At 38.3% G+C, this 72,089-nt stretch overlaps 6 protein-coding genes across 6 annotated transcripts in view; 4 read left to right on the top strand and 2 right to left on the bottom strand.

The window, feature by feature from the left end:
• LOC139118135 (uncharacterized) overlaps positions 1-8,231 on the bottom strand; it is a 10,423-nt gene extending 2,192 nt beyond the window's left edge. The window contains exons 1-8 of the mRNA XM_070681432.1: positions 8,124-8,231; positions 7,303-7,385; positions 5,022-5,234; positions 4,331-4,543; positions 2,933-3,160; positions 1,435-1,644; positions 934-975; positions 19-54 (exon numbers count right to left, since the gene is read on the bottom strand). Coding sequence (XP_070537533.1) covers positions 19-54; positions 934-975; positions 1,435-1,644; positions 2,933-3,160; positions 4,331-4,543; positions 5,022-5,234; positions 7,303-7,357 — 997 coding nt within the window. The 5' untranslated portion in view covers positions 7,358-7,385; positions 8,124-8,231. The remainder of the gene's footprint in view (positions 1-18; positions 55-933; positions 976-1,434; positions 1,645-2,932; positions 3,161-4,330; positions 4,544-5,021; positions 5,235-7,302; positions 7,386-8,123) is intronic.
• Positions 8,232-23,094: 14,863 nt separating this feature from the next.
• On the top strand, positions 23,095-26,530 carry LOC139118124 (uncharacterized). The gene is made up of 3 exons (XM_070681422.1): positions 23,095-23,228; positions 23,534-23,668; positions 24,650-26,530. Exons 2-3 carry the CDS (start codon positions 23,538-23,540, stop codon positions 25,887-25,889), a joined length of 1,371 nt encoding a protein of 456 aa, XP_070537523.1. The 5' UTR covers positions 23,095-23,228; positions 23,534-23,537; the 3' UTR covers positions 25,890-26,530.
• Positions 26,531-30,182: 3,652 nt separating this feature from the next.
• On the top strand, positions 30,183-36,110 carry LOC139118113 (uncharacterized). The gene is made up of 3 exons (XM_070681411.1): positions 30,183-30,375; positions 30,971-31,099; positions 32,758-36,110. Exons 2-3 carry the CDS (start codon positions 30,990-30,992, stop codon positions 33,797-33,799), a joined length of 1,152 nt encoding a protein of 383 aa, XP_070537512.1. The 5' UTR covers positions 30,183-30,375; positions 30,971-30,989; the 3' UTR covers positions 33,800-36,110.
• A 1,124-nt stretch (positions 36,111-37,234) lies between these two features.
• On the top strand, positions 37,235-40,400 carry LOC139118104 (uncharacterized). Its single transcript, XM_070681401.1, has 3 exons — positions 37,235-37,476; positions 37,700-37,835; positions 38,319-40,400. The coding sequence occupies exons 2-3, from the start codon at positions 37,711-37,713 to the stop codon at positions 38,779-38,781; spliced, it is 588 nt and encodes a 195-aa protein (XP_070537502.1). The 5' UTR covers positions 37,235-37,476; positions 37,700-37,710; the 3' UTR covers positions 38,782-40,400.
• Positions 40,401-48,109: 7,709 nt separating this feature from the next.
• On the top strand, positions 48,110-51,834 carry LOC139118094 (uncharacterized). Its single transcript, XM_070681391.1, has 2 exons — positions 48,110-48,191; positions 50,764-51,834. The coding sequence occupies exon 2, from the start codon at positions 50,777-50,779 to the stop codon at positions 51,566-51,568; it is 792 nt and encodes a 263-aa protein (XP_070537492.1). The 5' UTR covers positions 48,110-48,191; positions 50,764-50,776; the 3' UTR covers positions 51,569-51,834.
• Positions 51,835-59,493: 7,659 nt separating this feature from the next.
• Positions 59,494-61,005, bottom strand: LOC139149642 (uncharacterized). Its single transcript, XM_070721488.1, has one exon. The coding sequence runs from the start codon at positions 61,003-61,005 to the stop codon at positions 59,494-59,496; it is 1,512 nt and encodes a 503-aa protein (XP_070577589.1).
• Between the last annotated feature and the right edge of the window lie 11,084 nt (positions 61,006-72,089).

Here is a 72,089-nt window from a genome sequence, read left to right as displayed (position 1 = left end):
GGAGGAAGATATACTTACCAGGAGGAGGAGGAGGTGGGGCTTCTGTCACTGGTGCTGGCATGATTGAATTTGAGTAAAATACAAGACATATTATGTAAAAGTTTCTTCCAACAAGAATAATGAAAGACAGACACACAGACGATTTTACCCATGATCAAATAGTCGCTTCTTTTGCAGGCATGTTCATGAGACGTCACGGTCAAGCTATTTTTTACTTTGATCTTGATACACAAGCGATGCAGTATCAAAGGTGCTGGTATTATTTTCACGTTTAAAAATAAATTACAAGGCTTCAGTGTTTTCGCTTTTGGTGAAAAAGTAACAGACGCCATAACTTGTGTAAAAGTTCATGGCCTCGACTCCGTGTAAATTACGCAAGGTAGCCGGGATTGGCGAGATATATGTAGTAGGCGTAGTCAGCGATGCCACCAATGCTAGATGAAGGAGAAGAGCTTCAAAGTTATGGCCGGTCACTGTAATTGAACTTACCTTTCCAATCTTACCATGCCGAGTTTATGAGCTAAACCCTTTTGTGATATTATGAACATGATTGGAACTAATTTTGGATATTGGATCTTCATGTTTTTCATATTTCTCAATAGTGTTCAGTGCCCACTAGCTGAATGTTGCAATATTACAAATTACTCATAAAAACAAGCGTGTAACCTAAAAAAGAAAAGCAGATGAGCTTATATTTGCATATTAAACTGTCATTACTTTACCATCCAATTGTCCCAATTGGTTCCAATCATCTTTATGACACTGTCAGCATAAATGTTTTTATTTCCCATAGATAGTTGACACTTTTAGACATTGGGCAGTAATTTCAGTCCGTTTAGAGAAGGCATGTATAAGCGTAAAAAAATTACAGAGCTATAATTCTGCCTGGCAAAAAGCAAACAGATTTGACAATCCGAAAAAAGAGACACTTACGTGGAGGCGGGGGAGGTGGAGGTGGAGGTTCTATCACTGGTGCTGTTGTGGTTGAATTCGAGTAAAATACAAAATATATCATATCAATGTTTCTTCGTACCGGAATAATGATAGGCCGACAGATTGAAAGACGGACAGACAGACAGACAGACAGACAGACAGACAGACAGAGAGACAGACAGACAGACACAGGACTATTTAACACTGTTATAAAGGGCCGTGCGATAAATAAGTGAAGCTCAGCATTATTTTAGAAGATGAAAAGCTAATAAACACTCTCGCATGATTTTTTTTGCTTCATATAAATAATGTAGCTCCGAAAACGCAAATACTACTTTTGAACATTAATTTCATACTTGCAAAAAATACATTTAACATCCTTTCAAAACTTCAATTAATCCATGCGTCCGAGTTTATGAATCATGTCTGCCAGTATAGGCAAGAACCAACATTAACTCATATATTTAAATACGATATAAAAGTAATTCACTGGTTACTTACCTACCCCGTAGACTTCCATTTCACAGAGATGTATTGAACGTTTTGCAGGTGTCTTCTGCTTTATCAGTGTTACATACCTGCCAGTCAGGGGGCCATCTTCACACACCGATATTAATTCACCCTTTACAACTCCGACATCAATAAATGCACACTGCTGGCCTTCGCCATTGGCCTCATTGCCTACGTTCACCACAGTTTTATGATAGCTACCTAGAATAATGATAGAAATCATATGATTAATGGCACGAGTCTATAACACTACAGAAGCAAAAAGTAATTGGTCAGGTGTACTCTAACTAGGAATAAATTACTGTGTTTTAAACCCTGAAGTTGTAACCAATTCTTATATATATTCCGTTGAATATTTCACTATTTGACGTCATCGTATACAAGTGTTTTCGCGGAGCCGGACAACTTCAATCCGAAGGCAAGTAGATGTGCGGCTCCGCGTAAAACACGCGTATACGATGACGTCAGATTGAGAAAATTCCACTTGATTGATATATATTTATCACTGAACAGTCTTCTTACTGTCCCGTTGATATGGATGGATCAAAATTATTGTCGAACATTGCAAATATATTGTCGCGATCAGGGTTTTATTTCCCGGAATTACTTTCATTTTATGAGAGTAAAGGCCTATTATGCTAGAGCTATGCAAATGTTTACTTGGTACTTTCATTCGGAATTCCGATCAGGTTGAATTTTGGATACACCGAATGCTGTCTTTACCAATCAGACGTACGGATTTGGTCACGTGCACTTGTCAGTCATCGTCCCGCGCTTCTCCAAAAAGCATATATCGCTGGCATATACCTCCCATATTTGTCACTTGACGGAAGCTCTGTTCTGTTGTCGATTCAACTTTCGACAATGCATCCACAGCGCTACACTGCAAAGTTCAGTCTCCAGCTCTCAGCTGATGTCTTTACCAGAGCCCTACACTGCAGGTTCGATTCCAATTGAGAATTTACGAATTTTTTTATGTTACGATAAGGAAATTTATCGTTGTTCGTCACATGACTTGATGTTTTATGCCTTCTCTGCCGCTTACCCAATTCATTTAGTTGAACTTACTATCATAATGACGCTATGTCATTCAGCCGTACGCCTTTAATACTGAGCTATTGAACATAACGATGGCACCCCCACTCTTGAGAATAGCTAAAGCTTTGAGGCCTCGAAATTTCATCGGACATTCCTTCCAAGTCTCCATGTCTGAATTTGTTGCATCACCTTTTCGTACGTAAAAATGTCATGAAAGCACGGCATCGATCGGGACAGATCGGTCTGTGCGTGCAAGCGTCGCGGTGTGTATGACATGAAGCGGTACTAGTGCAGGAACAAAGTACCGGTGGATGAGACGTAGAGCATTAATTTTGTAATTCGAATTTTTATCGGTCCTGTTCTAGCGAGTCGGGTCAGACCATATGAGAAATTACCATATAAAGTTTAGAGCAGAAAATGAGAACTCTTCAATTTTTTTTGTTTTACTTACATCCCCATCCTGACATGGTATTTTTACAGTTCGCCGGAAACACCAGTTTAAAGGCTTCAATGATCATCGGTACTCCAAGATCTATCTGAACAGCTGGTATGTCTACCAGCGGACCAGAATCAAAACAAGTATTTGCGTCGCCATCGACGAGGTTTGGCAGTGTGTCCAAAGCGCCTGCTTCGAGCCGTATGCCTGTTACCGTTTTACCTAAAGCGAGACTATTTGTGCCTGAAAACAATAATAGTGTACAACCACCGTAAACACATACTTAGAATGAAAAGATAAACATATAGAACATACAGAACACTTTAAGGTAGAATGTGCCTCGGGGACAGACATTCAGACTCTCAAACTTTTACAATTCTTTTCTGATATACCACTTGTGGGGGTTCAATTTAAAGCTCTTGTTGTAAGAAAACTTTTAAACGGCTTAATTTTTCGAAATTCGAAAATATTAATTTTCCCTTATAGAGTTAACACAGGCATGGCGGCCATTTTGAATTTTAAATACTGGTAAACCTTGAGTTATTTGTTTCTCTAGTACCAAATTTTGCACTGTGACCCCCGATTTGTTTTTTTGGATTTTGAAAGTGAATGGTTGAAAGATTCCCTAAGAAAAGTTTGAGCAAAAGTTTAAGTCTTTTACTTTCGAGACGCGAACTACCTTAACCCTTTCACCCCCAGTTCCCTGTGTACAGGTCCAACTTTACCATAGAAAACAATGGATTTGGGACAAACCATGGTGGTGAAAGGGTTAATGAACCTGTTTTTAATAACAAATAAATATAATCCCAACCAGGGCCATGAACACGATAGTTGCTGCGAATTATTATTGGCAGTTTTAATGGGGTATGTACAAGTCAGAGTTTTCTTTGTATTTAACATCTTGTTAATCTTATTTAATTTTGATAAATGTTTGGAAGTCTGCAGGCATATTTAGAAGGTGGAAAGCTAATAAATACTGCGAATAAGAATTTTTAAGTCCATTCTAATCTTGTATCCCGGAGAACATGGAGGCTAAAAAAAAATCATCACCCCTGATATGTGAAATCACCGTATATTCGACATGTTTTCAAATCGCAAACTTACGTCAGTCAGAGGCGGGAATCTCGGTTTTGGAAAAGTCAAGGATAACAGTAATCCTTTGAGTGTTGTATTTTTCCAACCAAAATTTCAGTGCAACATTTTACCAATTTTTATGAACTTTTCTGTGAGTTTTCTGATAATTTTGGACGACACGAACACAATATTTCTTTTTTATCAAAATTTCGGCAGGAATCTAAGGAAAATTGACTTTATATTTTATAAGGGTGACAAAAATTGACTTTGGCGCTCAAAGGGTTAAACTGACATACTTCATGAGAGTATTTACAAGAAGCTTGACGTTAGACCACTTACTTGCCGTGTTGACTTCCATTTCACAGAGATATATTGCACGTTTTGCAAAAAGTGTCTTCTGCTTCGTTAATGTTACATATCTACCCATCAGGGCACCATCTCTGCACTTCATTGTCAGTTCATCCCGGTTTGCCCATGAACTTACAGTTAAACAACGCTGGCCTTCGCTATTCGCGTCATCGCGCACGTCCACCACGGTTTTGTGAAAGGCACCTGAAATTGATAACAAGATCAAGGCACCAGTCAATATGTTGGTCGACGTACCATTATCGCTGTTTGATATTGCATTCTGTTCCTACAAGGATGGACGGGAATTGGCAAACAAACTTCATAAAGTTACTACATGTAAGATGACTTTGGAATTTGAAAAGAAATTCCAGCACAACTTTTGTTTGAGATGAAACATAATACACCATACGATAGCTTCCTCCACGCCAGCCCTGGCGGCCTGGCGGGCGTAATGATTTTGTCAAGAGCCAACGCCCTTGCACAAAGTTCGCTGTACCATGATCGCGCTGAGTAGTTGGGCTCAGCAAGCTGCCGCGGGTGTAGTCACCGAGACTATCAACGACTGCTACGAAGATGAGTCACAGAAAACAATATCCATTTAGTACAAACCGTCATTTGTCACTTCATTAAAATAACATAGCTGCTCGAGCGTATGGAAAAGCCCTATCGTGATATTACTTACATCCTGTTTTTGTCAACGAATTTTTGCAGTCCTTTGCGAACACTAGTTTGATACCTTCGACAATCATTGTTTCTCCAAGATCTATCTGAACAGCTGGTTTGCCTACCAATGGACCAGAATCCATACAAGTATCTGGGTCGCCATCGATGAGATAGGGCAGTGTGTCCAAAGTGCCTTCTTTCAGCCCTATACCTGTTACTGTTTTGATTTGGCCTGTAAAAATGATGAAATACGACCAGACAGAAAGCAGATTGATTTAAAAGATAAACATTTCATGGTGAAAAGTAGAAAACTTGAATGAACTCGTTTGCTAGTTACAAATAAATCTTATCTAAAACCCGTGTGCATGAGCATGGTATGTGCTATGATTTATCATTGGGACCTCTACTCGTGATGAATTCATAAATGCTTTAAAAAATCTATATTACAATTCACAGCTTAGATTGACATTTAACATCTTTTATATCTTATTCGCTTTTGTTAAATTATTGAAAAGTCTGCAGGCACGAATCAACAGCAGGATAGCTAATAAATACTCCGAATAGAATACGATGGTTTCAACCAGGCTCGAACCCACAACGCACGGCACCCAATCACCTAGCGCAGAGGCCAACAGTCAAAACCGCTCGGCTAAATCCCCAATCTCAAAAAAGATTGGTTCAATAACCGAGCTAAGGATGTTGCAATTCTGACTGCGCCCTCTCCACTCGCCGTGGAGTTTGTGAAGCACTCACGCTAGCACACACGCTATCATACATCTAACATACAGAAAGATCATGATTATTTTTCAGGGCTTTTTTTCTAATCATGTAATAAACGAAGAAAACATGAAGGCTCGAAACTAATCACCCTGATACGTGAAATCACATCCAGATATGTTCTATTAGTCCTGTTTCAAAATGACCTATATTACACGTCCTACACACATGTACTGCATGCTCTGATTGGTTAATCCGCTTCTCTAGGGTCCACTTTCGGAGCAGTCATTGGAGAGACCTCACGTGTTAGGTCTCATTATTATGTATTATTCAATTTACAGCTTCCTGATTGGTTAATGTGTAGGTCCGGTTCTCCAGTGTTCACTGCCTCATTATGCAATGTCCCATGTACTTTTGGATGATGCCTGCACGTGGCCGCAGCTTGATCCCAGTATATGAAGAAAGGTGGTCATGCCGAGTATTTGTCAAAATATCTAGTTAGATTTGACCTTGTTCGAGAGTTCATTCACTATTCATGGCATTTTATGTGATACTGTGAATTATACATGAATTAAATATTGCCAGGAGAAATTTTGTCCTTTTCCCTGCGGTAGTTGGTTGAAATGAGCTACTGACGCCTGAAACCGTTACGTAATGCCTTGAAGCTCTATTGTCATTCACAGGCCTCACTGTTGTGAATGCGGCCAATGCCTCCGCCAAATCAAAATGAAAATGAAAAGCATGAACTTTGTACGTAACCAACAATTGGAAAACAACGAGCCAACATGCCTGTAATGTATAAATGAACAGGGATAAGTAAAAACATGGAAATTTAATGCATGAAGGTTTGTCTGGTATTTTATGTTGTAACTTGCGGCCGATCCGTGAACATCACAAATAACGTATTACTTCAGCGGTAGCCAGGAAGCACGTGGGACATTGCATAATGAGGCAGTGAACATTGGACGACCGGACCTACACAATAACCAATCAGAGAGCTGTAAGTGAATAATACATAGTAATGAGACCTAACGCATGAGGTCCCACCAATCAGCGTAACGCAAATGGACCTTAAACTGCCAGATGAACCAATCACTGATGTTGGTACATACGTCATGGACCTGACTTATGAAACAGGATTATTTGGACCTAATTCATTTGGTATATAAAAAAGGTCCTGGGATATATTTCATTCGCTGGCTATGAATGGCTTTAATTCTTAAATACTTGAGTCGACGTAACGCTGAAAAGTTATGGCAACTAGGAAACGATTATTTCAGAGAAACCAAAGCACACAGGAAAAATACGCTAATAAATATTTAAAACACTAAAGTGCATGATTTTTTATTTCGCTACACTCAAAATATTTTAATATCGAAACAAATAAAATCAAAAGTGTAGTTGAGCAACGAACGGTAACAATAAATTAAATATTTTGCCATTACATTCCAAATTTACATAAGTTCAAGAATCATCTATTCTCACGAAACAATTTTGGAAGAAAATGACAGAGTCATATCATCCATATCACGGCGGAGGGTCAGTGAGTATGAGGAGGGGGTTATGATGTTAAAAGTATTTACCAAATGTTTCTTGCAGTCCGATGGCAAGCAAATACATCAATATCAGAGTCTTCATCCTGCTCGGTTCCCTTCTGGTAGTACAGCTAAAAAGCAAACATACATATAGTCCAGCTACTCTGCAAGTACCTGTGGTGTCCGACCAACAGGCCAACTTGTACCAATTAAGATGGGAGATTTTAATGAGTGTTAAACGGTCGTTTTTGTTCGTTTGTTCCTTTTAAAGTGTTGAGGTGAAAGGGAAATACGCACACAGCTTAAAGGCACTATTCTTAAAGGCACTAGCATCGCCTTTGTTCTAGTCTGTAGAAGGATTATGGAGGTGTGATAGCCTTTTGTTTTCCATTCAAATTGTAATCTGATGGGTAAATTTTCTGATGAGACAATGTGGTGCCACCACAGGCCGTTAACATTTTAGTTCGTACTGATTTTAGAAGATATTCCCGTGACAGCCGAACGTACTACTCGTTCAACATCCCACATTCTCTGATGTTCACATTACTTAATGCCAAGTATTTTATGAATTTAATGTGGACTCGTAAATTACACAACCGTCGTCAAAAAGTCTGAAAAAAGTTACATTTATATAATTCACCCTGTCGTTTCGGGGCAACTATTGTTGTCTTTGGAAGTTATCCTCTGTTTATCCAATATGTTGGAAAATGTTGATCGTTTAGCAAAAAAAGCATTTTGCCATTCCACGATCGAGAAATCTCTGTACCAATCTGCGCTTTCCTATGTATTATCTTGAAGAGTGAATAAAGCTATTTTCTTGGAAGGTCTCCTGTGGAAAAGTCTGTACTGTGAAAACAAACTATACTTACCTATTGTCTGAGGAGGGTGTCCATGTACCACTGGGACAACCGGACTGGATTGTATAGTCGTTACTTATAAAACATAAACGATTTATATTTAGCAATAGTTCAATTCTGTGCCTGCAATGATTGGTCAATATTAATTTATCAGAATATATCATAGAACATATAGTATCAATCAGTTCTTATGCAACTTATTATAATTATCAGGAATTTTATTTCGTGAATAGTGAATATCTACTACAAGACCATTTACAGAATGTATAAGAAATGTTGCATTTAGGACCGGGAATAAGCTTCGAATAAGACTAGTAGAAAAAATCGAATGGAAAGTACATGAAGGAAGTCCGTTCGTGTTTCTTTCGCAGAAATTCAGACAAGGAATTGTTTCCTTCACAGATATAGATGAATTGTAATTGAAATTCACATGTATGAAAAATATAAGCCCGTACGGCGTACGGGCCCTCGCACGCTCGGGCCCTTCCGCCGTACGACCTCCGGCCGCAAAAGCCGTATCAGGGCCGTAAATATTAAAATGCAGTCACCGAATCACAGGGCTTATACGTATTTTTCCCTTTTATCATTTATGATATGGCTTTATCGCCATTCTCCTCTTGTTTAGAAGGTACTGATATGAACGCGTATTTTAAGATGCTAAAATATGAAGCATATTTTCACCATGTCAGGAACCTACTTATTTATAATTACAAGCGCTGGTATGTTCATGCATAGCTGAGCGAATATAAGTTGACACACCCAATGTAATTTATCCTTTTTGCCAAAATTGTATCAATTGCCTTAAATGTTCGACTAATGCACTTATGTGCCATTTTTACCATATTGAAAATGTGTATGAATCTGTTTTCATGTCGTATTCACTGCTGACAGGTACGATCTCGGGTTGCAGTCCATCATACAGAAATGTTGTACGCAAGTTTCCTGTTGACGAGTTTAAGGCCAAGATAGTGATTTATACCGAGCATCAATCAATCACACAAAATGTGTCTACACAACTGAGAAGGTAGATATGTCTTATGTTTCAGCTATTCCGATCAGTCTGGGTGTTGTATTTACTGTTATTCAGAGGGGTTATTTAGGTGTTCCCTGTAAGTTTCGTTCATACAGAATTCGGGAACGAAGTATGCGGATACTTCAGAATTTCGAACTTTAGTGTTGATCCGTTAAGCAAGTTTATCTTCTATCTATGCGAGCCGGTAACGGAACTAAGAGTAGATGTTGTAAATATCGTTTAAATATTTTATTCGTACTGCATCACAAGTTCAAGTCAATTTCGAGTTAGGACGCCGAATTTACTTCATATATCACCAAGTTTTCCCTTATCGGCTCACGAATTCCTGGAATATTAAAGTTGGCATATGGGACGTTTACGGACATGTATATTCTTGGAGAAAAGCTGACCAGCAAGGCTACTATTTCCATATTGCATCCATAGATGCTGCAGAGCTAATCAGTCTGTGAGGCCACTGGAGCAGTCTGTATGCTGAATTAAATTACTACTAGTGGTTTAGAATTGTGCAATGTAACTTTAAACAATAACAATTTTACGAAACTGGTAATGTATTGTCTTGAATGGATGTGATTATTGGACTAGTTTTGAGGTAAATTCCACGATTTCCAAAATGTTTAACACCTAGGTTTATTCAGGCATTTGTTGGCACATGTGTTGTCGATTGAATATTCAAGATCTTGATTAAAGGTCGTCGGTTTGTACGCAAAGCTGACACACACCTAATTGACAGTAACGTTAAAACAGATGGTAAATGTGTTGCACGAGCATCTTGTCGAACGTTAGGTCATTAACCCTTTGAGCGCCAAAGTCAACTATTGTCTCCTTTAGAAAATATACTGCAGCCAATTTTTCAGATTTTCGTCAAAATTTTGATAACAAATTGTAGCCAATGAAATATGATGTCCATTTGGTCCAAAATTTTAACACATTACAGAAAAATTCATAAAAATTGTTAAAAATGTTGTACTTAGTGAATACGTGGTTCTGAGACCTTGTAATATTTAGAGTAGCTATGCACAACATTCAAGGAAGATTTGATAAGAAGGACTTGAAATTTGGCCACAGTTTATTCCTCAGCACGCAGAAGCAAAATTAGCATACCAGTGTGAATATTTATTGTGATAATACTGAATTCGCGTTTCCCTGTGATCAGTTATTCTATACTTTCCAACACTTGAAAGATTTTTTGTAAATGAAAAATGTACCAGGCGTTGATCTATATATTGAAAATTAAAAACAATGATAAACTTCCAAATACATTTCAATTTCATTGAAGAACCAATCCTTTTTTCACATACAATGAAGATTAATTCTCTTTTCTGGTACAGAAAGGTCTATCTCAAATGATTAAAAATATCATTGGCTTTTAACTTTTATTAATCGGAAAAAAACAATTGGTTAAATATTTTGAGTAAAGGTCTTGCAAGGAGGACGACATTGATAAGCTATTTCATTAATCACTTATTTAGTAAGTAAATTTTAAAAATCTTTCGCATTTCTTTTGATGAAAATAGTTTGATGTTTTCAAATTTCAATTTAACCATGTCAATCAAAGCAATGCACGAATTATTGCAAAAATAAATAAATCCTTAAAAACCGCAAAATTGAATTGTTTTATGTAACTGTAAACAAAATGGCATACAAATATTGTTATTCACAGGGGGATAAATAAATATGAATTGGAATCAAATATCGTAATAGTAGACAAATTACCATTCAGTTTGAAATGAATTTTCAATCTAATTTTGAAAATCGAACCGAAAAAAGATTAAGTAATATTCATTTTATAATCTAAATGATCGGAAGATAATATAGTTTTAATTTCTTTGCACTGCACCGTCTTATGGCGACCAGTAGGAAAACAGGTATTGATATATTACATCACACCTCATTGGCTGACATACGAGAATTAAGGCAGTTACAAATTGCCACGAAATCTGGACCAAAACAAGTTTTTGCAAAATTTTGCTTAAAAATGAAAGAGAAAGTTATTTTGCTTTTCAAATTTCATTTCTTAGATTTAACGCCTGCTTTACGGCAATATAGTGTTGACGGCAATATAGTTGAATGCGAGACACATCGCTTGAAAGACGGATGGTGTTACAAGAACAAGGTATTTCATTCCTCCAGGAATATTACTCAATATTTTACAAATAATAATAATAATAATAATAATCATAATCATAATCTATTTCTTCTATAGCGCATTACATAATAATAGTATAAAATCTTAATGCGCTATACAACACTTATAGATGAAATTAAAATACATAAAAGTTGTCATAAAAATAATAAGTAACATTACAAACATGCACACATAAACATACACATGTATACACACATACGCGCACACACACACACACAAGCTAATGTAAAACTAAGTAGTCTGGTAAAAATATCAAAACTGTACACGCTAAAAAGTTCAACTTTTAAAACACGATTGGAAAACACTTCATTTTCCTCACTGTGAGAAATAGAATTATTGTACCCTGTGATGTGTTCGTGTTTTCTAGTAAGAGTAACCAAGCGAGCAACTGAGTTCTGTATGTGTTGTAACTGGTTAAGGTAGAACGCACCTCGGGGACAAACATTGGGACTCTCAAACTTTTACAATTCTCTTCTGATATACCACATGTGGGGGTTCATTTTAAAGCTCTTGGTGAAAGAAATCTTTTCACCGGCTTAGTTTTTCGAAATTCAAAGATTTATATTTTTCTCCATAGAGTTAACACAGGGATGGCGGCCATTTTGAATTTCTAATATCGGTAAATCTTGGGTAATTTGTTTCTCTATTACCAAAATTTGCACGGTGACCCGCAATTTTTATTCTTGATTTTAAAAGAGAATGATTGAAAGATTCCTTGTGGAAAGTTAGAGCGAAAATTTAAGTATTTTACTTTCGAGGTGCATACTACCTTAATGAGATAATCAGGTAGATTAATGTACATGCTATTACAGTAGTCTAGGCGTGATGTGGTTGATAGAAATGCTTATGAAACAGGTGTTGTTGACCACAATATCAAGCACTTGATTATCACTCAATTTGCATATAAAGTAGACGCAACCCTAATTGGCAGCAACATCACAAGGGAAGCTAATTGTGCCGTACGAGCATGTTGTTGAATGGAATTTCATGAAGTTTTTTTCACTCCTGTACGTTTACGTTAAGCTTGCCGCACACGAGAGAAATTAGCTGAGCAAAATTTCATTCCGTCAAAATACATGACAAAAAAGATAGATTGACCTATCTTTCTAAATGCGTACAGCAGCCTTCGCCGTGCATTGAACCACAAGCGACTGCGTTTTCAATGCTACTGGATAGGCTACGGGCGGTCACTTTGCACTGTCATGTGATCGCAACACGCGCGCTTTTATAGTCAAAAAGACGCGAGGAAAATGACTTTCTCCGGCGCACACGGTGAGGAATTTGCCTCGCGAGGCAAAAAATATCAAGCAGGTTAGATATTTTGCTTAACGCCTCGCGAGGACAAAAACTCACGAAAAATCGACCGCACATGAGGGTAAACTGGCTGAGCAAACAGCCTAGAATGTAATTTTGCTAAGCTAATTTCTCTCGTATGCGGCAGGCTTTAAAGGGAGTGGGTCGTCGAAACTCTACACGAAGATTGCCAGGTACTCCTGCGAACGATGTAAACACTGTATCTATGGTCATTGGCGATTGATGTAAGCTAAAACATGTTTGTTCACAATGAATATCGTAAAATGTAAATGTTACAGCTATATTTACGTGGTGCATCGGGATATCATGCATGAAATACATATTTTGTAAACGAGAAAGTCGCGAACAAGCTGTTCCCACGACCCCCTCCCTTTACGGAATACGTCTTAGTTCTTTGATAATTAAGTGTTAGCTGGGAATTAGCTTCAAGGTCATACGGATCGAAATGATTATAAATTTGGCATCAGCGTATGTCTTAGTGTGTAATTGCCAACTTTGTGCTGATCTTGAGATTTCTGATAGACAAATTGTACTATGTCTTTCCGTCAAATCTCAAATTTAATACAATTTACTGAAATTGTTAACTGATAATAGGAAAATGGTATACAGGCTGGTTCAACAGCCGGTGACTGAAAAAAAACAAATTTACTCTTCAATATCTTTACCTTTAAAAATCAAGCCCCTGTACATATGTTATTTGAATAACGTATGTTGTCGCTTAATATGAGTGACAGGCATGCTTTCCAAAGGAGCCAAAACATGAAAAGATGTTACGTTTAGCGGTTTGAATTTTACCATATATCGCAATAGGTAATATTTTTTTGAAATGACAATAGGAATGAAAAGAGAAAGGGGCATTAGGTCTTTGCAATATAAGACGCATGTACGCCTTCCAAAGCTGTTGTAGTTAAAACAAAGAGTGTGATTGACAAAACGTAGGGTGCAGGCGTTAACATTGTACATAACACTGTTATACCTATGATTCCTGAAATAAAGAGGGCGCTGCAAACCCTTGTTTGTCAGTCCTAATGATTCCTGTCAAAAAAAAAATAACGAAATAAGAGCAAAAAAACGAAGTAACCACAATATCTCCCCATAACAATAGAAGTAGATTACCAGCACAACGCAAACTTAGCATAATAAATTGAATGTATCTAACCAGTCGAGGCTGTTTATCAACAAGGTTTCTGTCCATATATGTTCACTGACACTTTTACTTTAAACATCCGTTTAAAGATGAAAACAATATGAAATCGTGTTTATACTTTCGGGTTTGTCAGTACTAATGTCAAAGAGAAGATTATTTAGCATTATATTGTTTGTGTAAAAGCCGGAGCACCGTCTTCACATATAAAAAATAAACACATCCAACACCTTCCCAGTATTTATATACTTAGTATTTTTTGTTACTGTGTAGTTATGGTACTTGCACTGGCTGGAATAAAATGTCAATTTTACGGGCCAGGTAAATGGAAATATGGCAAGGAAAACATTATTGTCATCAACAATTTTTCAACATATCAATGCAGGCAGCAGTATTGCAATTGAAGAGAACTGCATACATGACCTATGGTAGAGTCCAAATAAAAGATATACCTGACATCAGTCCACACTGAATCAACACCAGTTTATCCATTATAAAATATATCAAACGTTCAGGAACATAATCGGAACGTGTCTGAAGTGGGTTTTCAAAAACCTCGCAAAAAGAAGTACTTTGTTAAAAGGGATACAAGTTTCTTAAGCCCTTTATTATCACAGCAATGTTAAAAGTCACATAAAAATATAAATATGACAAGAGTAGCTGCAGCAAGATGTATAAAGAACTGCCTGTTTTTAGGTAAATTACCACAGTGACAATATCGTATACAATGGTGTTTCAGTAAATGCACTTCACAAATAGTACGGCAGAGAAGTATTTAGATATTATTCCCTAATATTTTTCTTCGTTCAGCGAAGGAAAATAAGAGTGACGCAATGACCGTGTCACCGCGAGTGGAAGACGAGTGGTGACACTGTCATTACGTCACGAGTGTTTTCCGAGCTGAACGAAGAAAAATATTTGGGAATTATGTACTTATCACATGCACAAGCCAAAAATCCGTTATTTTTTGCGAAGTAAAAGAAGTTTTCCATGATGATTCCGCGTTTAAACTTTTGAAATACTTTAGGAATTATATCAATACGCCGTGCGCAAGTTGTCAATCATTTCCAGTCGCCCATCGCGTGAGCGACGAACACGGCGTTCACGTTCGTTGGTGTGTGGAGCAAATGCCAGACGACCTCTCGGTGTACACTTACCTTCCGAAAAGTTATACACTATTTCAAAGATAGCATTGACTTGGGGCCTACAAATTTACCTCAGACGAGGAGACGCTATTTTTCGAGAACAAAAATCGACTGAATCTCGCGGCGGCGCGAACACTGTAAACGTTGCGCTTGACCCTGGTTGCAATTCTTACGGAAGGTAACGCGACCAGCTTCGGGTTCGTTGTGTCCGCAAATTATTCCCGTAATTTCGGAATATATAGGCGGTACACTCTTGTGTTTACATTGTTCGGATTATTATTGCCGTAGTCTGTGAAAATATCGATTTCATTACATGACTTTTGGAGGCCCGGACAACGCACTTGACCCCCTTGTTGCAGTGGAAATCGTATGTCTGCCGCATGAGAGTACACAGTGCGTCGAAAGTTCAGGCGTCGGTGGGGTCTATACGAATACGAACCCCATGCATGTTGGCGACAAAACTGAAACATGAGGACTCAAAAATTTGCCTAGTTGATGTATTTTGTCAGATTCTAATAATCATGACTAATGTTTACGATATTTTCACATCACACACATTTTGATCGTGGGAGAAATACCAGCCGCCATGTTGTTTGTTTAATTGACGAGCACACCGAAGATCGACACAAAAAAGGTCCGACGCACCAAAATTGATGACATAGACGCGGGTTGTCGTGACGTAGAACGACCAGCGAATAAATCCCGTATTTTTTGTTCGGAGACGACAAACTTGGCTTGTGCGTGAGATAAAACCTTTTAAACTCTGATTTTCATATTTAAGATTCACATTTTCATTCAATTTAATATGTGAACTTGATATTAGTATACATTCAATCATGCTACATCAATCATAGGCAATGGAACTTCAAGGACAGAGTTAAAACTATAAGACATCTTAAACTGTATTTTGTTTGGAATTATCAGGTTGCGTCTGTCGCCATATGTAGCTTTCGCTTCGCGATATTTTCAAGTTAAGCAAGTATCAAAATATTATTTCTCAGATTTTTGCGAAAATTATTTTCGATTAGTCAATAACTAATACTGGTGAATCTACATAGAGTAAATCTGATAGCATAACAAGAATCGTACTGTCGGTAGCAGACAAATAGCGACCTAATTGACAATTGTTTTGATAAAAAAACACGAATAGGGCGTTCGACAGCGGGGATCCTTGTCTGACATTCCCTTTATTGATGAAACTAAATTGTTAAATATTCCCTACTAATGGCTCAACACTGGACTTTATAGCTTCGATAGTGACCAAGCAATTCGTGGTCACAATTTTATTGTTGTTGCGAATATGTGTATTACACAGAGTAATTCGAACTCGTTCCAGCAGACCAGACAGAAATCTGGAGACTTAACAATACAATTTTTAGTATATTTCCCTTCTCTGGTTCGACTATAACTCATTTCTCTCAGGTTTCGCAACATATAACAAAAGGGTTGTTTATTAGAACACAGTCTGAATCTGAATTATAAGTCAATTTGCATACAGCAGACACATATTCAATTAACGGCAAACCTTGGAAACAACAGCCAAAAATATCGTTATGATGGAGAAGGAAAAATAAAAATAAAAGTGCACTTTTTATATCGTTTGTAAGGATGTTAAAGTGACAAAAGTCACCTTACTCAAATCTAAAGCTAGGATTAATATAGTTTTGTACTTATAGAAAAATGGAGCCACGTTAACTATCATTGATATATGTATATGGCTAGTTTTCAATCGGGTTCGAACCCACAACATACGGCATCAGTCGCCTAGCGGAGAGGCACAGAGAGAACCGCTCGGCTAAATCTCCACTCCCAAAAAGAGTGGTTCAATAGCCGGCTAAGTTGTTACATTTTTCTGACTGAGACCGCTCCACACGTTGTAGAGTTCGTGAAGCACTCACGCACGCATGCTCACTATCACACATCGCACATACAAACTTTATCGAAGCGAAGAAACGAATTCATCGCTTTAACTGGGCGAACGATAACCTCGGGGACAATTCTGTCCACCAGCAGAGTTACCAACCCAGGGTAGAAAATACGGCTAGTTTTCAATCGGGTTCGAACCCACAACATACGGCATCAGTCGCCTAGCGGAGAGGCCACAGAGAGAACCGCTCGGCTAAATCTCCACTCCCAAAAAAGAGTGGTTCAATAGCCGGCTAAGTTGTTACATTTTTCTGACTGAGACCGCTCCACACGTTGTAGAGTTCGTGAAGCACTCACGCACGTATGCTCACTATCACACATCGCACATACAAACTTTATCGAAGCGAAGAAACGAATTCATCGCTTTAACTGGGCGAACGATAACCTCGGGGACAATTCTGTCCACCAGCAGAGTTACCAACCCAGGGTAGAAAATACGGCTAGTTTTCAATCGGGTTCGAACCCACAACATACGGCATCAGTCGCCTAGCGGAGAGGCCACAGAGAGAACCGCTCGGCTAAATCTCCACTCCCAAAAAAGAGTGGTTCAATAGCCGGCTAAGTTGTTACATTTTTCTGACTGAGACCGCTCCATACGTTGTAGAGTTCGTGAAGCACTCACGCACGCATGCTCACTATCACACATCGCACATACAAACTTTATCAAAGCGAAGAAACGAATTTATCGCTTTAACTGGGCGAACGATAACCTCGGGGACAATTCTGTCCACCAGCAGAGTTACCAACCCAGGGTAGAAAATACGGCTAGTTTTCAATCGGGTTCGAACCCACAACATACGGCATCAGTCGCCTAGCGGAGAGGCCACAGAGAGAACCGCTCGGCTAAATCTCCACTCCCAAAAAAGAGTGGTTCAATAGCAATTGTGTAAGAACTAATCCCGTATCGTCTTATGGCCTGTAATTTTTCATATTTTGTCAAGACTTTATAATTATTTTTGTCGCTTTCTTTACAATGTTTAAACGCCGGTTGATTGTGAATTGTAATGCAGGATGCATTGCTCGAAAAAGAGGAGAACCTGAGCGTTTTGAGGTATTTTATTCCCCCAGGATTTTCTTAATTTTACACCGAGGTTCATGCACCTAGCGGGTTTTGACACTGAATTAATTAGTTGATAAAAATCACCAGGCTCATTAATTATGCTCGATTTGTACTCAAAGCTGACACCCACCTAATTGACATCAACGTCGACACAGATGTGCCATACTGGCATTTTTTCGAAAGAGCCTTCATTAATTGCAATGTTCCTTACGTCTCGTATAACTGTATAAGTTGAATCAGTGTCTGGGACGTTCAATATTAAGGGGTTGACTTAAAGGACCTTCTGATCGGAATGAGTTTGAAGTTGGTCAAACTAGATTTATGTCTTATTGTATAGAAATGGCGTTGGTGCAGATCTTGAAATTTTCATAACGTCAAGTCACTAAAATACTATATTTTCCGCCAAAAATCACTCATTAAAATAATGCAATAATCCAACCGCTAAACACAATCAAATTCATGAATACTCTTTCAAAATATGCAGAAAATGACGCAAATTATCCGTTAGGTGGTCTGAATTTTGCTTTTTGATAGCTATAAGAAAATTTGCAGGATGCTATTGCAGGTCATGTGACCACGTAAGTCAGTATTTTCCTATTGCTTATAGTTAAATGTAACAAAACAGTTGACCAATTTTCAATCAAATCTGATGTAGATGTTTGGTACAGGGAGTAATGCCTTAACACACTCGCGATATCGTAAGCTTGTCTGATCTATATATTTATGACGGTATCATCACTAAGATATATAACATAAATAGTTTTTATGACATATTTATGACAAAGTCCATTCTTTTATCTTCAATTCACATCTTTTATATGATAAAATCCGCGTCTTTAGGGCAGTGTTAAAAACCGTGCTTCGACAATACCAGACAAGAACTCATCGAATGGGACGATCGGTGATCTCGTTGTTTTCAAAGAAACAAGCTGATATTAGGGAGACCATGGTCGGGTGATGTACACTGGCGTGCTCAAAGAGAAGTGTTAGGTCAGAGCAACGTGGTAATGCTACACTGAATGATGCCAGGGGTGTGCTGGGTTGGGTTGGTTACTACGGCGCCACGGATAGCAGCAATGGAGGGAAAGGCAGACCAGTCTAGTCCCCTGTCCCATTTCTACCGCTGGCTGCGCTGCTAACGAAAATAGGGTCAAGTATGGTTTACCATTTTAGTCAGATTTTTGACTGCATATTAATGACACAGTCTGCTGACAAGATCAAGTAATCAGCTCATATGTATAGCGGTAATCTTGGAACTTAGACGACGAAACATCGAACATTGAAATTATTATCACGGCTTCATTTTTAGTCTCTGACTCTGTACTTCTGTGACGGCATTTAGTGGTGAAATGACGATTACAGTCAGTGTTTTTTTTAAGACATAACAGACTATCCCTCCTTTCGTATGTTCGACAGTGATTCAAAAATAAGTGATTTTTCGTATTTTTCACTCAACGTCGACATAAGATGCCTGGTTTGCGAAATAATGGCGGTAAAATTACTATATGGGCAAACAAAATCTAAATTTGGAGATAGGGCTACATTCGAAAGGAATTCAATGCAATTACTGCGCTCGTACTATTGACCAATGACAGCCAATGACAGCCATGCTTAAAATAGTTCATACCTGACCCTTTTTTCGTGAGCAGCGCAGCCAGTGGCAGAAATGGGGCAGGGGACCAGACTTGGGGAAGACACCTTTTGGCATGCACAATCAGTATATGTACTAGTCTCGCATGCAGCCGTTTACATAAGAGTACGCGTTTCTTTATTCTTGTACAGAATGCTATGCAACCAGCTTTCTGACAGGTCCTGTGGTCTCAAAGGATGCAGGCTACAATGGCTCTTTACTCCTTCAATAAACACGCAAACGGATAAACGTATTGAAAGGGTATCCAAAGTAAAGGGATAAAAGGGGTAGTTATGCCATAAATTCCTACATTTTGTTTGTCGACATAGTACTTGCTGCTTATTTTTCGCAAAATTGCACATGATCGGTGATTCCGATAGGCTCAGTAAGCGAGCATCCCTCAGTCGTGAGAACTATGCAATGACTACGTACTTACCACTCTACTGGAGTAATTCATTTATTTCAACCATTTTGGACTCGAAACAGTCTGTGTAACAGAATAAAAAATGCATTAATGGTGCCTTATGTAAATGGATGTACATATTAATGTAGGTTGACCAAGTAGTAAACTACAGGTATGCCTTAGGTCAATCGCTTAGCCAATAATTAGCCAATAGTAATGCAGTGATAAGTGGTATGTCCGCAGATTCTGCAAATGAGACAGCCAACGTACCGGTCACTCTACGTCAGCATACACCTGGAAAAACTATGCCTCGGGCGATGGTATTGGTACATTTACCTACCCAGAAATAAACTCTTGGTAGCTGGGATAAATTAACGTCTTCTTGACGTCCATACTCTCTGATTGAATAACCCGAGCACCTCTCACCTCAAGTTAGCCAAGTAAGATAATCTCCAATATGAGTAATATCCCGAAGAATGAGCAGCAACCAAGTTCCCCTTTCCCCCAAACTGAGTTGTAACAAGTGGTGGAGAGCAAATCGTAGCTGTAGTACCTTCTACGGATCACTTTTGAACACAAATCATTTATTCATGAGCTGCCTCCTTTGATGAAATTCGGGAATTCCACATGTAACTAATTTAGCTGAGATCGCAATCATCAGAATTGAAATGCGAGATCGTAGACACTGTAAAGTTATACAAAATAAACGTTTTTAAAATACACAGAAGCTTACTTAAGATTGAACAAATATGATTCACATAAAGATGAAAATGACCGTACGTAGTTACTTTACTCGTATATGCTGCAATTACTGACGCAACCTGTAACGTTAAGCGTTTTACCAATATTGCAAACTTTCAGTCCTGCATAGTAAACACTCTATAACAAAACTTAAAAACAATTTGCTAACTGAAAGACATTTTATAAATCGTTTACAAACATGATAACCATATGATACATTCCATAGCCCCCTGATACATTACTTCTTCTGAGTTCGACTGATGTAATTGTATTTCTACGTGAGAACCCATTTACAGAACGATGCCTCGAAAGTGAAAGACCTAAACTTTTGCTCAAACTTTCCTCAAGGAACCTTTCCCAATCAAGAATAAGAATCGGGGTCAGCGTGAAACTTTTGGTACTAGAGAAACAAATCACCCAAATTTTCCAATATTGAAATTCAAATGTCTTAACTATGTGGAGAAAAATGTAAGTTTTGATTTTCGAAACATTCAAACGGTGAAAATTTTTCATACACCAAGAGCTTTAAAATGATCCCTACAACTTGCAGATCGGAAAAGAATTGTAAACGTTTGAGAGTCCGAATCTGTCCCCGTGGTGCATTCTACCTTACGTTCAGCTACTGAATGCTCTATATGTCACAGAGAGAATATTGAATCGTCCATATTCCATACGGAACATACGTTACCGCATGACACGCATTGCATATGCTTTGATTTGCTTAGCGGGGAATGCAAATCATTTAAATATTTGACACTTCTGAGCCCCCTCTGGTAAGAAAACTTGCATCAAGTCATGCTACTGGGAACATTCACCGAGATTGTTGTTTCAGAATTCGCTTTAGCTATCGCAATTGTCTTCCTCCTTTCCCGAAAAACACGTGTATGCTTTCTAGTCAGCGATCATCCTGGACATTTCAGTTGCATTTTGAAAAGACTTACCGAGCAGTGCCTTGTGCTGGTAACGGCCACACTCTAACAGTTAGCAGCCTCCATCCAGGTCAACACGTAGTTGATTTTTGGTATATCTCCATCATTCGCCAGGCACACTTTAAGAAATTTCAACGCAAAACCCGGCAATCCTTAGGTTCTAAAAATTCTCTTTTAAAATTTTGCATTGGCCGACAGACAAAACATTACAGAAGTTGTTCGATTGCAGTTGCATCTAACACCCTCCTCCCCCTCCTCCTCCACCCCATCATCATCATCATCATCATCATCATCATCATCATCATCGTCCTCATGATCATCATCATCATCATCGTTATGCTGGGTGTTGAATATGGAGAAAGTCAAACATGACGCATTATGAATAATTGAGTTTCACATTTTGTGACTCTGCGGAATGTCGCGCGATCATTCACATTTATGTAAAACTTGTAGCAGAACCTGACTATTATTCCGTGTTAGAGAGAAAGTTCCTTTTCAGGAAACACTATTAAATGGTGTTTGCTTCATGCGCTTTGAGAGGGCAAGAGTGCATGTAATATGGCGGAAAGTCATAATGTATGTTAACCACAGCATGATTCTGATGACAGATGTCGATAGTCCCTCTATTCATGTGTGAATTTTAGAGACCTATAATTAGGCCAAGTAATTAAATTCTTTGTTTTGCGTCCACTCTAAATGGGAAAAGGTACGCGTCTAAGCGGCTGAAAAACACACACAAGAAAATTAACACAATGTTATTTGATTGCAGCAAATAAAAAATTGTACCAAAATTTTAGTCCAGAAAAGCTAAGCGGCCACGTCCTAAAATTTCCTATTCAAATACACTGTGTGTGTTTTTTTATGAAAACCTTAAAAACCTAAGCGGGTTGGGACGCAAAACAAAGAATTTAATTACTTTGGCCTATAAGTTACTTTATCTTGCATGAAGTGCTTAGCATACACTTTGATTCAGTCTTTTAGCGCAGTACTTACACAGAAGGTAATTTCAAAACGTTCTTGTTTAGGCAGTGAGTGTGTTGAATAGGCATGATCATACGGCAAATATTTTAGATATGCGCCCTCAACGCCTGTAACTTTTATCGCAGGTGTCGCACAATGGCTTCCTGTCTGTTCATTGCATCAATATCTCAAAACGCTAATTTCACAGACGTAACTTTTTTCACTCGTGCATGTCGGAAACGGCTAAACTAATTAAATATTTTCTCTTCAGTGTGCATTGTTCACGGAATAAAATTACAATAGAGCAGTTCAAAAAGTGTGACATACTGGACGCGTGACCCAGTTTTTTACACTTAACTGATGTGCTTGTGTTAGACCAAGATCTAGCCATAGTCTGCTACCACAACTGTATACTTTATCGCGACTACGTCATCTAAACACACGGGCGTAACATTTTCCATCTTGTGATATCGATGTCAATTTGAGCTGGTGCAATTAAACGTATGCATGTCAATCACTAATATCAAGTTTCGATCTACCTATCACAATTTGCAATGATAGGTCACTCACTGACCCACCCTATGACGAAATATCGAAACTAAAACGAATCGTTATCAAAATCATCGACACTAACAACTTCTCCCTACACGGTGTACGTCTGAGCAATTTTCGAACAGGTGTTTCAGGTATGTACTGTAGATATATCCTAAGTTTTTCAAAGCATGTTCATTCGCTGTAACATTTTCAAGAGTTGTCCCGTGACAAAACCTGTTATATGTTGTTGTGTTGTTCGAAATCTGAAAGCCTCTTGTGTATGGCATTGTTTCAAATACCGTGAGCTTACCGGAAGCATCGGTAGTTAGGAGAACTACGTTCATTGACAAAGTGATTTCTTACGTTCATAGCAAAAATAGTTCACAACAATACCGTAGAGACACAGAATATAGGGCATGTAAAATCGTCTGTATTTTATGTCGTTTCTTCCTGCTAGTGTCATGGCCGGCGACGGAAACATAAAAGGACTATGCCTGGCATTGTTGTGTTGCCTGGTAATCAACGTGTCAATGTGCAGTGACCTGAACTCTGGAACCTGCGACGCAAACCAGCTTGACTGCATGGATCAGAGGTGAGAGTTTAAAGTTTTTATTGACAAAGATATGCAAATTATCTTGACCAATACGTGTTCAATGTAGCACCACCATTGTAAACAATAAGTCAAGCTTGCCCTAGTTACTCGTTTCATCCATTCCTCTTTGTTCGTACGCTCTTTTCAGCAGCTTAATACTGTATACATTTCTCGTTATTGCTGGTGAGAATTAAAATTATTTTTCTGCAGCATCTGATTGTTATTACTCTAACGCAAAGATAGCGTCGTCTTAGATACTTAGCATTTCAAGAAACAGATTAATACAAAATTGCGTCAGGTAAACGTAGAAATGTTTACTTTTTGCCAAAAGTATTTAAAGACAGTGAAAGTAAAAGATTGCTAAAAATCTAGACAGTTAGTCATATTACAGTGAATTTGAGATGATTTAAAACAATAATGCAAGGTAGCAATGCGCTTGACATAATACTTTACCGTGCCATTTCCTTGGAATATCATCTGTCAAAATCATGTAAACGTTTTTAACTCAATGCCTGTCACGTGGTTATTTAAGCAAATGCCACAAACGGATGACAATGCACCTACAAAGAGAAATCAACGTAGAAGCGAGGTCACGGGTTCTTAATTTTTTGTTGAACGAGGGTACAGGCATTAATGCATGCAGAATCAAATGTTGACGTTTTCTAGAATTTATGACTCGCACTGTACAAACAGACTGTAAATCAACAAGTACAACAGCGAGAAATAGATGGAGAGACATGCCGACTGCCAGATAACTAAAGCCCTTATCCTATCAACTGTGATGGATATTTGAAAGTGCTGTTTTTATACCTATACCTGTTATTTTATGTCCTTTAACCCAACGTGATATCAGACTTTTCTGGTCGTCCTTTACGAACTCACAATGACTGTTGCAATATTTAATTTCTGTCCTGTGATTTCAGATACGTATCCAAGTTAAACATACCATAAGTGTAATGTATTGCTCTCCTTTTTTGACAGAGGTAGTATCTTAATACTAAACGACGAATGGGGAACATCGAAAGGTGGAATATCAAGTCTCAATCAACAGGTAGCTTATCAAGCCAAGGAAGCTGGGTTTGAAGTTTATGTGACAGTTCTGAAGGCAGATGAAGATGACATTGATGACGCAGAAGAACATGGAATCAATCTAATAATTGCAGAGACAATAGGTAACACTGAACCAGACATTGACTGGTTAGAGGTTTACCATAAAGTTCATTTCCCTAATTTAGAGGAAATATCTGACCTAAAAGTTATCATAGGTCATGTACCTCTGACCTCAAGAGCTGCTCTTGAAATCAGAAAGAATCGCTTTTCTGATTCAAGAGTATTCCTCTTCATCCATGTTATTCCTGAGGATATTGAAGTCCACAAAGAGAACTGGACCCCTGAAAAAGTTGAAGAGAGAGAAAGCAACATTCTTTCAGAGTCTGAGGGAGCCGATGCTGTATTTTCTGTTGGCCCTAGAATCTACAGTCACTTTGATTCCAAATTCAGAGCTATGTCTAAGGGTGTAAAGCATATAGAATACATACCAAGACCACAAGATGACTTCTTTGATATTAACATTACACGGCCAAAGGACACACACCCTATTCAGATCCTGACCTTTGGACGCGTGGCTGGTGTAGCGAATTTGAAAGGGTACGACATCGTTGCATCCGCTTTGAGTCGCGTAACTGACTTATATCACACCATGAGATTGCCGCCACCAAAGTGGATCGTGAGAGGTGTTGCAAAGGGGCTGCACGACGAAAGTAATGAGTACATTAGGAACAGGCTCAAATCCAATCATGGAAAGTACTTGAAGATCAATCTTTATCCTTACGGAACACAGGATAAAATCAGAAGAGATCTCAAACAGAGCCACCTGGTACTCATGGCGTCCAGAAGTGAACCATTCGGTTTGGTTGGTCTTGAAGCAATAGCAGCAGGAATACCAGTACTGGTGACCGTCAACTCTGGTCTGGCTCAGTTCATCAAGAGAGAATTCCCTGTCGAAGCCAACCAGATGATCGTCGATGTTGGCGTGAATGACGTGGACATTGATAATGACATAGACACTTGGCGTGATCGTGTCATTGATGTATTGCGTTACGATTACGATGTACGATTTGACGTGGCACAGAAAATAAAAAATGAACTGTATAACTGTAAAACAATTGACATGTCGAAGAAGATATTCCAGGATTTGTTAAAAGCTAAGATAACCACGTAAAACATCACATTAAAAGATATGGGTTCGAACATTCATACAATTGAATTCATTTTAAATAATCGGGTGTTTTGCAAGAAATTTCCCCTTTTAATTGTGGTTTCATAGAGGTATTTTTAGAATTTGCAGAAAAAACTGCTACGACCATATATTCCTAATTACCATGCACCTGGCTCATTATACAGTTAACTAATGCAAAATAATCTAATGCCGAAGCTGTTTGTCATTTCACATGATTATCCATTATATGCTGCCATCATCGATCATTATCATACAAAGATTTGATAGTATACGATATGTCAAACTTTTATTTGTTAGTCATATCATATAGTCAACAAGTAATATCTAGACAAGTTGTAAGACATTCATTACAGAAACGCTTGAACGAATGCTATGCAGTTTGCAAACGATCTCAACCAAACAGAAAATATCAAACTGTTGATATTTCCATGCTACTTGATATACAAATAAGCTGAACATTGTCACGAAATGATTTCATCCTCCAGATTGCAAACATAGTGCTTTTTTCTAATTTTACTACCACCTCAAATAGATAAGATAAGTACCATGTAATGCTTTCTAATTTTTCTTCAAACCTGTACGACTTTAAACGAGTTTTCAAGCAAACAAACGTCTAGGCTGTAGTAGATTGCGTAACCTCATGGATGAAATGCGCTTTTCAAAATCTGTGTCTGTTATCTAGTCAGTGGTTAAAGCGAGTCATCGATGTATTCGTTCAATGTTGACATCAATAGTATGTTAGCACTGAAATCAATAAATATGATTACAATGATAAGCAAAAGTAAACTTTTTTCTTCGTCCTAGACGAAATGTCCCCTGTATCAATTGGCACTACGCGCATGCCTTTCCTACTATGGTAACAATTCATGTCAGATCATCGATTGACTTTAAACAAAGAACAAACACAAATTATGAAGAATTGAAACAATGACGACCAGAATACGTTTGTATGTTTTCTTTGTCAGTGTAACAACTTAACTATACTTTGTCGGACTGAAGAAAGGCCCTATTCGAAGTACATGGATTTAATCGCTTTAATGCTGTTGTTTTTATTCCAAAAAAAATTATGGCGGCTTTGATAATTATATCAACACTGTTGTTGCATATAAAGTCACTTGAAACAAAAACGTAGTATTCCTCATTTCATTGCTTTAAAATAGTGTCACCATGCTGACCGTTTTTATCACAGAAAAGGCTATTTTTTTCATGGATCGGCCAATGCATTATCACAGACCTACGCTGACGAAAGGTCAAAAGGTCCTCATACGTCAACGGTATTTTACATTTTTAAAGCACCTGGTTACAGGTTACTGTATACCTAACGACCCCTGAATGCCATTCATGTTTACTGCACTTATCGCTTTATAGTTTGCTTTCGTGACGAAATATCGAAACTACGATCATCTTACCCAACTGAATGAGTCACACCTAACCTGCTTATTCACAGGTACTTGTCCTTATTTCAAATTGTCCTCATATCTGACGGCACTAACATTTTACTTCCTGGTGATTCCTGGTGAAAACGTGCACCAATATTATGTGAAACGTTCTGGCTGTCCTGCACAGATTGAATTACATCCAAGAATCTAGGGCGTATTTACGATAACTTTATAATTTCTGAAAAATATCAACCAGCGGCCGGGTAGCATAGCGTTTACGTTTGCCTCTCACTCTTTTTGCTCTTAAATTGATTCTTGTGAGACACTACAATACTTGCCTGAACAACAGGTGATGCAGCCACGCATAGGCAGTTTCGACAAAGAAATCCATGGAATGCAGTTTCGAAACACAATGAGTCACATGCATATGCCAGGCATGTTTAAGGTTCCAAGACAAGAAATTGACCATTTTAAACTAACAATTCTCTAGTGTTTAATAAGCTCAGAACCCCCGTAAATTGTATATTTTCGGAAAGCCTAGATATAGGGAAACATTTTGGTTACCAAAGTGTCACCATTGTTTACATAACTATCACGTGACAGGTAATTTGCATAACCTTTCAAAAATCGGTTTTCCCTATGTTTTGTTTCAATGCTTTGAGATATGTGGCTGAAATTCATGTGAGTGCAAGCTATCCTACAGGTCTTCAAAAGTGTGTCTCAGAATTGTTTTAAACCTTCTTAAACAGTTTTTATGCCAGAAAAACTTCCAGAGCAGTGAATTTTACCATAGTTGATTTCGTTAAAATTGTGCTGCAAAATCTGAGACACACTTTGAAAGAGCATTGTGACAGCTTGCATTCCAGCAAGTTTGAGTAAGATATTTTGAAGTATTGCGACAAACCATAGGGAAAACCGACTTTTGAAAGGTTATGCAAATTATCTTGTCACGTGATAGTTATGTAAATAATGGTGACACTGTGGTTACCAAAATGTTCCCATATATTTAGGCTTTCAGAAAATGTATACTTTACGGGGGTTCTGATTTTATTAACCGTTAGAGAATTGTTAGATTAAAAAGGTCACATTTCTTGTCTTGGAACCTTAAACATTTGTGATGTTTGAAATTAATTTCAATAACTGTTACCACAGTTTCAAAAAATTGTTTCTTTAAATTAACTAGATAGTTTAACCATGTGTTCTTTTATAACAAAACTCTGAAAAGAAAAAGTAAGGTCAAAATACTACTTTATTCTAATTTTTGTTCCTTATGACAACATTTACTTCGAAAAGGGGAAGAGAATGTTTACTGACAATATAGTCTGATAGCCTGATATTGTTGTATACACTATAATTGTTGTGAACTGTGAAACAGTAATGTTTATCAGGACTGGTGTGATTTTGTGAGACCTATAATCTAACAAAGATGACGTCTCAAGAAGGAACTCTGATGTGATTAAACAGCCTTGGTGCGGACAATTAGAGCGTACTTCATGACAAAATTAAAAATAGTGCCAATGACTATGTGCTCCCCTTTACAGCAATACTCAGTACTAGTGGACATATTGCATTGCATTCCGACCGATAATAAGAAAATTCATTTGTAAATTAACCTTACACCTCATTTAGATGTGAAATCTTTCACCGCATAGTTGCCTGCACATTAAACTTGAAAATGATGGTATAACCAGTTCCAAACAAGATGTTCCAACCAAATATCAGCTAAAATTTTCCCCAAAATACAAATATGCAAATATTACTATAATTTCAGTGACTCCTATTTTGGTCATGCATGGGAACCTGTAAAGCAAATTTTGAAGCAATCAGACTATTGATTTCAGAAAAAAAGAGTTTTTTTCACACGTATGATAAAAACGGAGGAAATACTTCATTACAAATATAAAGCAGCAAATATTGGCATAAAATCAATAAAGCTAAATGTGCGTGGCCTATGGTACCTACAAACCAAGTATAACAATGATACAATTATCACCTGAGTAGTTCCTGAGTTACATACATACATACATACATACATACATACATACATACATACATACATACATACATACATACATACATACATACATACATACATACATACATACATACATACATACATACAACACACACATATACATACATACATATATACATTATATATATAGAGAGAGAGAGAGAGAGAAGAGAAGAGAGAGAGAGAGGAGAGAGAGAGAGAGAGAGAGAGAGAGAGAGAGAGTTATATAGAGTTATAATTATATATAGTATTATAAATAATAAAGGATAATTGAAAGCCAAATAAGTCACTGTATACTGTCAGAAGCTACCAAAGGCTTTAATTTGTATGTTGAGTCATGTAGGCATTACAAACCAAAAGCAACGCACCCACTAAGGTGTTTTGTTGACGTAATAATTGTACCGTAAAAAGCAAACATAATCTACTTTGACAACAACTTTTAGTAAATACTAGCATCATTACCGTATCTAACCCTTTGTATGTAATGGTCTTAAAATTTTAACGTCGTTTCCTTTCAAAAGGTACGACCATCTGCATAGACGAGGTTGACTTCTGCGATGCCCGTGCGTTGTTGGCACTGTAATTATATGCTACTACCGTGGTCACTTATCATGTTACAAACTTCAAAGTTCATAGAGGTGCTACCCAAATTGCAAGATAAGCTTCAATCTTGGGTAATTTGACATTTCCTATGTGAAATGGTAGATTTCGACAGAATATGACAAATATTTAGAGATATTACTTTCTTTCCACGATAAGAAAGTGTTAAAATCTGAGATTAACCAACGTGTAACTGAATTCATTGGCATGACAGCTCTTTCAAACGTGTTTGCTCTGTGGTTAAAATTCAACCTTTGTTCAGCATTCATATCATGCGTATACACACTGACGTAAGAAAACAGTTCGAGGAAATCCACAGTTTCGTCATGCATTGTGTTATACCATACAACAGAGGGGGATTCCCCTCGACTGTATTGTTTCATACCAATCAACTGGTTATTCTTTGATATTCTTTGTCTAGTTGACGACAGGTATTATATTGTCTCGTCGATCTTCAAAGCTGGTGGTACTATCGGTAAGTGCCAAGGACATTTAATTGTTAAGTGAGGCCATTTCAAGTTGTCAGCGGTATCAGAGGGTCCAATGTAATATGTATGTGACGACAACTTTACTTCCTTGTGAGTTAACCCTAATCAAAGCTAAAACGGGAACCTTAACATTATAAGGTCGACGGCGATGACAAATCATCGTAAACTCGACCCTCATCAAACTTGTCATATCTAATTGTAGTTTTGCTGGAAACAAGCGCGTGACGTCATTGTTAATAGGGCAGACAAATGTGAATAATTACAAAGTTGACCATTTTGACCTTTTGTAAAATGACTTGATCATTTAAGTCGTTTACGTTCTTGTAATTTCAATTGAGATAAAATACATCATATCTAGCTAAAACTGTGTGCTTGGCAAATTCTGGCTCATTGACAATTGACATCTTTGAAAGAATGCTCATATTTATGCACACATTACCCGAACAGCTATGTATTTTTCTTTAAACATCCGCCAAATAATTCAATCATGTGCACTGACCTGCTGACTTGTAGACATTTGTTATTTTATATCTTCATCTATGTCCCTTTCCGTCAAGTTAATTCAAATGCATTTCATTGTAGACAATATGGCGCTCCCAACATGCTGTACGATTATAGTTATGGCATGTATAATAACTTTTTGTGGAATGTCAATGAGGCAAACACCGACACATGTCACGTTGGAGAGAGATCTAGCATCAAAGACCGTAGGTATGTATGTATAAATTATTAAAGCGATAATCTCACCCTCCTGGTTTACAATAGACGAAAGCAAACCTTAGACGACATAATGTACGAGGCGAAACCGAGTACATTATACGGTACAAAGTTTGCTCGAGTAACGCTTTTGAAACATGCTTTCGAAACATATGCGTTTTCTGACAGAAAAACACAACATTCCGGTAACGTAATCACACAAGTGAGATAATGTAGCACCGATGTCTGTCTCTGAATCTACCTGTCTAACTGTCTGGCTGTCGGTACAATATATCAAGAACGGCTTATCAGATCAGAATCAAATCTTATTCATAGTGTCTGTTTAGAAATAGCAAGAACTTATAACTTATTTTTGGTGTGGTTTGCATATTCCATGCTTACTGGCATAATTAATTATTATAGAAAAATCAGTTAAACATTGAGGACAGGTTCACAACATTTGATAGGATGTGCTACAAATATTCATCATACTAGGATATATCAGCCGTGAAAGTCATAAAAGGGGGACATGAAAGTTAATTGCTAAATTGTATATTTGCTGAACTTTCGTCATTTAAGATATATACCTGAACTGAGTCGACCAAAGTTGATAAGACTTGCTATTTTCATGGATGGTACCTTAATATATTATAACCGAAAGTCGGTTTTAGAAGTTCTAGATCATCTTATTACTGATTTGCATATTAAATGAAATTTGCTGTGTGACTTAATCCAAGCCTACAATGTTTTCTATATTGATGATAAAATGATATGACATTATTGAAGCAATATAGCATTTTTACCTCAACATTTTACTAATTTGGATATTTAACGAAATTTCATGAGGTATATATGTGAATAGACATGATCAAAGTTGATTAAAACTTCCTATGTACGTTGAAGATACTCTAATATGATATTCATGACAGTCAGTGAGTATTTTAACATCAGCTGATTAATAATTTGCATATCTAAGGAATTTTCTCAATTAAGGGTAACAGGAATAGAAGATCTTTTAAATTGCCAAACTTTATGACAATTACTATGTAAATTGATGAGCAAATGATATTGTATCAGAAAAAGATAGTTGTATCTTTATGTCAGGTACTTGACGATCTGTACTTTTATGAACAATATCAGTTAAGCACATTAAAGCTGATGAAACATGTTGTATCAGTTGATTGGTAATTTGTATATTTCAGTAATTTTTAAAAAAAGTCAACACGATTTGAACTAATTTTGGCGATAATTGGATCTTCATATTTTTTCAAATTTCTCGAAAGCCTTAGCTTCCCTATAATTGAATGTTGCAATATTACAAATTACTCATAAAAACAAGAGTGTAAGTTAAAAAGAAATGCAGATGAGCATAAATTTGCAGATTAAGCTGACATTACATAACTATCCAATTATCTCAATTTAGTTCCAGCGTGTTAAGTTCTAAGTCTAGGGACTTTGATCATTACTGATGAAAAAGTTGTGTGCATTCCATTAGTCATAGGCAATGGCATCCGTCCCTAATATTTAAAAGATTAAACGTGAATACAATTCAAATTCAATCATTGAAGTTCTATCGTTTTTCTTTTAAATTTAATTTATCTCATTATTCAATGACAACTGATAATTTTCTCATCGAAGTTTATTTTATTCTCATGTATGTTTTTTCGACGCAGTGTTCTTATTCTCAACGACGAGTGGGGAATATCAAGAGGTGGTATATCAAGTCTCAATCGAGTGATAGCTTTGAATGCCAAGGCTGCTGGATTCCGGGTTTATGTGACAGTGCTGAAAGCGACTGATAATGAAATCAAAGATGCAAAGGACAAGGAAATCGATCTCCTTATTGCAAATGGAACTGATTGCGAGGACAATCCTCGCCTTGACTGGCTAAAGTGTTATCACAAAGCACATTTCACTGACATAGATCGAAGAGTAAGTAACTTAACAGCAATTATAGGCCATGTCGACTTAACATTTGAAGCAGCATTTTCCATCCGTGACCAATTGTTCCCTGGCGTTAAAGTCGTCTTGTTTTTCCATGAGACCCCTGATGACATAGCAGAATATAAAGATGACTGGACGTCTATAACAAGTGCAGAATGGGAAGAAAGTGTGCTGTTCACTGCAAAGAAAGCTGATGCCCTTTTTTCTGTCGGACCAAGGGTCTATGACCATTTTCAATTGAAATTAAAAGGCATAGGTAATGATGTGAGACACTATCAGTACCTTCCCCTCCCTGAGGATGATTTCTTTAGAATCAGACGCGAACGTCCGAAGAAAAACGAACTCATTCAAATATTGACGATGGAACGTTTGGCTGATGTCGGCCGTTTTAGGGCTTACGACATTGTTGCCTTGGCAATGAGTCGTGTTACTAAGGAATATCATGATTTTAAAGAAAAGTTGCCAATCTGGATTATCAGAGGTATAGCCAAGAAAGACCATGACGACATAAGGAAGCATATACTGCACACACTTCCTTCTGGTGGAAAACATTTGAAGCTGTCTCTTTTGCCTTATGGCACTAAAGAACAGATCATTACAGAGCTGAAACAAAGTCGCCTAATGCTCGTTACTTCTAGAAGTGAGCCATTTAGTATGGCTGGTCTGGAAGCAATAGCAGCCGGTATACCAGTACTGATAACATCTAATTCCGGACTTGCTGAGTTTGTCAAGAACGAATTCCCTGTTGTAGCCGACAGCGTTATCCTATAGACGTTGCTGTATCTGATGTTAATCTTCAGGAGGATGCGGATAGTTGGCGGGACAGTATCATCAATGTTTTACGTTACAATTACAATATGCGTTTTGATTGGCACAAGACATGAAACAGAAGCTAGAACAGTTAGAATCTATAAAATTGTCTCGAAAAGAGTTTACTGATGTATTAGGTTATGCTTCATGTTGAAATATAACGTAGTCGACTAAGCACCTATATACACACATTAAACAAGATGGCGAATAATGTAAAATGTTCAAAGAACCATACATAGTCAAATATTCATTTGAAGTTAATCCACACAGACCACTTATATGTATTGTGCCACTTATTTAAGAATTTCCTTTTTAATGGATATGTCAAAGAAGAACATAGCACCTGTGTAATTTGCTGCACCCTTCTACAAACAAATAAAAATGATTATCATTATGATGAGATATTTAGGACATTACACAGAAAACCAAAATGGATCAGTAAGATAAAACGTTCACTGTTGCTTAAGAGCTAATCATAACTGAAGATAACTTAATCATTTTTCTTTCTGCTTTTTGTTGCTGATGATGTCGCAACATGATGTCACATTTACATTTAGAGATGTACACTATTTGCAATATGAAGTGATGAATTAATTAAATTCTTACATACATATTCAATTCTCCTGGAATTGATAATATTATGTAGGTCATTCTTTCCCATGCATTACCAGTTTAATTAGTGAAGAACATTCTGAAGGTCATGTTCACTATAAGTAAAGACATTCTTAGAATTGTAATTAGTATATCAATGGAAAGTCTAGAAGTTTCTTGTGTTGTCTGGATAGCTTCTTTTCAGTGTAAATACGGGACGGCACAGATTTTCACCAGACTTGGGATTCACTTCAACACCTCCACACTTGGAATTTTGCTCTGTGAACTCTGCACGGTTCAGATCTACATCAAGCTGTAGCCAGAGAAACACTCACTTCCTCACTCAACAGTGTCTATCTGGACTCCACTCTTTGGAAACTGTAATTTAGGAGTCTTGTGCCGTCCCAGCTAATCTAGGTACAATGAATTTTACAGTTTTGTTATTTCCATTTAATTCTCCCTAGAGTTAGTTATTAGCTTTCATAAATTTATTTTAAAAGAAAATCGCTGACATCACCACTTTTTTGTCTTAACAATACGAACTAGCCCGGGCACATAAATAGTTACAGCATCAGCCAAAATAGTTACTTAGGGCACGATGCCCGCCTCGTGACTTAATTGTATCATGTAATCAAAACGTATGTGGTTAAGAGTTATTAATATTAAGTTTCATTAATTACATTTAACGTGGTCAATAATTTTGATTTTTGACACGTTTTTGGAAGGTTCAACTACAATAACGTCACGCTGCAGAGAGAGTGCTATTGGCTCTGACCTCGGCAGAGATCAGCAAATCATAAACTCAACCACTTTACTACGCATGTTTTTTTTTGTATGTTTACATCTTTACCAAATACCGATGTTCAAAAATTGCTTTACAAAGTGGTACAAAATATTGATATACATTGGTCGAAGGTCATACTAGAGTAATGGAGTCAAAGTCTACAGTCTATCGAAAGTCCAAATAACACAAGCCTGCCAGATGCCAAAACGAAGGGGTCTAAACTACGGTACATTTATTTGGCTATGAATCTTCCAATGAAAGTAAAATCAAACGCCGGATGCTTTCATAAACATGCAAGCCAAAGATACCACGATATATACATGCCCCCCGATTTTCACTTTTTTAAATTTAAGTCTGCCCTCGGTGTGCTTCAGCGGTAAAACACAGAACTCCAGTAAAGCGATTGCAACACCATCATAGTGGTTAAAACACTAGCAAAAAATTACATTGAGTCTATGGCTTGTTCTCAAAAATACATTAATACCTTCTGGCCGACTGTCTCCGATTTATAATACTCTCCTGCGTTCAGCCAGAGTCGGTGCTTTCTTTCCATTAAACACTGTCTTGGCCCCACTCAATGTTATTTTTCAAACGTGCTTGATGACGGTTACCTGTACTTTTACTTGTATTTCGTGTCGGTGAAATGGTATATTGCCTACTCTACGTTTTAATAAGTAACATGCACTTATGAGTCACATGATAAGTCTGTTCACATGCACCTTATATTTTATATTTGTTGATAAAGACAATATGATTGCTCAGGTGTTGCTGTATTTGCAATCTTCCTAGTCCTTGGGTGATTCCATTGTTTTCTTCTGTAAAGGAAGCGTGACGGGGCATTGAAGGGTTAAGAGGCGAACTTGATTTTGAAATTGAATAAACATTTTGGTTAATTATGGCTTGCGCTTAAGTAACTGTCTACATGTTTAATTGACCAAGAGATAACAATGTGTGTGTTAAGTGCTACGTTGTCAAACTTTCATAGAAATATAAACATGCCCTTTACTGTCCTTCCAGCTAAATTTTAAAAAGAAACATGGAAATCAATACAATCGTCTTCATCAATGCCAGGATTATTTTCTAGCATTGTTTTGTAGGGCATTTAATATTTAAATACAACGGTTCATGTATGCTACTAGACGTCGTTTCCTCTATTCTGAAATGATCTATGCTGGCTGCTGTCATGTACTACACATAGGTAAGACTGTATGTGCTATGTTATGTTGATCTAGCGTCAACGTGTCAACGAGGCATTGTCAATAATTTGAATATAGTTTCCATATATAGCCTACACATGATATGTTGATATTGACAAAATAGAGAAACCAAACATCTGCTAGCACGTCCCCGACACCTGAATACCAAAACTATCAACATGATGAACTATTTCAATATATAGTGATTTATGTGGTTGTCACTTGGTGAAGGCATTGCTTTGTTGAACAAAATGGAACAGGTAGCTAAACCAAACATTCTGTGCCGTGCCTAACCCTATAACTAGTTAATAAATAGCTGGTTGAATGTGGATCTATACTGCCACGTGTAGCAGCGATAGGGTATACTATATTGAATGGAAAGGTGAGGGTAGGTCAATCTTAGGTTGTTAGCTCCCAAGTTGTATTTGCTAGTTTTCTCTACTATTAGACTTTCTTAGCTGCCATTCCCTGTAATACAGCCGTTATTGATGAAAAAGCAATCTTACCTTACTTATTTATCAACGTAATAATATTTTCTTTACACTTAGTTCAACAGAAAAACAGAATACAGTTGTTAAATTTTCCGGGTGGTCAACAGGCACCAATATGTGTACACTTTGTGAGAGTGGCATCACTGGGTATCGTCTCCTGCGAGATTAAGAAAAGGCAACTACACCAGCTTCATTAAGAATCACAGTTTCTGATGCTCTGTTTCACCATCTAGCTACCAACTGAGAGTGCGCCACCATCTTGTTTGTCATTATGTGTACTTGTTAATGTTTTACAATTCCAGGTACGACTGAATGGGGTATGATGACCTGACCCACTTTGGTTTCAATGAGTTGAGTTGCAAGTAAAGCCCGTTTCGGCGGCGTGATTGTTTTCTTCATTCTTTCGCATGTACAGTGGACTTTAGACGAGGCTAGATTCTCAAATATTCAGACACAGTTCATTGGCTACCTGGTATCTGACACCATTCTATCGAAACTAGCAGTGTGGGCAGTTATCAAAAGTCGCCATTACGCATATATTGTTTGGTTTCTTAATACTTCCAGATCACCAATAAGGTATGTACTTATTTCCTTCTTGGCGGTCATTCAAGCGTGTGTTTAAACGTTTCAGAAACAAAATATGTAATTTTGTTATCAAACATAATTGGATATCTGCCACTCCCTCGCTTGTGTATCTGTTCATACATTAGACTTAATTAGACGTACACTGTGGCCGAATAAGTTGACCCCTATTAGCTTTTCTGACATCGGGAATTTCGTCGATTTCTGTTTTTGTTAGATCTGGACACCATGTTCCGACCGCAAATGTACTTCATGATGCTCGTTGTCGTCAGCAGCCATCTTTTGGGTCTAGTCTCAATGCAAACTGAATATGGAACTGGTACTTGCGACTCGCAGGGTCTTGACTGCCACAGGTAGGAATCTCACAAAGTTTTGAAGCTGACAAATGGTCACACGGTTAGTCATCGCTAGGTCAACCTATATTTGGACCTCTGTCTTCTTTTTTCCATTACTGTCACAATAACCGATATATGAACATTATATATAGAACGAAAGGGCACGCGCAGGTCAACAATAGGTTCTGGGTTGCCACGACCAGCACTCATGGGTTTCCTGTGTCTGATCATTAGACCCTCTGAATGATAGACAAAATTGCAGCGACATACAATGGCAAATATTTGTTGTTACACAAGATTGCAAAACTGTACACCCCAATGCAAACGTATATTTGGGAATCATTTTAGGACTTGCACATACGTCATGCAAAAAGCACTATATACATTCAATTAACATGCCTTTTTGTTTAGCTCTGGATTAGCTTCCATCAATCATTTACGTCTATTGCACAACCATTCACAGCCTTTTAATTTCAAAATCTTTCCCTTTTGATATTTTAGGAGTGTTTTGATTCTTAACGACGAATGGGGAACATCCAAAGGTGGGTTGTCTACAATGAATCGTCAGATCGCCTTGGAAGCAAAGAACGCGGGGTTTGAGGTGTACGTGACGGTTCTGGACGCAAGCGAGGATGACATTGATGACGCATATGAAAAGGGTATCAAGCTCGTAAAAGCCAAGATCGTCGACAGTAGAGAACCAAACATGGATTGGTTGACGATTTATCACCCAGTGCAGTTTCCTGACTTGGAAAAAATACCAAATCTAGATATTATCATTGGACACGTACCTTTGACATCAGAAGCAGCAATTTCCATTCACAAGCAACGACTGCCTGGTACTAAGGTTTATTCATCCATGTCATTCCAGAAGATATCGAAGAACATAAACAAGGCTGGACACCTGAAAAAGTTGAGCAACGTGAATATGCTATTCTTCAAGCAGCCGAGAAAGCCGATGTAGTGTTTTCTGTTGGGCCGCGAATTTTTAACCACTTTGATCTAAAATTTAGAGGTTTGCCTAAAAAGATAGATCATATTGAGTACCTCCCCTGTCCCGAGGAAGATTTCTTTGATATCACAATCAAAGAGCCGGAAGAAAACCACCCTGTTCAGATTCTTACATTCGGACGAGTTGCTAGGGTTGGGAATCTGAAGGGCTATGATATTGTTGCTTCCGCTTTGAGCCATGTCACAGACCAGTACCACTCGATGAAAATGTCACCACCCATCTGGATAGTTAGAGGTGTAGGAAAGGGCCAACACGAAGAAAGCAAAGAGTACATTCTGAAGAGACTGACATCCCAAGGGAAGTATTTGAAGTTCAATCTCTATCCTTACGGAACACAGGACAAGATCAGAAGAGATCTCCAACAGAGTCACCTGGTACTCATGGCGTCCAGAAGTGAACCTTTCGGTTTGGTTGGTCTTGAAGCAATAGCAGCAGGGATACCTGTGTTGGTCACGGTCCATTCTGGACTAGCTGAGTTTATAAAGAAAGAATTCCCGGCCGAGGCTCAGCACATGATGGTGGATGTCGGCGTCAATGACATTGATCGGGATGAGGATATTCTTATCTGGAGCAGACGCATCATTGACGTCCTCCGCGATAACTATCCTGCCCGATTTCAAATAGCTCAAAGTATGAAAGAGCGTTTGAGGTCACTTTTAGAAAAGTCAACAAAAGTTTTTGTTGATAAACTGAATGGCAATTAAAACAGCTATACTGTAATTAAATTACACAAACCGTTTTTGTTTGCTAAATTCTGCACCAAATCTCATGTAGTATTCTTTAAAACGCTTAGGCAGTGGATGAGACACAACGATCGAATTTATTCGAAAATATTCATAAATTGTTGAAACCAGTTTTATTCCGTTGGAATATTCGAAATAATTAAAACATCTACATTCTCCCGCCGTTTAATGAATGTTCTTTCATTAGATTCTGTATCCGTGTCGTCGCACTATTACATTGCTCACTAAGTTCAAGTTCATTCATTGATCTCACTGTTAATGTAATTGCATCAGAACTATGCATAGGACATATAGTTTTTGGAAAACGCTCATGGTATGTGAGCATGAAGACTGCTCTGAAGATAGAATACACTTTGAAATAAATGTCCTGCCTCTCTGACTTTTACAATATTTTTATTCTTTTATCGTTTGTAGAGGCTACTTTTGTGCAGGGTGACCCCCTGCATTTTATTCTTGGTGTCTAAAGAGAATGGTTTAAAATTTGCTTGAGGAACGTTTAAGGAGTAGAAGTTAAGTCTTTCATTTTCGATGCGCGAGAAACCTCAGATTAGCGGCTTTTATCGATGGTTTTCAATGAAGAAAGATTCAGACTGATTCACGTAGTTGTTTATGTAAACTCTTAATTGATAATAACCTTCCGAAAATTTGGACACAACTTAAATTATATCAATTTAGTGTAATCTTACAGCGATGACTTTATATTCAAATTATTGCTTGATTTTACACAGTTTCAAAGAATTACAAACAATATAGTCTTACCGGATACATGTACGTTGAACATATTGGCGTTTGTATTTCACTTAATAGATCTTGCTCATTAACGCTGAATCACTACAGTACCAAATTCTTTCATCGTGTTGTCTTTCAAGACAAGATAACATTTAATGCCCGCTTTGCTCTCTGTTGTAACAAGCAATGGGAGGTCACAGACCAAGATCCACCAAATCGACCGATGCTGAAACAGAAATGCACCAATCTTTTTTTTTGTCAAGTCAAAATTATTATCACTGACCTTCACTGTCACAATATTTTGGTTTGATTGCAGTTTGCAATTATTTTTCTGTTTCATACTTACGTCAAGATATTGAGCGTAGAATTTAAAATCATTGCTTTGATATTTTACTCAATTTAATACTCACTTATTGAAACAATAGAAATAATAAACTGTACAGGAAAATCATGGGTTGCAAGTTATCACTGTGTAGGTATTAACGATGACAAAATGCCGAAAAAGATGAGCCATACCGCACTTCTGTGTCAAAACGATTAAGTTGTCAATAAGCCGAATGTCTGTCGACGTCCGTCGTCCGAACGTCCGACGTCCCTCAGTAATTACCTTCTTTTGTGAAACCACCTGTCTGATTGCTTTGAAATTTGATATGCGGTTCTCTTAGGGTGACCTCGGTTAGGTTGTGTTCAAATCATGGTGAAATTTCCATATTCGTATTCTTGGGGTATTTTTTTACGTTTTGGTCAAAAAATATTCTTCTCTGAAACTGCTTGTCCGATTGCTTTGAAATTTGATATTCAGTTATCTTGGGGTGACCCTCAGTTAGGTTTGTTCAACTTGTGGTGAAATTTGCATATTTGTATTTTGGGGCAATTCTTTCCATTTTTGGTTAGAAATTTGTTTCTTAAAAACTACTGTTTCGATAGCTTTGATATTTGGTATACAGGTTCCTACAGATGAACAAAATGTGATATATTGAAATTATAATGAAATCTGCAATTTTGTATTTTTGGGGCAATTTTTGCCATTTCTATCAAAAACTGTTTCTCTAAGACTGCTTGTCTGATAGCATTGATGTTTGGTATACTAGGGGATTTCTTATTTATGATGTATTGAAATAATAATGAAATCTGTATTTTAGGGCAAATTTTGCTCTTTTTGGTAAAAAAAATTGTCTCTCAAAAATATTTAAAAGCTTTAGTTGACATGTTCTCCGGGATGATTTTAGAGTGATATACTTAAATTATGATGAATCTTCAATTGTGATTTTTGCAGCCATTTTCGACATTTTTCTCAGGCCATCCTGAAACGAGCAATCAAAGATTTCCACCCTCTTTATCAACACATGTGTCACAAATAGTTATTCTGTACATTACACAGTGAAGCTATATCAGCAGCCAGGTCGCTTGTTATTATAAACTAAAGAGTATGCTTGCAAACACTTCACCACAGCAAGTTATTTTTTAAAGTCACTGCAAATAATATCCTTCAGATAGGGGCAGCTCACAGGGAAAAGCTTGTAATTACACTTCCCTTTACGATATATTTGATGTTTCCAATATACAGAAAACTATGCTTGAAAATTTTTAATATTTAAAATATGTTATTCAATATCATGTTTTTTAAATAGATGTGTTAATGGCTTCGCGGCTCCATATCGTAAAACGGTTTGTCCTCCCTAGGTGCACACAATTTCGCTTCCCACTCTTCGAGATGACCTTTGCGCAGCGGATTTCATACTGGCAGGCATATTTTTTCTTCAAAATATCCAAGAATAACAGGATCAAGGAATCCATGCAATGTAGTGTTGATTTTACAACTCGTGGCAGTGTTTCATTCCTAGTGTGGACCCTGGACTCCCGCAATAACTTCTTTTGCTTAGGCAGTTGATAAAAGTGTGTTGTTTGATAACAATTTTAAGCACAACAGTTGCAGCTTAAAACCAATATGGCGGACCGAAACCAACGGCAGCACCCGGAAGTAAGATTGCGGGGGTCATACATGGGGCATGAAATTGTTCAGTAAAGGGAGAGGAGACCATAGACACAAACTACATATTTTTACTGATAACATTAAAGATTTGATCAAAAGGATGAATGAATTTCGTGCTTATCCTTGTGAGACAGACCAGTGAGTTGGTCAGACAAACCAGACAAACCGATGCCCTTTGTCCGGGCATCGGTTTGACCCGAGTTGTGAACACCTCAACATAACAGCGACGCCGTTCACAATCTTATTTCTCCATACGACCTTGGCGGTAAATCACATGATTTATGACCTGTCGAAACTAAATAAGTCAAAATTCACTACAGCGTTGACACATGTCCGATATTTAACAATGCATTGATGTTTAAATGTCGAATTTCTCTTTCCCCAAAATTTTCAGTCTACATTGAACTTGTCAATCGACAAAATTGACAATAATTTGAAAATTTACTTTTCAAACTACCCTGAAGGATTATCGATGCAGTGGGTTTTATGCAGTGTGTCTACAGGTTGTCATCTCTGACCAAATTTTTGCCTTTTCAAGAAGCAGGTGGTTTTAGATTATCACTAGAACTATAACTCAGGGAGCCAAACCGATGAGTGACCATCGTGACCGTGGGTAAAGTGAACATACTCGTTTTGAATACACCATAAATAACATCATACAGGCAGGCGAACTGAACGTGAAACCCGAGGGCGCACTCCATAACTACACAGAGTGGATGTTGTGGATATAGAACTCAACAGCAGAACTTCTCTCTCTCTCTCTCTCTCTCTCTCTCTCTCTCTCTCTCTCTCTCTCTCTCTCTCTCTCTCTCTCTCTCTCTCTCTCTCTCTCAGCTCTATAGAACACGATTGGAAATATTTTGGGATAATAGGATATTGTAGTAATATTGGTTTATTCAGTAAATTTAAGCTCATCTACTCTTCTGTTTTTGCAATTCACATATTTTTAAGGGTAATCTGTAATATTGTAACTTTCAGCTATAGGGTACCCGACACTTTTGATAAATTTGCACCATAAATATATTTCTACCATTTCAAAATGACAGATCCTATTGTTTTCTTTGAAATTGTCATTATTGTTTTGTCCATTCCCCAAGTTTTGGTAATTTGAGAAAATAGAGGGTCATGTCCAAGGTGGCCCTGAAAATAGAGGGTCAAGTCCAAGGTGGCCTTGAAAAATAGAGGGTCATGTTCAAGATGGCCTTGAAAAATAGAGGGTCATGTCCAAGGTGGCCCTGAAAAATAGAGGGTCATGTTCAAGATGGCCTTGAAAAATAGAGGGTCATGTCCAAGGTGGCCCTGAAAAAAACAGGGTCATGTCCAAGGTGGCCTTGAAAAATAGAGGGTCATGTTCAAGGTGGCCTTGAAAATATAAGGTAGTGTTGTCATGAACAATTTTTAGACATTCTCAACTTTTCAATTTCAAAATATCTTTTTAATACAAATATTTCACCAGCTACGTGAACTCCTTGTATTTTTTAAGTAGATAGAATAAAAAAATACAATTTTAACTATTTTACTTTGCCTTATTGAGGTACTAACTTCAAAAGTATGAAATACCTTAGTTTTCTGAACATCTACCACACAATGAAAATGACAGTTTAGCAAAATAGTAGAGTTTACAATGTACTATCAGCAGTCAAACAAAGTAGTGGTTAAAACTGTTCGCAAAATCGCAATTTGACACCGTGATATATCAAAAACAGGTAAAGGATCAAAATTTGTAAGATTCAAAACATTCAGCAGAATTATATGATAAGTACAGTTTGCAAAATTTTTGTTTATTTCACTGTATTTACATTTGAAAAAAAGCAAATTTGACTAGATTTAGTAAAAAGCAGTTAACTTAACTTTGTTGACAAGTAGATTGAACAAAATTAAGAAATTTACCTTAGTCTGTAGCGACAAATTATGGTCTGGTGACTTATTTTTCAATAATTTTTGACAAACTTTTCAAAATCCTATAAACCCAAAATATTTCCAATCGTGTTATAGTTGAAAGCAGTGCTAGTACTGACCTTAACGTATATTCAGACGATATTTACGCTCAATTTCATATTTAAATTTCTGTGCCCTTTACTATTCTAAGACAAGGATAGCACGAGTTATCACGACCTTAATTCAAAATAAAAGATAGTCTACAAAAATAACAAGCATTATGACTGCACATAAATCCTTTTGGAATTAACTATAGAAAGGTTCGAGATAGAATGACATGCTCTAATGAATATTACTTTATGCGTTTTAAAGTTTGGGCCTAGTTTACCTCTACACTAGGGAGGGGGTGTGGCCAACAAATTCATTTTCATTTTGAACTTTACAAATAACGTGAAGGATGAAGTGTAAGAAATCATTCACATATGAATAGCATATGCAAATTTAATTTTATTTCCGTTGCTTTCTTATAAATCCTGTCTTTTTTCCTTTGTGTGCAATTATTTACGCAAATATAAACTTAATTGCTATTATTGCTGTCTTTTAGCAGAATAAAGGCAAAGCCAACAAATATATCCAGCTTGAAATCTGACATCTTCTCAAAGATTCAATTAAAAACATTGCAATGCAAGGCAGAAATGTTTTGATGTTGTCGCTCTCTCGTAATAAAATACGGTCATTGACCTTCTCGATGATCTTGTACATGTGTATGGGTAGTTTAACATGACTCACTCGTTATAAAGCTTCATCGCAGACAAATTTTCTAAATTTCTTATTGTATGTGCATGCTATATTATTGACATTGCGTATGGATCCGCTGACCACAAGATATAATGTTGTTCAGAATTTACAACGTAGACATTGAGGGCGCTATCACCGGCGTCTATGTTCAGGCTATTAGAAAGTGGTTCTTCACCATTCACTGAAATCTACGGTCTGGCCACTTCAATGTGTTAAGGCACCAGCGTCATTCAGCTGTAGATAATTAAACATTGTTAACACTCTAAATAGTCATGTTGTTTTTCCATAAATTCGGACACTGTGGCATCGCTAACTAGACACATTACGCATGTCTTGAACTCATATTATGTAAGCCAAAGATCTTCATTGGCCTGGGGCCTTGAAATACAAATAAATGTGCACAGTGTTTGCACTTGAACTTGGCTGAAACAAACATAGTCACGGTGATCAGAGGATGGAGGACGAATGGACGTATATGGATGACATAAAGTATGTATGTATCTCCTTAAATTTCTCTGTCGATATGTATGTGTACTTACCTCCGAGACATTAATATCTTGATTGTTTTTATACTTGAACAATATAGTCGCTGAACGCTTGTGACGCGATTCTTAAACGTATAGCCTGAAACTACCAAGCCATAATTCGCACATTTAATTGAGTGGTGCTCATACCACATTACGGAGTTATTGATTCGTAAAAGTAAATTCTCTTCAAAGAATCCGTCGAACGTGACTTTTCACATCAGCATTAATATCTTTCAAAAACAGTATAGTGTGAATATTTTACTAGTGGTAAATGTTTTTACTAGTGTTCGCTTAATATCTATAACTACAGTTTAATTATTCATTGTTGTCCTTTGTAATTTTGCACGTCCAGACGATAGGCCTAATGTTTTAGCTTTTTACTGCACTGTGATTGTATCTAAGAGGGACTGTGTATTTGGTAATTATCAAGGTCAAGGAGACTGTCTGGCACTCTTAAATAGAAACAGCATCATCATGCACAGATGTAGTAAGTTATCATCGCCGGGCTGATACAAGTCACAACTTGTTGTACAACAGCACTGTTTATGGAATACATAGTCACTGGCAAGAGTGTTCACACTAATGTGGCTGCTATCCCTGTATGTCCTGGAGAACACTGCTATCTAAAATAAACACTGCAATCAAAAATAAGCAAAAAAATCAACACTAGCATATATGTCAACACATGCTCTAATAAAACCTCCCTCAATACAAAAAATGATCATCCATATTTTAGATTTGTATGTTGCAAAACTGAGTAACAGATCTGATACTTCCCTGAAAACAATGCAATTGTTGTAGAATCATTTATGAACCAGAAAATAATATCTTCTCTTATCATCAGCAAATGCGCTGTTCGATAAAAGCGTGTGTAAATGTAGTGCATTTGATTCTGTAATCTGTGTCTGTACACACACGCATCTATTTCCCGAGACACTAACTACGTACAGCATCAACCTAGACTTTAACAGCAAGTGAAAAATTCTCATTTTCTACGCCAACCCACTACTGGCTCAAATGTTTCAATAGTTACTTGTAATGAACTTCATGTTGAACTTGCTGCAATCAACAGACATTTTTCAAAGGACTTCGACATTTACGTACCAGTGTAGTTATTTTGTCTGATATGATCATAGACCCTCGAGAAAAACTGTTTTTCTCGGGGGTCTATGATATGATGATATATTTCAATGCAAAACTGGCTCGAAAAATGTTGAGTGCCTATAAATAATAATTGCATTATAATAGTACTTTGAAGGCTATTTGATAATTAGTAGGTTGATAACATTATGTACTCACTCCCATCGTCAAAACATCGAATCAAATCACATACAATAACACAACTTTAGTGACAGAGTCCACCCATTAGCAACAAAGACGAAAACACTGAACGATCGATGGTCCATTTTTAGCGTTTCTGTCCCTTATAATTCAATGTATGTGTAGGTAAAAATTTAAAATGTTGTCATGTAGGCCCTATGTATAACAATCATCGCCTGTTGTATTTTCAATCTTGTTCACATGAAATTCTATAACTCATAGATTTGATAAGATCTAACAAAAAAAAAACTTTTTCAGAACTAAATACAATTTTTACTCTGAATTGTACGACTATCCAAGGAAATTCATACAGGCACATTATAACAGTAATTAACTTGCTACTTGGAAACTTTACATAATGTTAAATTTTCTTTGGGCCCACAACAGCCATTACTGATACTAAAGAAAATATACATTTCTGGAAGCAAATCTAGAAACAAAAGGTATTCTTCAGTTTGTTACATACAACATAAGAGAAGACCATTTTTGCAGATGAAAATTAAGTTTATCATTTTCTTTTGCAGTCTTAAAGGGATATAGTCGTCGGAACTGCGCCTGTGCGAGTTTCTTGTTTACAAACAATGTATTTTATGCACGATATCAAGATGCACCTCATCATCATAGCTGCAACATTTAAATTATACGATGAGAGATTATGACAGACATGTTTTAACTGTCATCAATCACCATTGTGCCTTGGATACATTGTTGCCATGGGTCGTAAGGGTTCCATACGACCTTTGAGCGCAGTTCCAACGACTATATCCCTTTAAGTTCTGTTTCATGTATATTTTTGAGATGTAACATGAATCCAATTGCATTTGGTAATTGGTTTTTTAACTTAAAGTAATAAATAAACATACGAATTTGCAGCTACTTGGAAACTTTACATAATGTTAAATGTAAAGGTTTGTTTTGGAGTATATACATATATTTCAATAAGAGATAAAAAATACACTTTCTCGGAAAGTTTAATCTTTTGAATCATTTTCTTTCTGATCTGATGACGAAGTTCAAACAACCATGTATCTCTCGTTCCTGTGTGGTTTCGCACGAAAAGATGTGCGATCGAATAACATTTTTTTTCTCCCAAAATATGTTTCAGAGAACAAAAACATCACGTAAAGGTAATGATTATCGTGACGGGGGTCGAAAATGCGGGAAAATGCTCCGACACAAACGAGGATGGTGAACGAACGCAAACGCAAGTCTGTTTTACCGAAAAAAATCAATATGACTCAAGCTTGGCGTTATTGATCCTATCACGTGTTTGCAGTTCAATGTGCCACAGCCGTGTTGACCCGAGGACTGACATCACATTCGCTGCCATCTTTAATCTGCACAGGGACGTATCGGCGGGCAAACCTCTTATGTGTGAGTATTTAACCAACATTATATGCAAACTAGAGTCGATGATTGGCTGATTTCAGCACCACTCCAAAGTGATTCTAATTTACCGCGCGCACAGCGAACAAAATAGTTGTGCACAGAGGCCCCGCGCCGCGACGGGTCCTGCGAACATGGTGTACGGCGCATACCATCCATAATAGGGTCACATTCGGTGATGAATTTGTGTGATGATAGAACATGCAATGTCGTATGCGTCTACGCAACCGGATACATAGCCAGAAACGATGACATCATCTGACAATTGATTAAGTAGCTCCTTATGTGTCTTGAAGTCCAGAGGATCGAACTTTTCTTTGGCATTTGGGTTTCTGTCGACCTATTTCATATTTGATGGCACAAGGGCTTGGAGACCTAGATCAGATCTCGGGTAAACTGGGTCACACTAGTCTGTGATAGGTCGTGAACTGCGTGTGGTCTTCTAGGTCAAATCACAATGCACGTGAATTTGAAAAAGAAGGGCAGAACCATTATTTAGTGTCATAATTCATAAACCTGGTTTCGAAAGATCCAACCCGTAGGGCTAAATTGGCCAAGTAGTTGTCCAAAGTATTACATCAGCAGTCTTATCGTGTTCGCACGTTCGCAGTCACATGAAGTTGTTTTGAAATGCTGCACGCGCGCGCGACATGGAACACTGCTGCTAGAAATTCTGACAAATTTTATTTGAGGGTTGTTTGCATGGAGGTTGTAGTTTGAGCTGTTAATATGTCATTTAGTCTACATTCCAATGCCATCAACTCAATGCTATTCAGTTTGTGATGAGTGGCTCACGAGCTTTATTCTGGACATCTGTTACGCGAGAAATTCTGACAAGCTTTGTCAGGGTTGCATGCACGGCTATTGCATAGTAAAATAAATTACCCACAACCCTGTTCTCATTTGAACCAACGAAGTTTACTTTATTTATATTACAACCATTTTCAGTAATAGAGCGCGAAGCACTGCAGTGAACTGCAATAAAACTGCTTACACTAATTAGTTTCAGCTGTAGCCGTGGCCACTTTGGTGTTGAACAAGGCTACTTGATAAAGACCAAAAAGTCTGCTTGTACAAAGGCAAAACTAGCTCTGTCTGAGGCTCGAGTTGTAAATGAGAGTTTACGATTGGCACCCTGTGTTCAAGATTAAGATACAATGTAACATTACCATGCACTGGTCCATGTACAAATCTTTTTTATTTCAACTTCCCCAGACAAACTGTCTGCATGGGACATACAATGTTGTCGACTTTGCCAGCTGGCTACAGCTGAAACTAATAAGTGTGAGTAGTTTTATTGCAGTTCACTGCAGTGGCTTCGCGCTCTATTACTGAAAATGGTTGTAACTTGTTAAGTTTTGCATGCACGAAAGCAATAATGTCAATCCCTTAGACAAGATTATTGATTAATTATATCTATTAGGCCAAAAAGTATGTTCAGATATTTCAGTTTAAATTTTCAAAGCATCCGTTAACCATGAAAGTCGCATAATGTGGTTAGCAAGGAATATCATGCCGACCACGGAGACACCGACAAATATCGAAGAGCAAGTCCCGAGTCTTAACCCCCATTAGCAGCATCTTCTGGCATCTTTTCGATAAGATGGTCAAGGGTTTGCAATTTATGTGATAGTGCTTACAAAACAGATACAGTGTTTACATCGGTCGTAGGGGTTCCTAGCAACCTTTGTGCAGGGTTCCGACAACCCCCTCCCTTTAAAGGGACATAAGCTGTAACTTGTGGCAAGCTTTTCAGTATTCTGCTTCTGTATATCAACTACCGTGTCTGAACATAATCTGTTTGTCATGCTGAAATGTAGAGTATTCTTTTTGTCAACACAGCTTTTATGTGTGTAGTGATCATTGTTTATTGTTTACAAATGAATTCTAGTCCGGACTTGAATACAATTTTCAACAATAACAGTGTAGATTATACTCACATAGGTTGTGTCGATATGCTAAATACTTGGCATTAAATTACAGTTTAGGGATTCAATGCAGAAAGTGTAGAGGAACCACAAAACAAAAGTTCTGAAAAAGTAGCCAAACGATACAGCTTATGGAGCTTTAAGCGCCTGAATTTAGGGACAGACCATTAGATCTTGGGAGGTGGGGTTGTAACGATCAAATTATGTTTTTTTGCAATTTAATAGTAAATATTTGAAAAAAAAATTTAAAGCGGAGTCATGATGTGCTAATTTTTTTTCGAAGTAAACTGTCAGATTTATCTCTTTTTTTTTTTGCTTTCTGATTTTATTTTTGTTTATTTTGCTAACTAATCTGAAGATTGTTTCCTAATTTTTGCTTTGAATTTTGTTTTCTATTTTTGACCGACCCCTCCAAAGATCTAATGTTCCATCCCTTAATCGACCAAATCCATCTCCAAGGATTGATACTGTAACATTTTCAAGGGCAATATGTGGCTAAATAAATGTAACAGGAATTCAAAATATCATCCCGAAGAACGAATGGTAATACTATTAGCAGGCAAAGAGTGCTTCCAATGACGATCGGGTGAATAACACTTTACGGTGATCTCTCTAATACATTTCTTTCCCAGATAACATCACAAAATGAGCAGTGAAACAAAACCACTCCGGATATTCGTCTGGGCCCATCCTCGTTCAAGGTCAACAGCCCTGGAGTTCTCTGTCAATACACTTCCCAATGTCAAGGCCTTCCATGAATTATACTGCCTTGCGTACCACAACGGCGAAGAACGACCTGTCGCTCTGGACAAAGCGCTACCTGTGACCGGGGTTGGGCTTCAGTTTCGACAGGTCAAAGAAACGCTTGAAAAAGACTACCCGGGGAATGACGTCATATTTTGTAAAGATATCGCGTACAGCCTTGACAGAGATTTCGATCGTCTGCCCAAGGGATTCCAACATACTTTCCTCATACGCGATCCCAGAAAGTCTATAGTCAGTTGGTGGAAGGCGTGTCTTAAAGAAGGGCTTAAGTACGAGGATTGGATATTAGAAGAAGGGGGCATCAAGCATGTCTACGATCTTTTCAAATATGTTACCGAGGATTTAGGACAGCCTCCAGTCATATTGGATGCAGACGAACTGGCCAATCATCCGGAAGATACTCTCAGAGCTTGGTGTCCCCGCGTCGGTTTGGAATTCAATCCGGGTATGTTGCATTGGGAGGCGGCAAATGTGTCTCATTGGCTGGAGTTTCATCAGACTGCTTTCTACAGAGATACTTTCTTCGGTCAGGCCTTAACAAGCACCGGTTTTACTCCGACGGTTGAGTCAGACATCGACTGGACCAAGGTTCCGGAATTCGTGAAAGGGCGAATCCGAGATGCCGTGCCTTACTACGAAAAAATGTATAAACTACGTATTACTAAACAGTGAACATTAGACTCATTGAAATATTTTGCATGCATTGTACGAATTCTGTGTTACCTATCTTGTTGCAATATTCAATATATATGTATCTGAAAGACAATTTTGTTCAATGAGCATCAAAACACTGGATCAGGAGTATTGTCAGCATTACGAAAACCGACGTTGCGGGCGCTGTCATAGGAGGAGGGGCAGCACATTTTTCAACCATAACAGGCTGGTCTCGACGAGGCATTGACAAAGGGATATCTTACTCTGGAAAATGTCGAAAGGAGTAATTGACTTTGTGCTTTCATTTCAACTATTCTATGCTGACATTTCGAAATTACTGAAGAGCACGCCAAGCCATGTACCATCATTTTCACACAGATGTGTGTAATACAGTCTTTGTCATGACAAAATTTACAATATAGTGCACTCAATAAATTGATGTTCGCGTTTTAATATTTATGTCGGTGAGACTTTTTATTTACGCGAACTTAAAAATCAGTGCTGTTACAGACAGCTGCAACCAAGCCTATCACCACAAAGTAACGTGTTGAGATGTTCACATTAAATCAACCAATGAAAGTGAAATTGAAAGCGAACTATAGATATTTATTAATATATCATAATATGGTTTGCGTGTTCTTTTGCAGCCGCTGCTGTCAAGGTAATGACGACGACGACGACGATGATGACGATGATGATGATGATGATGATGATGATGATGATGATGATGATGATGGTGGTGGTTTTGGTGGTGGTGATGATGATGATGATGCTACTATGACGATGATGATGATGGTGGTGGTGATGATGATGATGATGGTGATGATGATGGTGGTGGTGATAATGATGATGACTATGATGATGATGATGATGATGATGATGATGATGATGATGGTGTTGATGATGATGATGACTATGATGATGATGATGATGATGATGATGATGATGATGATGATGATGATGATGATGATGATGATGATGATGATGATGATGATGATGATGATGACTATGACGATGATGATGATGATGATGATGATGATGATGATGATGATGATGATGATGATGATGATGATGGTGATGGTGGTGATGATGATGATGACGATGATGATGATGATGATGATGATGATGATGATGATGATGATGATGATGATGATGATGATTATGATGATGATGATGATGATGATGATGATGATGATGATGATGATGATGATGATGACGACGACGACGATGGAAGGGGTGGTCGGGGTATAGGTGATCATTATCGTAGTCATCGTCATCACAAACGCCGCCACTACCAACAAAACCAACATGATTTTTGTGAGATTTTTTTTGTTCGTTACGAGTTTTTTTATGTGTTCATTTTTGTTTCGGTTTCCTTTTATGTAGGTGACTAAATCCAATAACTGGGTATCACTAACTGTGGTATTTGATAAGTGACAAAGTTGTCTTCAAACCATAGCGATTTTTATATCTCTGGTAATTAAACACTCGTCTGGAATATTTGTAACCGAAGCGTACAGTGGCACTTCAACCTGATTCGAAAACGAATGAAACAATAAGGCGTGGCAATTTAAACAACCTCCAGTTTCAATAAATATTTCTGCCAAAATGATGTATTTTCATACTTTTTTGGCTTCATTTTCGTTCCCGTTTTACCTTTTCGGCCACAGCAATCCCTCAAGCCAGTTTTCTTCAAAAGGATATAGTACCGCATATAATTAAAACCTCCTTCCAGTTCCATACGAGCATGAGCACGCCCTCTATAAGGGCACCCGATCTGGATTTCACCCGCAAAATCATGAATTGACAGAAGTAACAGGAATTGCGAAAAGTGTTCCTGCCGTTCCTTGACATTTTAAATAGGGATATATATTTAGCACTAGCAGACGGATAACTTGCCCATGCTGAGAGAAAATATGTATATTGAGACTTGCAACTCAGAAAATGTGTCGTCGTTCATGCTCCGAAGCTAACTGAGCGTTGCCCGAAACTTGAAGTAAACACGAATCCCATTTTGAGTGTTCATATTCTTAAGGCGAATTTATGCCAGTGGAGTCGAAACCATTCGAAAACACATATTTCAATAGGTTAAAGATTTTAATAGTTTCTTTTCTCAGCTTTCCACACGATTTGTACGAAAACTATAAAACAAGGAAGAACATTCTCCACAACAGTTCTGACCGCCTTCTGAGCTATGGTGAGTATTTTGCGCCCTCTACGGTGAAATATATAGTTCAGATTCAGGTCAAGTAGTCATATCATAGTCGATATCAATCAGTTTTATAACGTATATACTTCTGCTTAGTGGAGGATTTGAAAACATAGAACCGACTTTTGATTGCTTGCATGGTCATTGAAATTGTAGCATTCTGTCACGTTGCGGTATTTGATGCGGAATTTTACCTCAACGGGAAGCCAATTTGAAGTATCTAGTTTCAACTGCATGATAATCGAAGGCAGGACGTTTTAGATTATGTCGTTAGGTGAACACGTGGCTCTGAAGCAAGCTCGGAAAATTTATTTAGTACAGAATGTAGCTACGTTACGTTGTCGTCCAAAAGAATGCATTACCGCACTGGGCTAATACCACACTCACAGTTGTGATGATACTAGCGTATACCTTGCTTGCAGCGTCAAGGCGTCAACTTCAATGGGATTTGTTGGCCAGGATGGTAATGCGCACTGTCCGTGACTTTGAACGGGCCATTCGGGGTTAAGATTGGTCACTTGTATTGCCAAACGCCACATCTGTAAAGCTAGCTCCGCCCGTTCATCTCACGAGTTACGTTTGGACTGGGTTTCTTGAATGTGACAAATTTAACACGATTGGAACGAATTTGGGATAACTAGATCTTTATATTTTCAAATTTCTCAAGAATGTCAGGTGCTCTATAGCTGAATGTTGAAATGTTACAAATAACTCATAAAAACAAGTGTGTAACTTGAAAAGAAAAGCAGATGAGCTTACATTTACAGATTAAACCGACATTAGTTCAGCATCCAATTATCCCAAATTAGTTCCTGTCGTGTTTCATTATTCCTTGTCACCTATAAACGTGGCTCTTGGGTTTTTGTTTTATAGGCTTGTCAAGATAATTAATTGAATTCAAATACTTAATTAATCGAGCCCGGATACAACGTTAAATGTGTTTTATGCCATGTCATTTTCCCCGTGTCGAATGTAGACCTTCATGGTGGTCGAATAATCGGATTTCGTTTGAACACTTAATTTCTAGTCTTTCTAGTACCGCAATTTGATGGAAATATTTGGACGTTATAGGCAGAGCATAAATTTGCCAATCGGAAGTACATATATTAGCCTTTAATTTCAGGTTTCTGTCCGCTCGAGGAGTGGGGTGCGGGATTGCTGGATAACTGAATAGCCCCCTAAATAGCTAGGTAGCTAATAGCTACGTTAGCCATAAGAATAGCTTATAGTTAGCTGTTTGCGGCTATTTAAGCTATTATTAATTTCCACAGGACACTTTTAGCTGCTAATAAACGTAGTAGGTAGCTATTCAGCTAAAAACAAATGATTATTGTAGGGCTGGTTATAGAGCTATTCAAGCTATTAGCCGTTTTTAGCCGCTAATAGCCACTCTTAGCTAGCTATTAGCTGGCTACCAGCTAACAACTCCCGAGGTCGGAATGGGCTGGCTCCTGAGGTCGGAATGGGCTGGCTATTGAGCTATTCAAGCTATTAGCCATTTTTAGCCGCTAATAGCCACTCTTAGCTAGCTATTAGCTGGCTACCAGCTAACAACTCCCGAGGTCGGAATGGGCTGGCTATTGAGCTATTCAAGCTATTAGCCGTTTTTAGCCGCTAATAGCCACTCTTAGCTAGCTATTAGCTGGCTACCAGCTAACAACTCCCGAGGTCGGAATGGGCTGGCTATTGAGCTATTCAAGCTATTAGCCGTTTTTAGCCGCTAATAGCCACTCTTAGCTAGCTATTAGCTGGCTACCAGCTAACAACTCCCGAGGTCGGAATGGGCTGGCTCCTGAGGTCGGAATGGGCTGGCTATTGAGCTATTCAAGCTATTAGCCGTTTTTAGCCGCTAATAGCCACTCTTAGCTAGCTATTAGCTGGCTACCAGCTAACAACTCCCGAGGTCGGAATGGGCTGGCTATTGAGCTATTCAAGCTATTAGCCGTTTTTAGCCGCTAATAGCCACTCTTAGCTAGCTATTAGCTGGCTACCAGCTAACAACTCCCGAGGTCGGAATGGGCTGGCTCCTGAGGTCGGAATGGGCTGGTTATTGAGCTATTCAAGCTATTAGCCGTTTTTAGCCGCTAATAGCCACTCTTAGCTAGCTATTAGCTGGCTACCAGCTAACAACTCCCGCGGCCTAAATGGGCTGGCTATTGAGCTATTCAAGCTATTAGCCGTTTTTAGCCGCTATTAGCTGTTATTAGCCAGCTATTAGCTGGCTACCAGCTAAGCAGTGGACACGTCTGGAAAAGCCTAACAACTACATATTACCAAGGAAGTCACGAGCGTGACTTTCACTTAGGTGTACAAAGAATTAGACATCTCATAAATATAGTGAATAAATATTGTAGAACCAAGAAAGTACTATTGAGTTTTTTATGGAAGATAATTTCTTTCATGCAAGTGACCACGGCACACGGCATTTTTTTCTGAATTGAGAGCTAAAGAAATCACAAATTGTACGTATTGAGGATTTCATTCACTGGCATGAAAAATTTTGTGGTAAAACGAAATGATCGGGGAATCTTGCGATTTGTAGAGCCAAGAAATATATTAAGTCACATCGCGGTCCCTCCACGTCCACGAGGGACCGTGGTCACATGGCTGGTTGAGCGGTAGAGTAGTTATGGTCAGTTAGTCTCTGTTTGAAAAGGTTTCATGTGATTGCTCGTGTCTGGAAAAGTTTCATGTGATTAATTGTACCGACATTCACGCAGAGGCTAATCAAATACCAGTGACGGGTTTTGCATTGTCTTTTGTTCAAAGACTTATTAAATATGCATGTCAGTTTGCAGCTGAACACAAAAATTGTTTGTAGAAGACTTCCCACAACTGACAAGTACTTACATATGAAGATACACAAGCGTTTGGACGATAAGCTGTTGTTTTGGCTTGGCCTCTGTATTAAATGAAAGATGTGCGAGAATATGGGTAGAACCAAGAAAGTAATATCAAATGTTCGGTTACTTCAGAAATACCTAATTGCATTGTGCATTTCTTGTCGAGCGGGGCTCTACGGAGGAAATGGTGAACGTGATAATTTTGTTCATTGTAAGGGTAGAATCACGCCAAAAGATCACGCTGTACATGAGAATTGGCCCACTTTACAGGTTTTAACAGGTACTAATCCCGGCCACAAACATGAATGACTGATTACACAGGTTCTAAATCAGACAAAGAACTGCGACCAGTAAGTTCATGTGGAAAAGCGGAAGCGCAGTTGCGAGGTCACTCAGATAGGCAGCGGGAATAATTGGTGTAAATAAGAGAGATATCGACAAACAGGTTCTGCATTGCAAGAGTAATCGCACCGTAAGACATTGGAAGACTTCTCGAGTTTAAAGCAAATGTTGAAATGTAATAAAAAAGTCAGAAAATACACGTACGAATTGTATGTCACCTTATTCGGCATGTTAATGATGAGAGTATCAGTTTCCAGGCAAGGCAATAATTAATACGGGAAAACATGACAGTGATTTTGCATGAATATGATTGATAAGAAAATAGCTGATAGCCAGCTAATAGCTAGCTAACATTGGCTAATAGCGGCTAATATGAGCTATTAGCTTGAATAGCTGAATAGCCAAGGATTTTGGTATCATAGCAGAATAGCTGAATAGCTGCTCAACAACCTGAAGCAGCTGAATAGCCGCTAATTATCCCTTGAGTCATTGCTGTAAACCCTCTTAGCTGAATAGCTGCTAAATATGTCAAAGCTGGCTATTTTAGCTATCCAGCAATCCCGCACCTTTATGCGCTCGAGCGGGTTCAACAGCCGGATACTTCAATGACGTCATTTTATGTTGGCAATTACGTAATTAAAGATACTCGTGCTGTAAAAAAAAGCGGGCCGAGCGAGAGGCAAGTTCTGGCGATCATGAGGGTTTTGAAAAGTAGCGCAAAAATTTTCACTTCTCACAAGAACCTAAGGCAATCATAATAATAAAAAGATGACGACTGGTTATCCGTTTGATGATACCTGTATTTATTGAACACATTTGTATTTCAGTAAATTTGAGATTTATGGAAGCATCGACGTAAGAATGATAAGAGTATTACATTTGTTTTAATACAACTCTTAAAGCTCTATTAGCTGTGACGTTGCATGTCTTCTCGAACAATTTTTTTGGTTCTGCAGTACAAAAAAAAAACTTTCTTTTTCCACTCCCAAAACCATGTCAAAACGCCTGGCGGAAAGTTGTCGATACAACCTGTCGGTGTTTGATGCTAAGTGTTATTGTAGTCCATTTAATTCTCGTCCAGACTAGAATGCATCCGTCAACAATAACAAACACGATTGGAACTAATTTGGGACAATTGGATGGTGAAGTAATGTCCGTTTAATCTGCGAATGTAAGCTCATCTAATTTTCTTTTTCAGTTATACACTTGTTTCTGTGAATAATTTGTAATATTGCAATATTCAGCTATAGGGCACCTGACATTTTTGAGAAATTTGAACAATATGAAATAAAATTCTCCCAAATTAGTTCCAATTTTGTTAGCATTGCACATAACACACAAGGCATTGTGTTGGCACGGCTAATGATGTGAACTTAAACATCGTGACATTTCTGGGAGAGGAATTAGAAAATATATTAGCCCAATAGAACAAAGACATTCAAATGTAAAAAGTTAAATTTTCCCTTTAGCTAATCATCATATCAATTTCAGATCTACTAAAAAATTGTAAATAAAATTTGAGAGCTAAAGTTTCTTGCAAAGTTCTCTTAAAGGGCCATCATTTGTAGCCAATCGCTTTGAACAGCATCCCCGTTGCCACTCACTCGTTGAGGGCAGACTCGCAATCGATGACCCGTCCCGCCACCAACAGTGGGACCATGTTTCTCATAAACGTCGCACTTTACATAAACATTATGATTTAATTTATGTCAGCAAGTCAGGCAATAACCAAAATATTTGACCTTTCAGTGTGGGGGCGGGTATATTTGACATTTTTTCATGATGTAGGGTGCCGGGCGTGGCCTTTTATGAACACAAAACTGGTTCGGAGGCCATTAATTTCAACCCACTCAACAAGCTATGTTTGGATAGCGATGAAACATGAACATTTTTCTAACACAGAATGATCCATGCACTATAAGCTTATATTGATTACTGGGCCAGCAGCTTTGATGCTTGTCACTATTTTGTCTTTGTTTATCAATCGCGAGTTCTTGATCTATACGCAAAAGCATGTTTAAACACTAACTATCGTATAGCTTATCCACACGGCGTCTACGTAAAATGCACAGTGAATGTTATCGTTTACATGTGAATCCGAATCCGGACCAGAACTGATTCGTCAACATTTTACACACGTACAGGCTGAGTTGACAGGTCGACACTGTACATCTCATCAGTGCTTTGGGTGTAGATCTAGCTCTGTGTGACAGGGCTGTGTGTTACCGGTAACACACAGCCTGCCACGCAGAGCTAGGGTAGATCGAGAAACTGTAGTTGATATAAAAAAACAAAAGAAGAGAAAGATCATCAAAAGTTACAGCTACTGGCCCTTTATAAAGCAAGGAAGAATATTTTTCGAAATAACAACGTCAGCTTTGTCTGTATAATCTGGATTATGTAAATCAAAACGAGACGAAACGTTCGCCCTGCACCTATTGTTTGACCTACAATATAAGGTCATCTATCGTTGATGTTCGGTTTCAAAAACGGATCGCAGTATGGCTGACCGGTGTATCCTCCAATTTTCTTTCTTCAAAGATGATTCGCTATCCGCAGTCTCCTTTGCCACAGTCTTTCGGCTCGTAGATCTCACAGTCTTTCTTCCGGCATTTCAGGATCTTCAACGCCTCTCTCCGCCCGGAGAACAGCCCAGCCTCCACGTAGCCGTTCCACTCGGGATCCGTGGCTTCGCCGCCGAAGTAGAGTCTCCCGAGGTTGGCCTGCAGTCGCTTGTGGTGCTCCGTCGAGACCTCGACGGGCCAGTTGCTGTAGGCGCCGAAAAAGAGCGGGTCTTGCGACCAACGGTGCAGAGTGATGTCCTCGGCGTTGGGGATGTGGTTGCCATAGAGATGACGTAACACGCGCATGACCTCGGTCTTGATGAAGTCATCGCTTTCGTATTCCAGTCGCCGCGATTCCTCCCCGGTTACGGTGACGAGTAATATATTAGTGCCTTCGTCGAACAGCCCGCGGGCTTCTAGATTTTGCCAGACTGGGTAAAAACCTCGTCTGGGATGAGCGTGCAGAATAAATTCGTTGTCATCCCAGAAACGTTTCGTACCATTCGGGAATTTCAAGAAGATTTTCGTGTAGAGCGCCATATCAAACTGCTCGATTTCCAGCCTCTTCCAAGCCGGCATTGGTGGTTCAAATTTAACCACGCCGTTTTGCAGCACTCCTATGCTAAACGTGAGCAGAGCGAACGGTGCCCGGTACGTCGTGCCGTCATGACAACGGACCTCGACGCCTCGATCGTTCCACTTCACGTGAGTGACGACTTTTCCGAACTTCAGCCTCGGATCGCCTTCTTTGATGAACTCGTCGACGACGGCCTTCAGGATGTAGCTAAAGCCGCGCTGGTCTGTGACGAAGAAGGCCTTGCCGTTGTTGACCGCCGCCGATGACTTGAGCGAGGTCACGTAGGGGATATCACCGTACTCGAAGTCGACATGGAGATACTCAAGTATTTTATCCAGCGGTGTCTTGGGATTCCAGCCGCCGAGGCGCAAAGCGGCCCTCAAGGATATATCGGACTTGTTGTCTCGCAGCAATTCCCACGCTAATTTGTGGGAAAAATCCATCGCTTTATCCAAGTCTTTTTCCCTGGCCGTTCCCTCTTTCGAGATATCGTTTCCGCTGGCGTTCCTGACCATTCGGCTTTCCCAGTCGGATACTTTCCCCTTCAGGCCGTATTTCTTCGCGAGGGCCACCACGGGATTGACCCTCGGATCGCCGGGCTGAACCCAGTTAGCTCCCAATTCGAGCACTTTCCCTCCAAATTCCACTTCCTTCACCCTCCCACCGACGCGAGTTGATCCCTCGAGAATGAGAAAGTCTTCCAGGCCGTGCTCGTGGAATGTCCTCGCGGCGGCAATGCCTGTTGCGCCGGCACCGAGAATCAACACTTCCGCATCGTACTTCTCCAACGTGACGTTCTGCATGGCCACTGCAGTCCGGAAATAGCAAGCCACAAATAGCACCAAGGCGAACATATGTGTATTTGGATTGCGTACTCCGCGGCACAAGCCAGGAGTAGCCGCTATAAATATCCTCTGCATTGCGAAAAGAGCAATGATGTACAAACTTTCAAAATGTAAACATAATCAACGCGAATTTCGCCGACTTACTCGCAAACGCTACGCGATTTCTCGACCCCGTTGTTGTAGCAGTTCCAGTACGCGAAGCTTGCGACCATGAACGACATCGATGAAAACGCTTGCGTAACAACACAACACTGTCACGGAACACTGGCTTCACCGTGCGCCGTGTACTCTCACTTTCCTTTTCGATGAATCACTCTTCAAAATAGTCGCTGCGACAGCTGACCACCAAACATAGGTGTCTGCGACTTGACTCACCGTTACTGACGCTCGAACCCTGGTGTTCACATAATACTGACCAGCCCAATCCGGCCTGCGCAAATGGCATTGTATACAAATGTCTTTCCGATCCGATTCGAGCAGCAGTATGGATTCTTTGTTTACATGACAGCGCCAGCTATCGATAAAAAGTTGACATCACATGCAAATCACGTGAAGGTTACCTAATTAAAGAACAATGTGTCTCGTTGAAGGTACCTGGCTAAACAGCTGACAATCATCAATAATTTAAAAATGATGGACGTTCGTTCCAAATATTTACTTGTTTTAAGATCAAAACCCAACATACTCAAAATTTCATGCACAGAGAATGTATCATTCAAAATTCCTTGATTATGATATTCATGTACGCTGGTTAAATATAGTCTATTCTATATTTATTACTTATAATGAATCAGACAAATTTAAATATTGACTACGGCACTTTTACCATCCGGTGGTCGATTTTTATGACCTATTGTTTATTTAATGTTTTGGCACGTATCAAATGCGACCTAAATAGGAAATATTACAAAATTCACACAATCTATGCAGTGGTACACTCGCCCCGGTCGTCCCACGATCTACGCGACACCATGCACCACTAACGCGACAGTATGCTGAAGTTTACCCCTTCAATTTTCTCGGTATTCATATTTATATAACTACACACTCGGAGCAGGTGTAGTTCTCATGATAGGTTGATGTAAAACAGGGGTACCCGCGAATGAAAATAATCTTTGGAATTCTAAGTAAATGTAAATATTATTTGAAAAATATTCAAAAAATTTATATTTGAGAAATTGTTATTTATTATAGCAAAGCGTAGTCGCCCTGCGTCACGTACACCGCTGTTTTTGGCCTAATCCTATCTCGGCCAACAGATGGTGACTACATCTAGGGGTTGTTTTTTTTCCTTCAAATTCTACTGCGATCCTTTTCTTGCTTTCTCTTTGTCTGTGATTGAAGTGAAGCCTGGTTTAAACCAGTCTTGGGAATGATTATACCGAGGGTCATTGTATGTAAAGATCTATTATGTTGATCAAGAACGTGATAAAAACGCGAGTTGATCCACCTTCCCTTATAAACTGTGTAAGCTCCAACCGACCAATCGAATCTATTGGTCATGACGTAATGGCACATTGTATGCTGATAGGAGTAACAACAAACGACTCACATGCGGCATTGTTATTAAAACCTGGCTATCCGACCTCCAAAGGTGCGAACTTCCTATGACCTTCCGTAGGACAAACACACTTCACCCCAAAAATTATAACACCGCGGTCGTTACATGCGCGTGTTGAGAGCACGATCCATTCGGAGGGACCTTTTCTGAGAGACAAAGCGACCTCTTCACCTGAGGGACAGTTCATCACTCGACAGACTTGGCTTTGAGTAGTCGTCAGCTGTTCACTGTGGTTGTGCCATGGCAATGAAATATTAATTCCATGGTTGTATGTCATGTACATTTGAGATTATAACTAAACTCTCTCCTGGTAAATGCCAGTATACTGTGTAGCAAGTAGACTTGGTTCAAGTCGGTGAATTTAAAAAAAAATCTTTTGTAATAGTTTCCCGTGTGTCTCTCCTATTTCATACAAACCTATTTGGAATTTGGCAGCCAAGGCCAGGTTTCCTTGCGATTAATTGAACGCGTTACCTTTGAGTCTGCGCAGTATAATGAGTTAGTTTCTGCCGGATTCTGGGAGAAACTCCCCTGTATAGCGTTAACCCCATTCGTTGCGTTCACCCCGACTCACGCGTTTCATATGAAAATAGAACACAAATCACCGTGTTCATCCCACTCAAACGTTCACAAATCACAGACTTGAACCAAGTCTATGTAGCAAGTACTGTACTATTGAAACTATCGTTCAGCTATCAGCAGTAAATTCTTCATCTGGTGCTAGGACAGTCACCCCCTGGGTATAATAACCCCGTACTTTCCTCGCCCGACACATGGGGCTTGGCTTTTTTGCTCACGTGTTGACACACGTGAGCATATGTCGTAGCGATGTCTGTCTGTCTGTGTGTCTGTGTGTCTGTCTGTCTGTCTGTCTGTCTGTCTGTCTGTCTGTCTGTCTGTGTGTCTGTCTGTCTGTGTGCTCAATATCTCAAAAACGGCTCATCAGATCAGAATCAAATCTGGTACATAGATTAAGTTTGCAAATGGCAAGAACTGATAGTTTTTGGTGGGTGTGGCTTGCTTACTTTTTGCTCATTTGCATAATTAATGATTTTAGAAAAAACGGCTATACATTGAGAACGACTGCACACAATTTGATGAGATTTGCTACAAATGTTGATCACATCAAGATATATCAGCTGTGCAAGTTATTAAGGGGTGACGTGAAAGATAATTACTAATTTGCATATTTGATGAATCTACTAATTAGGCATATATATCTGAATTTACTCGATCAAAATTGACGAAACTTGGTATGCATATTGAGGATACTATGATTTAACATTACTGAAAGTCAATAAGCATTTTTACTTCATCCAAATCCTAATTTGCATATTTAATGACCTTTTGAAATTAAGGATATATATTTGAATTTACATGACCAAAATTGATGAAACTTGATATGTACATTAAAGATACTATCATATAGAACATTATTAAATGTCATTAAGCATTTTTACTTCAGCCAATTCCTAATTTGCATATTTTATGAATTTTCCTAATTAGGGGTATTTATCTCAATTGACGAGACCACAGTTGACGAAACTGGCTATGTACATTGAAGATAATATGATAGAACATTATTGAAAGTCATAAAGCATTTGAACATTTGCCAATTCCTTATTTGCATATTTAATGAACTTTCATAATTTGGGATATTTATCTGTATTGACTAGACCAAAGTTGACGAAACTTGCTATGTACATAATATACTATGATACGACGTTACTGAAAGTCATTAAGCATTTTTTCTTCATCCAGCTCCTAATTTGCATATTTAATGAATTTTCGAAATTAGGGATATATATTTGAATTTACATGACCAAAATTGATAAAACTTGCTATGTACATTAAAGATACTATTATCTAGGCTAACATTATTGCATTTTTGCTTCAGCCAATTCCTAATTTGTGTATTTAATGAACTTTCCTAATTAGGGATATATACTTGGATTTATTTGATCAAAGTTGGCATAACATGCTATGTACATTGATGATTATACCAGGTTATACCAATATTGATAGTCATTTCGCACTCAAGTTTTCGTGTCAGCTTATTTATAGTTTGCATATCTAATGAGCTTTCAAAGTTTGGAATATGTAGTTTGAAGGACTTGACCAAAGGCATGCAATAACACTTGCTATATAAAGTGGTGATACAACAGTCAAAGAAATTAACTATTTCTATTTGAGCTAATTGCGTATTTGAATACTTAATGACCTATAAAGTTAATCTGTGGTGAATATTGTTCATTATGTTGATCATAATACTTTCAATGAAGTTGCAAACATGTGGCAAAGGTTCAAATTTACACATAACTTCAATATATAATGAAACACGTGAGCATTTACAGTTCATATCTGGTTGGGTTAGGGTAAAGTGTCCGGCGGGGACATTTCTCGGGGTGTCTAAGAACATTTCAACAACTGTTTATTCGCCACTGTTTCGACATCAGTACGAAGGACAGTCAGTGGCATTCCGTGGAAAAAAAACGGATCAACTTGATCTCTGACATTCTTGGAGTTCAACTTTCATTCGATATTAAAGAACTTTGATACGAACAGGGGATATGAAACCGATAGTAAAAGCCAGTGAAATCACAGAACGTGTTCCATCGTCCGCTCGCACGGGTCCGTTACTTGGACTAGTCTCCCACTAACTACTACCTCGCTGCTCGGCTGGAGGTCATAAGTCAACAGATGTCTAAGTGTTGGGCAAATTGTGCAAATGGACCATGATTTCTAAACTCCGGTCGGATTAAAATGTGTTTATAAATTTCACGAGAAGCCAACAAAGCTATTCACGAATAACGGTGTGCGCAAGCGCGCGGTGTTCTTGGCAGGATACGGGCAGGCGTAGTAAGCTTCGTGTCAGCGGACGGGGAAAGAGAGTGCGTGCACTATTTTTTGCTCACGTGTTCACACACGTGAGCATATGTCTCAGCGATGTCTGTCTGTCTGTCTGTGTGTCTGTCTGTTGGTCCGATATCTCAAAAACGGTTGATCAGATCAGAATCAAATCTGGTACATAGATTCAGTTACCAAATGGCAAGAACTGATTAGTTTTTGGTGGGTGTGGCTTACATACTTTTTGCTCATTTGCATAATTAATGTTTTCTGAAAAAAAACGGAAATACATTAAAAAGCAACTGCACACAATTTGATGAGATTTGCTACAAATGTTGTTCACACCAAGATATATCAGCAGTGGGAACATGAAAGATAGTTGCTAATTTGCATATTAATGTACTTTCCTAATTAGGGATATATATCTGATTTGACTTGATAAAAATAGACCAAACTTGGTATGTATATTGAAGATACTATGATTTAACATTATTGAAAGTCGTTAAGCATTTTAACTTCAGCCAATTCCTAATTTGCATATTTAATGAACTTTCCAAATTAGGGATATATATTTGAATTGACTGGACCAAAGTAGATGAAACTTGCTATATACATTATATACACTATCATACAACATTAATGAAAGTCATTAAGCAGTTTAACTTCAGCCAATTCCGAATTTGCATATTTAATGAACTTTCCTAATTAGGGATATATATCTGAATTAACTTGATTGTAGTTGTTGAAACTTACTGTATACATCAAAGATACTGTGATATAAACGTTATTGAAAGTCAAAAGACATTTTTACTTCAGCCAATTCCTAATTTGCATATTAAATGAATTTTCATAATTAGGGATATATGTCTGAATTTACAAGATCAAAATTGATGAAACTTGCCATGTACATTAAAGACTATAATACAATATTGTTGAAAGTCATTAACCATTTTCTCTTCAGCCAATTCCTAATTTGCATATTTAATGTACTTTCCTAGTTAGATATATATATCTGAATTGACTCGACCAAAGTTGACAAAACTTGCTACGTGATTGGAGATATTATGATACAACATTATTGAAAATCATTCAGCATTTTTATCAGCCAATTCCCAATTTACATATTTAATGAACTTTGCTAATTAGGGATATATATCTGAATTGACTTGACCAAAGTTGATTAAACTTGCTAAAAACATTAAAGATACTATGATACAACAATATTGAAAGTCATTAAGCATTTTTTTCTTCAGCCAATTCCTAATTTGCATTTTCAATGATCTTTCCTACTGAGGGGATATATACTGGGATTTACTTGATCAAAGTTGGCAAAACATGCTATGTACATTGATGATTATTTGAGGTTAAAACAATATCGAAAGTCATTTCACATTTTCATATCAGCTAATTTATAATTTGCTTATCTAATGAGCTTTCACAGTTCGTCATATATGGCTTGAAGGACTTGGCTAAAGGTAATTACACATGCTATATAAAGTGGTGATACAATGACAGCAGTCAAAGAACTTAATATTTTTGTTTCAGCTAATTACATATTTGTATACTTCATGATCTTTTAGAGTTAATCGGCTGTGAATATTGTTCATTATGTTGATCATAGTACTTTCAATGAAGTTGCAAACATGTGGCAAAGGTTCAAATTTACACATAACTGCAATAATAATGAAACACGTGAGCATTTTCAGTTCATATCTGGTATCATTAGCCAGTGAGGGGACAGCTTACTTCGATCAGCGGGTCGGTTCATGCAATCGAGAACGGGTCATCACTCTTGCTTAACTTTGTGCACTGCATGACTGCAGATTATGGAAACAAAACTGTGCTCTTTTGGGCATTTATTTTTGTGGGTTTTTTTTTATCTTTTCCTTTTCATTTTTTAGGGGGGGGGGGTTGTTTTCTTTCGTCAGTGACCAGAGGATAAAACCGAGCTATCGATAGATCTCCTATGTCTAAGTAACAACTGCATTATGATGACGAAGCTAATTTGCAAATTGGAGAAAATTGGTGGTGGTGGGGGGGGGCAAATACCACACCCTCTAAGATTGCTTGTTTGTTTGTGTTTTGTGTTTGGCTTTATGTTTCCGAACTTTTGATCCAACATTGCGCCATAAGATAAGCCGATTATGTCGTTCGGAGCCTTGAAATGTGCTGTGATAGACGTCGACAAAATAACCTTTGACCTTGCTCGGATGAAATTGAAGGACGCAATCTGTGATGCCTGCAAAAAAGTACATGTACATGCCATTGAACTAACGCCACACTCACCAACCACGAAACTCAACAAACAGGCCGTTCGGGTTTTGTTTGTCACCTATATAATTAATTCCCAACAATATTTGAATTTATCGTTGATTTCAGAAGGCATTTCGAGACATAACAACGCAAAAGACCGCGGTGACCTTTTCATTTAAAAGCAACATCAATCTAAGGTTACATATTATTATAATGTCACGCCCCTCCCTGCAGACATTTTACCTCGAAGCGTCCCTCACGTGGCCAAGGCGTGTGAAGTTCATTGCCTCAGATCGTACGAGAAGCAGATAAGAGATAGTGTGATAGTTTAATTAATTACTGGTTAAGATTTCGATGAGAACGATCGAGAACGGGATATTCCATGGTGTGATCCTATCCAAGACTGACGGGAAAATTACCAGGTGATAACTTTTGTAATTATGTAAGTTTGGAGATGTATTTAACTTTGTAGAGAGCTTAGACTAGATACACTTGAGATCAGACCTTTGACGGTGAATGACAAGGTCGCCATCTTGTAATAAAGTACAAGGTTGTGTTGCGATCTACATCTTGATGTGTCAGCTTCAGTTACTGAAAGCATGACGATCCAGACTGGTGAATCAACTCGTAATTTTCCTAACTACGAGCACGACAATAATAGTAAACCATCGCTACGTGACGTGTGTGGGTAGCGTACTTGTTTTATGTTATGACAGAGTTAAATATTACATGCTACGCCCTATAGATAATTTGATATGCTAATTAACTGCAATTATTTATTCAAAATTGCTTAATTTATGTCGTTCGAATCAGAAAGCAAAAAAAAATAATTCAGATGTTGATGTTGTGATGTTGAAATATGTACTCATATCAACGGACGAAAGGAGACAGCAATGCCCTGCGTTTCAACTTTTCCTGTCGTGGTTTTTGACAACATGATGGTAACACGATCGGCTTTAAATAAATAATAGGGCAATATTTTATTGTCTTCCCTACATACGTACATCTAGGGCTCACTGTGAATCCAGGGACCAATCTCAGGGGACATTAAGCTTATAGTCTTATGATGCAAAATTCAAGAAAATTAATAAGGGAAGCAACCATTATGGGGTTATAGGTCGCTCATGAATTTAAAATTTGCTTCTAGGGTTAAGTAATTTGCCGTAAGAGGGCGATTTTAACTCAAGTCCTGGTTCAAATTTGAAAGTGGAAAAATAGCCCTGTCAGCAGAATCGACGACTGTGAACAGCGCCCGCAAGAGATGGAATTCCAGCCTCCCACGCATTTGACCCCGATATCTCTAGAAATGTTGTTAATGACGGTAGGGGATGGGACAGATGCGTTCAAGGTCGCATTTTTGTCTCACATCAAAATATCCGTGTCGTAAATTTATTACAAAGAAAATGCGCAATCTATATTTAAAAAGCTGTAAACACCAAACTTTGACAAAACATTTATTCAACGTTAAACTAAAGAATGTCGCGATGTCGGCTGTTACCCAAACATGGATCCGTGCGTGGACAGCTAGATACGGTCGTCAACCTCATTCTGTGTAGGCTGAACTATCGAAGCTCGATAAAAGATGAACTGCTCCCACAAATACCGCACAAAGTAAACAAACACTCCTACGCACGTGCGTACCAAAACAGAATTTGGTCATAAAACCTGCACATTCGACCCCATGATCTGTCAGCGGTCTCGTTACCGATATATCAAATTTGTTGTGTGTGTCAGTATGCAAATTGAGTATGCACTGTACAATATATCGACGACGCAACAGACTGAGTCCAAAATAAAATATCGCACATTGACTTTTGCTGTAACTTCCATGGAAACGGGAAACAGACGCTTAGGACAGTATTGTCGTGGTGGTACAAACAAATGTGTGTGAATTAATGTACGTATGTACACATAATTTGTTTTACCGCACTCGACTCAAATTCCAGGTGTCGAGTCTGCTATTGATGGAAAGAGTTCCCGCTTGCGACGAGACAGAAAGTGGCAGACGTCGAGAACGCGCGCACTGAACACACTGACAGTGTTAAGAACCCGGATGTTGCGTTTCAAACATAGTAGCATGACTGATAGCATACTGCTGATAATATCTAGTTGTATACTTTCTGGAACTAACTTTTTGAACATTCAATTCTCGATAAATTCAATGCACAACATTACAATATATCCCAAATTCATGCAAAGCTACACTTGTTCGGCAACTAATCTATCAATTTAGCTGTTAAATAGTGACACAATTGCCTTTGGTACTATTTTTATCACGCACACTTTGCTAACTGTTGGCTGTGCAGTCAACCCATCGATTAAGAGAGGTGGTCGTCCGAACTCTGCTCAAAGGTTGCCAGGGACCCCTACGACCGATATAAACACTGCATCTGGGGTACGTTGGCGATCGATGAAAGTTGAAACATGTTTGTTGACAATGAATATCGTAAAATTTATATGTTGCAGCTATGTTGACTTGACGCATCTAGATATCATGCATGAAATATATTGTTTATAAACAAGAAAGTCGCACACGCGCAGTTCCGACGACCCCCCCCTTAAAGTGACAGTATTCTTGGTTTGTCAGTGTTTGTTGGGAAGTTGCGATTGCGTTAGCGCATTGAGGAAGAGATGGAGACCTCTTGGCTCAGCTACTGTCATAATCTTCCTTGCGCAACGAAATTAATTAATATTTCACGCGCACAATACATGGGACGCGATAAGTCCAGCGCAATTCCTTTCGATTTTGACTCAAACAATACTGGCACCACGAAATACTAGCACGGTATCGACAACATGGTCTTACTCGTTTACACATTTAAAAATTTACCCAGTTACTTATCCTACTCATGGCGGTATTCTGCATACTACCCTTATTGTTCTATTGTATTTTAACCACTTGAAATATTGAACTGTTATTGCCATTTTAATTTATGCGTGGGTTTGAAACAAAAGAATTGTAGTATATGCCACGCACGGCAGGTGATAATTTGTAATTTACAGGTACAGCCAGAAAGCGGGCGGACAACGAACACAAGCGACATATAATCAAGTGCCTTTGTACAATAGGGGATGATTTTATTCAGAATAAACTTTAACTACCAAAACTGAAATTAATAACACGGTTGTCCTATTGTAATGCAAATGCATAATGAATATGCAAAATAAACTGCTTGAATCAGGGAGAATCCAGTCACCCTTTTAACCCACACTAAACTCTACAGTAAATGGATGATTTAAATCACCTAAAACCCAAGACACTTGATCAGATGAAGTAGGACTCAAACAGAGGGTAGACTAGCTGCACAATGTTGGACTGAGTCATGGAGATAGTAGACAGCCTTCTACTACCTCCGTGACTGAACTTAGCCGTAAGGGAAGGGGAGCAGATATTTTCTGAAGGAGGGCGCTGTTCCAATCTCCCAGTAGGGAATGCCACATTGCAGCTCCTCCCCCGCCCGACCAAAACTACGAGTGGAAATGAATTGATGTTGAAAGTTAGGAATCAAGTGTTAACTTGACCTGTGTATCTTTTCTAACGTCGGTAAAAATCAAAGTATTGTATGTCATCTGTATTCTTTATGGCGTCAGTATCCGACATAGCCACGATACTGTACAAATGGACACACACTAACTCGGACCATCGCGCAGCAACAAACTCACGGGCAGACTCACAGACTGATGTATCAGTGGCTGGGCCGTGAGGCCTAGCCACGGTTCCGTAATCAATAAACAAGTTCAAGTTCTACATCATCACTCGTCGACAGTTCTAGCTTCTTTCGATATTACGACACTGTGACGCATTTAAAGACAAGCCCTGTTTATCGTGAAAACTAGAATTGCTCCAAGTATGTGGGCATGTTAATTTATCAAAAAAGAACAAATTGAAGGACTAAACTTCAGCAGGCTGTCGCACTAAGTGGTAGGCTGTTTTGTTAATCGTGGGGTGAACGCCTTGCCAGTAACCTAGCTGCCGAGGAAAGCCAGGCGACTTGGGGCCAGTCTACGAGACAACCACAAGGCCAACGAAGATGATGATGAAATGTCGATTTTTCGGGTTTCCAGAAATCGTGTTGTTAAATCACAGCCTCTCTGAGTGGATAGACGTGACTGAGAGGATGCTGTGATCACAACGCCGTGAGCGACTGCTCAGGGCAGGCAACTACACTGAGAAAGACATGCCTCGGCTTACGTTTCATCAAACACTGTCCCTTCACGGACTGTTTGATCGTTGCATGCAATGTGACGTCATCGTCATTTCTTTCTATGGTATAATCTGTTGTGTTGCATCTTATAAATATCTGATAACTCTCCGATGTCACCATCTCGGAATTAGTGCGTTGCGAGAAAACATTTTTATTCAACACTCTGTCCGACTTTGTTGACGTAGAAAATAGGCAAATTTGTAAACTATATTTCTTACAAGGGAAATTGTCGTAATTACACAAATGTCAGTGTAAGTTCTCTGATGAAGCAACTAAAGAGTATGTTTTGTTTT

This window comes from Ptychodera flava, chromosome 2, assembly GCF_041260155.1.
Source record: "Ptychodera flava strain L36383 chromosome 2, AS_Pfla_20210202, whole genome shotgun sequence".
In the NCBI taxonomy this organism is placed as follows: Eukaryota; Metazoa; Hemichordata; class Enteropneusta; family Ptychoderidae; genus Ptychodera; species Ptychodera flava.
The sequence above is the reverse complement of the archived record's forward strand: the minus strand, read 5'-3'. Positions and strand labels throughout refer to the sequence as shown.

Bases quoted from the DNA above. Each gene is read 5' to 3' on its own strand.
- LOC139118124 (XM_070681422.1), top strand. From the start codon at position 23,538: ATGGCCGGCGACGGAAACATAAAAGGACTATGCCTGGCATTGTTGTGT. The intron at 23,669-24,649 runs GTGAGAGTTTAA...CTTTTTTGACAG, and splicing joins CTTGACTGCATGGATCAGAG to AGGTAGTATCTTAATACTAA.
- LOC139118113 (XM_070681411.1), top strand. From the start codon at position 30,990: ATGCTGTACGATTATAGTTATGGCATGTATAATAACTTTTTGTGGAAT. The intron at 31,100-32,757 runs GTATGTATGTAT...TTTTCGACGCAG, and splicing joins TCTAGCATCAAAGACCGTAG to TGTTCTTATTCTCAACGACG.
- LOC139118104 (XM_070681401.1), top strand. From the start codon at position 37,711: ATGTTCCGACCGCAAATGTACTTCATGATGCTCGTTGTCGTCAGCAGC. The intron at 37,836-38,318 runs GTAGGAATCTCA...TTGATATTTTAG, and splicing joins CAGGGTCTTGACTGCCACAG to GAGTGTTTTGATTCTTAACG.
- LOC139118094 (XM_070681391.1), top strand. From the start codon at position 50,777: ATGAGCAGTGAAACAAAACCACTCCGGATATTCGTCTGGGCCCATCCT.
- LOC139149642 (XM_070721488.1), bottom strand. From the start codon at position 61,005: ATGCAGAGGATATTTATAGCGGCTACTCCTGGCTTGTGCCGCGGAGTA.